Source organism: Haliaeetus leucocephalus, unplaced genomic scaffold (assembly GCF_000737465.1).
Source record: "Haliaeetus leucocephalus isolate CR32 unplaced genomic scaffold, Haliaeetus_leucocephalus-4.0 Scaffold484, whole genome shotgun sequence".
In the NCBI taxonomy this organism is placed as follows: Eukaryota; Metazoa; Chordata; class Aves; order Accipitriformes; family Accipitridae; genus Haliaeetus; species Haliaeetus leucocephalus.
This window is the reverse complement of record NW_010972920.1, coordinates 6,948,557-7,014,331: the sequence shown is the minus strand read 5'-3', so window position 1 is coordinate 7,014,331 and position 65,775 is coordinate 6,948,557. Positions and strand designations below refer to the sequence as shown.

General features: G+C 41.3%; 1 protein-coding gene across 1 annotated transcript; it reads left to right on the top strand.

Moving 5' to 3' along the window:
* The first annotated feature begins 21,170 nt into the window (after nucleotides 1–21,170).
* On the top strand, nucleotides 21,171–45,587 carry ANXA5 (annexin A5). Its single transcript, XM_010575565.1, has 13 exons — nucleotides 21,171–21,207; nucleotides 21,314–21,357; nucleotides 28,673–28,757; nucleotides 29,852–29,946; nucleotides 30,788–30,901; nucleotides 34,425–34,515; nucleotides 35,481–35,560; nucleotides 36,017–36,073; nucleotides 39,025–39,118; nucleotides 40,902–40,997; nucleotides 41,544–41,602; nucleotides 43,775–43,897; nucleotides 45,036–45,587. Exons 2-13 carry the CDS (start codon nucleotides 21,349–21,351, stop codon nucleotides 45,096–45,098), a joined length of 966 nt encoding a protein of 321 aa, XP_010573867.1. The 5' UTR covers nucleotides 21,171–21,207; nucleotides 21,314–21,348; the 3' UTR covers nucleotides 45,099–45,587.
* Nucleotides 45,588–65,775: the final 20,188 nt, after the last annotated feature.

Genomic DNA, 65,775 nt, shown 5'->3' with positions numbered 1-65,775 from the left:
GCAGGGAGGGAAGCGGAGGGGGAGAGAGGGGGGTGGCCGCCCCCGGGGGCCGACGCCGGTTGACCGCGTCCCCGGGGAAGGCACCGGGTGGGCGCTCTCCTCCGCGGCTCCTGCTCCGGCCGCTTCCCCCGCTGAAGCGCTCCCCGTCCCGACAGCCCTGTGGTGCCCCGCTCTCTCTGGAGTGGCTGCCTTTGCAACGCAAAATTCAGGGGAAATTTGAAGGTGAGCTCGCCCTGCAGCTTTTACTGTCTTACAAAGTATTATAAAACTCCCCTCGGGCCCTCTTCGCAGAAGAGATTGTGTCGGCTTTACTTTGGCATACGGAGATCTGAATTTGACCCGATTAGAGCATTTTTCAATTTAGCGTTTTCCAACGCAGAAGACGACGCTCACGCTTTTAAATGACGGGTTTTTTTAAACTTTAACCACATCTAACCCAGTTTTCCTCCTTTTATTCCACAGGAGTTATTCCCTCGTATGGCTAAAATGCTAAGTAGGCTTCACTCCCTGTAGGTGGGGACAGACCTGGCAACATCCCACAGCTGACCTCTCCCCATCCCTGATGTCCCCAGGGACCGCTTTGGCCCCAGCACAGCAGCTGCAGTTCCCCAGGCACTGCCTGGGGCTGGTGTCCACACGGTGTGGCTGGGGAGCCCTGGGGCATTGTGCACCCTCCCGCCGGCCGCCCCCACCCTGTGCTGGGGATCAGGGGGGCACGGAGGAAGCAACTCAGCCACTGGGCCTTTAGGAAACTCATTCTTGAGGCAGGCCTTTGGTTGCCCTCTCACAGCATCGGTTTTGGTAGCTCTCTTGTACCATAGTGGCTTTTGGAGGGAGAGCTCAAGCAAGTGTGAGTTCTGTGGTTGTGTATGACCTGCACCTTGACACAAGTTTTGATCCAGTCATTTATTTACAAAAGCCTCTCACCTTTCCCGTGTTTATCAGTACAAAAATCTATGAGAGGAAGATTTTTGATGGCTGAAATGGCACACGGATACCTGCTGGATCCGTGAGGCAAAGGCAAACTGCTCGGTAATGCACTACGTTAGGCTTGAGGTTACTGAGCCATCTGGGTGGCAACTGGCAGGGCAAGGAGGTAAAGCTCTCAAGTGAGTTTCTGCACCGTGGCAAAGGGTGGACACAGATTTGTCCTTACAGGAAGGACACATGGAGAAGTTAAGGATACGTGCTAACAACTGTGCAGTAAGCTTGGCTAAAGGAAAATATTTTATAAATACTATAGAGCTGGTGTTCTTATTTAAATGCGTGGGGTTTGGGGGTTCTTTTTTGGGTCACATTAGAAGGCAGCTGTTGGGGGCGGTCTGGCTGCAGAAGAGCAGGCAGCCAGGTCTTCAGCATTGCCATGGGGTGTATTTTACAGGGCAGAAGGCTGCTAATTCAAACAAGTGCCTCTCGGTCAGCCTTATTCATGCCTGCTGTGCATTTCTCTGTGGTGAGGTGGTGTGCTGCAAGGACGAGGCCGCTGTTAGAAGCCACAGCGCCCATACTATATTCTGGCTCCCCAGCCCTCGCTGGAGTGAATCTGAGCCCTCCTCTCCTTCTGCTCACTGCTGGGTAACTTGGCATGGGGGGAAGAATCTGTCGAGGGTGCAGGGGTAATGTTTAAAGCAAGTGGGAGAGGCCCTTGTCCATAGAGTGTTGGCATTGCTTTGGCTCTTCTTCCATCTGGCTGGCCCTGGCTTTTCATTGCAAGCTTTTGAAATTATTGCATACCCTGTGATTTATGTCAGTCTCTTATTTGCATTATTATAGACCCCATCATGTCGTATACAGACTGTTCCAACATGCAGTCCTGCTTGCCAGGGGCTTTGCAAGATATAGGACATTTTATTTGGGCTACTGGTATGGGAGGCTTGGAGCTGGTGCCATCCTGCCTCACATACCTCGGGCCATGAGGATTTGCTGTCTGTAGCCAGCTGGTAGGAGCTGGTGAAGTCAGGACTGTGGCTTCCACTGCCCATGGCAGCCCTTCTGTGGTTCTTGGACCCTGGGGCCATAGCTGGGCCACACAGGTAGGAATGGCAGCGCTCCCCAATGCCCTGCGTGCTCCTCCATCAGGTGGATTTCATCGCACAGGGTGACAAGGACAAATTCAGCTCGGCTGAAGGGAACTGTATCTGTCAGATTCCCACAGAGCAGGTGCACAGGCGAGGGCCAGAGCCTCAATTCTCTCTAGTCCTGCCGTGCCTCCTCCTAGCATCTGGTGCCCCAGCCGCCCTTCTGCACTCTTGGGTGGGCTTTTTCAAAAGTCATGGGAAAATGATGAGGAAACAGTACTGCGTAGGTTTTCCTGCCTGTGACCAGTCAACCTTGTATCTGTACGGTTTTCTTGTTTTTCCTCTGTGAAAACAGTGGGAATGACTTTGGCCTCCCGTCAGTGATTAGAAAGAAGAGTGGCTAATGATTTTGCTCAATTAATATAAGTAGCCAGAAAACTGTAAAGCATATTCTGTGTGAGCACAAAGAGATTACCTTTGTATCCAGCTGACTTTGCAGGTAAGTACCCCTGAAGTATTTGCAGTCAGGTGAATGGTTGGGGCACTTTTAATAACTTGATTTGCAGAAGCACTTCATACTTACTGTATTGCATGGAATAGAGATAATCTGATTTTTGTAATGACTCTTCACAAGTGTGACTGACAGGGCGCAGGCTGAGTTACCTTTAAAGTAGATGATTTTCCTCTGACATATATGCATTTTACACCAACACAGTGCAATAGAAAAGTTTGGGGGGGTTACTCAGTTAAACATTGAGAAGTCAGAGGATTATCAGCTCTTTGTTTTGTCTTGTTTTGGTACTAGTACTGTATCTCAGATGTCCTAATTTCACAAATACCTGTAGTGTAGGAATAAATACCCAAAACTTCCCATGCAAGGAAGATGAGCGCTCCTTGTAAGTAATCTTCATATTTCAGTGCTCTCGCCTGCAGCGTAATTTGGAAGGACAACCAGGGGAGTTGTTTGACACCACACACGCAAAGGGCATCGAACATCTGCACCATTCAAATTAATTTCCATTTCTTGATATGGATTTTAGGGCACAGCTCTGGAGGCATCACCTTCCCCTCTGGTATGGTCACAGGGCAGAAAGGTGAACGGAGGTCAGGCTCTTCTGTGCCGATGTTGTACCTGATTATTTTTCCAAATGAAGATTGATGCTGCTGATAGCCCTTTGTCCTTTTGCTCAGAGAGGAGGGCAGGCCACCTCTTGCACAAAGAATGCCTATCCCAAAGTCCAGAGCTCTTCTGGGAAGTTTCTAAATTCCCAGTGTCCAACTTCACAACAGAAGACGTGCGTCATTTTGTTTAATCAGTGACGAGAGTCAGAAGTAAGCTGAAGGCTCTAAAAGATTAGCCAGATGAATCGTCTTGGGAAGGCGTAAATAAATAAACAGCAGGGCAAGAGAAATACAAGACGTGATCATTAGTAGTAAATTCATCCTGAGTTTGCAAAGCAACAAAAGTGTCCTGTGTGTTGCTGAACTGCATAGGCATAGGTATCCTGTCCTAGGAGGGGGTAAGGTCTCCTTTCTTTTCAGCCTTAATGTGCTGGGCGCTGTCAGGACACCTCATTACTAAGCTGTTGTTGACAACCAGAGGAAATTCAGATAAGAGCAATGAAAAGCCTGTGGGGAATTCAGAAGGAAAGAATAAAATAGTTAAATATGTGTGCTTTTGTCAGCTGGCAGCTATAGGGGAACACGATCATATGCAAATACTTAAAAGATATAAACACTGAGGAAGAATACGATTTATTTAGCACAATCTGTAACTAGGCATAACGACACAGAGTACAGGTAGGGACTAGTAAAACTAATAGCAGGAGAAAGTACTTGACAATAAGGTGTGTGAAGTCAAGAAATAATCTCCCAAGGAAAACACACAAAGTTCAATGTCTGTATGTTGAAAACTAGACAGTGCACAAGAAGGAATAAAGATCTGCTTTTCTGAAGAGGCACTGACTATGTAATCACCTCTTTTCCCATCTCTACATTAAAAGACACAAAGGCTCAGTGGACCAAAATAATTTCTGGTGAGGCCTGAAAAATTATGCCAGAAATGTCCTACTTTGGGCATTTGCAAATACTCTAAAACAAATACAACAACCTATTTCTTTTTCTGGTAGTTAATCTAGTATGAATATTTTCACAGTAACATGTAGTGTAGCTCTACTCACAGCACAGCTGTGCAAGACCTGCTCAGTAGCTTTAATTTCTCAGCATTCCTGAGAAACTTTTTATTGTTTTGCTTCCCTTCAAATGCTGTTGCATCTCTCAAATTTTACTTTGAAAACCTACCTCTATGGAGGGCTATCAAAACTCCGACAGTCATTTAAGACCTGTTTTGAGGTGCCTTGGTGGGACTTCAGCCAAACAGGTTTTCCGTTCAGGAGTATTGGCACATCTGAGCTGAACCACCCACTCCTGCGGCTTGTGTCATGCTCAGAAGACTCAGTGCTGGTTTGAGAGTCCCAGCTCCTGGACTCGGGTGGGTGGATACAAATCTGTTTCTATTTTCAGAAAGCTCTCTAGGTCCCATGATGCAAGGAAGAAGTTTGAAAGGGAAGAAGGTCATCAACCAAGGTCTTGGGGTTGCATCTTACTCCTTGTGCAGAAAAGAACTGATCCTTTTTTCAGATAGCTGGAAAGGACTCTGAATGCACAAAGCTTTCAGTACAGAATATGATGGTCCATCTGATTTGGGCTTACAGAATAAAATTTTTTTTGTTGTTACATTGATATATTAGTTTCCCTCATGGTAATGACTGAAAGTTTTAGAAAATGGGGAATATGTTACTTGATGTAGTTACAAAAATTGAAGTATGATTCAGTTCTATGAGAGATCTAGACCATTATTGGAGGAATTGTTTAAGAAAAGCCTCACAAATCCAAACGTTACATATTTTCAGTGTGAATTTCAATGAAATTCAGCAGCATATGCTTCAGGTGACTCCTTTCTGAAAATGTATGTACTTTATTTTTTATTTCAGTTAAACTTCTTCAGAACAGAGCATGTCAATAACAATGGTCTTAAAATTATATTCCACTTTTTCTGTGTTTTTTTTTAATAATCAAGGATAGAATGTATATCCTTATTCTGCTTAGTTTATTATTTCTGTCTTTATGCATATTTTTCAGAAATTAATTTTGTACCCCTTTTCTGAACCTGTCTTGACAGAAACAGCACTCTGCAAAAAGGGTTAAAAGGCCAAGTCCCTGCATCTTCTGCTGAATGTTAAACCTTGCTTTCCTTGCTGTAAATACTGTTTTCCCTGTGCTTGTGTTTTCTAGAAGCAGTTAGTGAAATGGCTCCTAATACAACCTCTCTCTCCAGACTGCTGCAATGGGGTGATCACAAGCTTGGTGTGTTCCTGTGCCAGTGAGGGATGCTCTGTTTAACATAAATGGATGTAGAGCAAAAAGTACTCAGTTGCCTGCCTTTGATTTCATTTTCAATACCACAGCCAGGAGACAGAATATGAACTGGAAAGGTTGTTAAAAGACGAAAACAGCAAATGTGAGGACTTCTTCCATTGCCTCTCTCCCACCACCTGCTTGGTCCTTTGGACTGATCTCATCCAAGGGTCTTTCTCTCATCTTTAGCTTTTCATGACCCCAGATTGCATCTGACCTGTTCAGACTGGAGCCTTGTATATGCTGAAATGGCATGAACTGCTGAATTGGGGTGATTTGCGTGCCACGTGAGCCGTACCCGCTGTGCTGGGAGCCCACTTTCTCCTAGTACCTCGGTGGTCATGCAGAGGCTGCTTCATGATCTTCCTAGGGTGCAGGCAGTCCTACAAGGCACAGTGACTAAAAACAATGAACCTTATTTTGGTTTGTTAAACAGGAACTCTGTTAGTGTAAGGCAGTGTTAATGTAAGGCAGTGGTGGAGGCTGAATCCAAGGGAAACTTAGCACTAAGGTGTGACGTTTCTGTTACTCACACTCCTGCATAGCTATTTTTCATTTTGAAGTTAGTTTTTTGTGTGCTCTCCTTCCAAACGAAGCAAGCCTGCACATGCCGGAGTACCCTACATACAGATTAATGCTACTGTGAGCTGTTTCTTTATCAGTGGTACCAAGATATCAGAATTTAATAATTGATGTGTCTGATAATATAGTACAAGTCCTAATTTTACAGTTGGTATAGTACCAATATTTGTAGAAAATTTAAAAGCATGTCAGCTATATAAAAATTTTTGCACAGTGATCCATAACATGCAATGCAACACGATTTAAAAAAAAAAAAGGACAAATATAATGCTAAAAATTAATTCCATGACTTGGCTGCAATATCTGTGTATTGACCTAAGAAGCACAGAATGACCTAGAGTTTTTTTCCTTATCTCCTTATCCTACCAAGCACCTGTAGAAAAAAATTATCCATTGCTTCTGACCTTAATACTGTCCCCTTTTAATAATGTTTGGGGTACCCAGTTAGTGATTCAAAAAAGCAATTTGGATTGTCTAAGCGACTTTGTAGCAGCTGATGTGAGACAAGTGATTGTTAGAAAGAGCATGATGGATGTAAACTTAAAACCAGACCTTGAGCCTATAAATGCATGCTGCTGTTTCTCCCGTGCATGATTAGCGGGACAGATTTTCAACAATACCAGGACAGGAGGTGAAAAGGAGCTATAGGGAATTGTTTTCCTAAAGCTCAGCAGTCTGTGAGCTGCACTGTAGCTGGTCATTTGCGAACGCCTTATTAAAATTTATGCTGCATTAAGGAGACTGTCAAGAGGCAACTCTTTGCCTTAACAAATGGTAATGAAGTTTTCAGAGGTATCTGTTCTTTCGCAGAAGATCATTTATCTTTGGTAGAACAGGTTTTGCTGGAGCCTTGATTGATTGCTGAAGACAAGTTTAGCTATTCCGCTTGGTGAGAAAGGATCGCTGGCGTATACTTTTCCTCTTTTGTTTTCTCTTTCTTTGGGGTGATTGATGTACTCAAACCAGTCCTTTCCACATGATGTGAATGCCATGTAACATCAGACGTGTGATGAAACTCGATATTCCCATGCTGAAATTGATAAAAGCCTCCCAAAACCCCGCTCAGACTTCATATTATGACAGTGTCACCAGCTTGCTGACTCTTTGAGATAGCCCAGGGCTGCATCTGTGAGCCCTGCGGGATGCTGCTGGCCAAAGGGAGCCATGTGGGGAGCGAGGGGTGAGCAGGAGGTGGAGGGGAGCAGGACAAACTACAGGTGTTGCCTGTAGAGAGAGGAGCTGGCTTGTTTACTTGCAGGAGAGGGCAGAAACAGGGAGGTTAGGAGGAGTGGGACAAGCACCTGCGTGGGTTTCCTGGAGAGGGGTGAGGGTTGGGGAGGGGTGTCCCTTGCCTGCTGACTGGGGCAGTAGTGATGCCTTCCGGAGAGCCTTGGTGGGTGTCTGTCAAGAGAAGCAGGTAAGGATGCAGAGAGATGGAGGGGCTCAGGGCAGAGGAGATCCAGGAAAAGCAGATGGCATATATATGTATTTTGCTTTACTTGGTTTCTGATGTGTAGGAAAGAGCAGAGGCTCTGTATGGTGAGGTACCTCTCCAGAGGGAAGGGAAATGTGTTTGTGGGGCTTTTTTGTCTTCTTCAGCCAAATAATTTCCAGGAAAATAGATTTTACAAAGTATTAGATAATGAGACCTCTCATGCTTTGCCAAATCTGGGCATGAGGCAGACCCTGAGGCTGTGCAGGAGAATTGCTGCCTTCATCTTTGCCTCTGGATCCTTGAAGAGGAATCGGCCACCTTGTGCCAGGCATGGCAAGGGAGGCCCTTGACACCCCTGGATCTAGCAGGGGGACCCCAAGCCAGCACATGGGGAGCTATGGAGGGATCTGTTAACGTACTCCCCAGCACTTCTGTAGGGGTTTCAGTGTCTGCACAGAGGTTTTTCTGTCTGCAAGCCTGCCGGAGGGAGGCACATCTTGCTTTAGGGTGGGGCGCCCTCTTTTGTTTTAAAACTGGGGAAAAAAGAGAGTATATCTTTGTGGTCTTTTCATAAGCCCCTAACAAAATGATCTTGTTAAGAGTGATTTATGGTAATTTGTTGAAGTGATGTTCCATGTTAAAATGCACAGTTTGGTTAAAATAGAAGTCTTTACATTTTGTGACTCTGATCTACTGAAGTCTGCTTTAACTGACCTGTCTCTGTCTGTTGCCCTGATTGAAGTATGAAATCCCTGGAGACTCTTCAGCTGTCAAATGATTATGGATGTTTAGCAGAGGAATTAGAGGTCTGCAATACATTATTGTGCAAAGAATAAGCATGGAGGAAAAGATGATTCATGACTGCCTTACACCAGCCCTGTATTCATGTAACTCATTCAAACTCAGCTAAATTCAATCACCTTGTATGTGGGTAAAAAAGCTGGGAGGGAATTGTGCCACACCTGGTCTGTGTGTGCAGTGCTTGTTATCTCCTCACGGCTGTATTTGGCAAAACCCTGCTACCCTAATCCCTCAGATGGGGAAACTGAGGCATAAACTGGCTCTGAGCATGCAGAAAGTCAGAGTTACTGGCAGGAATACAACACAAGCTGCTGGTGGGGATCGCCAGTGGGGAGCTCGTGTGCCTCCCAAAAACTGAGCAATGGCTGAGGTGCCCACTGGCCTTGAGCCCCTTTGTGGCTGAAGCCAAAATTTTGGGTCCCCAGAGCTGAATCTGAACGGGTTCAGAGCTACGCCTGTGTGCACTGTTATCTGCCACTTAAAAGCTGGTCAGAAATCCAAAAGCCTGCCAGAAAGTGTGTTATAATGCCAGATAAACAAAGCTTCCAATTTGGCCTTCAGCTCAGGGAAAACGCAACATTTTTTCCCCTTCTCCCTTTGCTCTGTGAAAGGCTGGTGAAACCACTTGGGGGGAAATGAGAGTACTGTGATGCAGGCTTGTTTTGCCACACGGGTGGTTAGTTACTAGGAGGTGCATTGAGGAAACTTGCTTAATGAACCCACAAAACTCCCCCCCTTTGATGGCAAGTTGGTGGCTTTTACTGGTAGCACTAAGCCCCCAAACAAATTTCCTTTTCAACCCCCCGTTTCTGCCACCAGCACCATAAGTATCAGCAGGCTCCAGAGAAAACCCGAAGGTGACAACGTTTTAGAAAGTAAAAGACCTCAAGCATTGACAAATGCCTGTGACAGAGCAGAGATGTTTGATGTGAGAAGATGTGTAACAAACTAATCTGTTTGTTTGTCTCAGTCTGCAGCTATGAGAAATGAAGTATTACCTTGGAGCTTTTGTAGAAATAGTTCAACTTTTAAAGTAAATACATAATCCTGGAACTGTGCAATTGCAATGTTCATTTAAAGAGAAATTAAATTTAAAGTAGTCTTTTTTTTTTTTTTTTTAATCTGGTATCTCCAGGTTATTGAGCATAGCCAATGCATGACTGGATTTCTCATTCATCACTTGAAAGCCATTTTGCTTGACGTCTTTTAAGAATATCAAATTAAAAAAGGTTTGCTTGACTGAAATCTGACTCAACTGTACAGACAACTCACTGTTGTGAAAATTCTTCCCCCTTCAGCTTTCCTTCAAAGGAAGTTATTAAATGCTAGAAGGTACTGAAATTCTATTCAATGCTAGTACAGAGGGAGAAATTAAACACTTATGAATTGTGATGGTTTTGGTTGCAGTCTGTACTGAAGTAACCTGACTGATCTGTGGGCTTTACTGTTTTCTCCTTATTTGTTCATCACTATGGTGGGATTTGCTAGTATGCAGTTTCTCAAGCATGAAATACATTTCCTCAATGTGTAACATATAATCCAAACTTAAATGCAAAGTCTTATTAAGGACTGATGACAAAAAAAAAAGAAAACCTCAGCATCTTTTATCTTTTCTCCATTGACTCCACCACATTTGTATTGGGCCCATTTCCAGCTCAGAAATAAGCTTTCCTGTGTTAAAGACTAACGCTTAGCATGAGATTATCTATCAGTATGGAGCATTTTACTTACAGGAACCTGTTCATGGTTTCATACTGAAAAGAGCAGACCTAGCAGGGGATTTGCCCACAGCTGCTGGTAATGCTGAATAAACAAAAGTATTCTGGGATCAAATACTAGGATAGGATAGGTAGGGTATAGTGTAGATAAACAAAGCTTTTCTTTTTCCCTAACACCAGAGCTCTCTGCTTTAACTTATTACCAATAACGGTAAAACCATGGTATTTCGAAGTGGGAATCCATAATTCAGATGTAGCAGGATGGCATAATGTAAACCTTTTGACTGTTTTGGGGGGACAAAAGGGAAGCAAAGAGCAAGTGTGTGATAAAAGAAAAACCCATCAAGTAGAATACCTGCCTGATCACTTGGTGGTGGGTTTTTTTTAATTATTTAGAAAGGATAATTGTTGCATGAACTCCTGGAATAAAATTTTGCCATGTGTCAGGATTTTGGAGGACTCTTATGTGCCGTCACTGTTATTCCTATACTTTGTCACAGTCTTCATGGAAGAGGGTTTGAGGAGATATCACCTCTCCTCTGTCCTGCAATTCCCATGCAGCGCCACTAGATGTCCAGTTTTCTATAAGGTTTATGCTGCTTTCAAAATCACTGGTATTATTTTGTGTTTGAAATATGGGAAGGGATTTCAGCAAGTCAGCATTTATATTATTCATGTTTTTACTTCCCCTTTGACTAGTACTGTAGCTATTTTTGAAAATTTTGCCACTAAGAGTGGTTTAACATGGTTTAACTAAAATTCTTAGAGTGGCTGAGGCTGGGAATGTGGGTCTGACAAAATGCAGGCATCCTCTGTTGCTGTATTCAGCAGAATAACTTTTGGTAACTTGGTTTTGAATTGCTGTATAGCAGTGCTGCTATACTGGGATATACATCTTAATGAAATCCTTGTACAAAACTCAAGCCCTTGGCTCTGTAGCTGCTAACAATGGGAGATATTTGGCATAAAGTACTTTTTTTGTGGATTCCTTTTATTTAAAAATAATTTTGAGGCAAAGTTATGCATGAATTGCACTGTGTGTTGCAACTCTGTGCAGGTCTGAGCAGAGGATTTGTGCCTCTGTGCAGCAGTATATGAATTATACTGTGAAATACGACCAGTGCACATTTAGATGGTGATATTCACCACTGCCTTCATGCTGATTATATACACTAGGGCTCCAAAACTAGGCACGCACAACCAATATGTGTTTCTGGCCTCCAGATCCCAAAGGGCTATTTATTGATCCTCTTGCCATAAGCCCCTGGAAATTTGTCCCAAGACCCCTCATAGTGAGTGCTGAAGCTGTCTTTGCAGCTCTGACCTGCAGAGCCATGATATGGGGCAGGAGGGGTGTCCCTTGCCCTTAATGACTGTGCAGATGGAGGCGGTGTTGCTATGAAGTTTGTGTGTTTACTGGTTCCTTCCTGTGGTTAGAGGCACAGCGGTTGCTACCCATTTCATGGACATACGGCTGCTTGCTTTGCTTGGCTCAGCCTCGCCGTGTTGCCCCTTATCACAGCAGTTCAGCCAGGTGAACACTCACAACCAAGAAAGGGAAGTCCTAATTAGCCATAAATATTTATTTATTTTGGCTGAAGGAAAAAAGGTAATTTATGTCTCCAGCTGTCTTCAGCAAATAGTAGAACACCAGGAAGCAAATAAGTTAGGTATTAAAAGAATAAAATGCATCTGCTCATGTTTGGTAGTTTGGATGCGATGTTTAAATGTGCTGATTTGCCTAGTGCCATTGCACAGATGTGAATGCACCACCTTCTCCCACAGCTCACAGCCTGCTGCTGCGCATCCTGCCTCTCTCTGCCAGTGACACTACAAGGCCTGAGAGGTTTAAAAGAGTGTTGGAGGGATCAGGGCAGAAGTTTCTCCCCTTTTCCTTGGTCTCACACTGGGAGGTGTGCAGTTATATAGGAGCAAGATTTGCCATGTTTAGAAAAGCTGTGTGTCAAAATGTCAGTGCTCTCAAACCTCAGTTTCACTGATCAGCTGCTACAAGTGCAGACAAATATGCAAGGGGATAGTGAGGTCTGGATATTTCTCTTTTCTCATTCTGGGGAGATGATTTGGCTGCCTCAGTCATGGCATCTCATTCCTTCTTAGCTCCACGCATGTATCTGGGTGTTTGCTTTTTTGACCAATGACCTCCAGACCTGAAATGTAGTAGCAATTTTATTTGTAGGGTTTTGATTACTTGGGACATGGGCAAGCAAGCTGTGTTGCAGGCAACCTACAAGACGACATTCAAACCACTGATTGGAAATAGACTCAACAAAATGAAGAGCTCGGGACATATCAAGGAGGAGGCAGGGAATGGCACTTAACATAAGGCGGTCTGTGGTTCCCCTTGCAAATGTGCTCATCCTGTAGCATGTAAATGCAAAAAACCAATCTGGTTTTTGGTCTGGTAATGGATCAGGATACATGGCAGTAGCTACATGCACACTGCAAAAACAATGCTAATCTATAGTTTAGGATTTAGTGCTTGTTATTAGTTCTTATGTGGAGATTTTCAGCACGGTGCTTTTATGAAGAATAAATATTATTTTAACCATATCACTCCTGGAAAAAGAGACTTGGGGTTTCATAGTAGCCTAATAGTGGATCTTGAAAAGGACTTACAGCCCCTGGCTTTCAATGCATCCTTCTACTCTGGAAAAATAAGCACTACAAAAGGCTGTCAATATGATCATGAAAAACAGGTTTGCCCTTAATAGTGCTTTACCTGAATAATACCTAAATATATGTTCTTGCTGGGGTAAGGGGGAAACTCCTTTAGGTAAACAGGACTGCAGTTTGCATCAGGATGTAATTTGTTACTATGTTACTGGACCTTAACCTGTCTCTAGTTTACCTAGAGCTCTCCTGTGATTACTGCTACTGGAAGTGCTGTATTAATCATTTTATGCTTGAAAACGCAAATTAAGGTAACAAAAACTCCACCAAAAGTGGAGATGCAGAGGCACTGAGGCTTTTTAGAGGAATGTTACCATGGGCATTTCTCCCAGACTAATAGTTTATTTTCAGACAAACAGCTAGTTTGGGAAGAACAGAAATATTCTGTCATACAGCCAGATCTTAAAAACTTGATGGGGATGAGAAGTTTAAACTACTGGCAACGTTGAGTACACGTACAAATTTATCAGAAGTCCATTATATTTACTGCCTTGCTTTGTTAAATCTTGGACTCCTTAAATCATATTATTACCTGGAAATCTCACCTTTCATTAAAACAAACAAACAACACCCATCCCACCCCCCCCCAATACCCATAATTTGTTGCTGTAGGGAAAGGGATTGAAAATACGATCCGGAGAGAATTATGAAAGAAATGCGTATCACACTACTTGAAACCTAGTCCTATTTTTGAACAGTAGGGCCAGTGATCCATGGAGGGAAAAAACCCTTGTGCCTGGCAACAATCAAGGCGTGAACAGGAGAATGCTAAGAAATACTATATAAAAATGTCTTTGAATTTTTTTTCTTGAGGCGAGGCTTGGGGTTTAGACTGTGGCAGGCCCTTCAACCTTGTATGAGAGTGAGCGAGAGAAGGTTTATGAAATGTCTCGTGTTTGTGTGGCTTTCTCCATGCATAAACCTTTGAGTGACTTGCTCACCTTTTAAAGTGTCTGGGCGCAGGTTGGCAATGACTTATCAGGAGCAATTAAAACAGACCTGACTTATGTGCTGGCAGTTTAGGTAGATTTGTCCTAGTTCAGGTGTCAAAATGTATCGTAGAAACCAGGAAAGGGACTTTAGAGATCTTGAGCTAAGTGCTAAAAATGTTTCCTGTGTTTACAGGAGCACTAAACATCCAATGTCAGGGGAATATATGAAAGGTTATGGAAAGAAAGAATGGAAGTAAGTTAAGTTCCAGACAAATTATTAAAGCTCTGTAAGACACTAGTGCCTCCTGATAGAACTGTTGGATTATCTAGGTGGTGGTGTGGGCTGCATGCAGTCTGCAATCGAAGCACTCTGTTATTCAGGGTTTTGATGAATAGCAGCTTGCAGTTGAGATTAACATGTTTCGAAACTTAATGAAAGGCTGAAGAGAAAACAAGTCGGTGTAGGCTTTGTTTGGTTTTGCCTTCAGACTTATTTCCTCATAATCAAACTAAAATTTTGTGGGCCTGATTCTGCTCTTACTTATGGGAGTCAAGGCTTGTGCTGTTTCAGGAGAGAACAGCTGTGCAGAGGTGGGAGGGTGCTTCTTATCCTGATACCTTTAGAATAATTTATGGATTCTTTTCTTCTTCATCAGTGAATACGTAAACCAAGGAGGCAGTTTTCAGTGACATGGAGGCCCTTTGGCAAAGTAAAGAGAGAAAGAACAGAGCAGTGCAAAGTCGGTAGCTTGTGACTTGAAACCTGGGTTCAGTTACCAGTCATTGGCTGTGACCTTGGGGAAACAACTGAGCCTCAGCTTACCTTTATTCTCCATTTGAAAATGAAGATAATAGTGTTCCTGTATTTCAAGACTCTCATGGGGGTGCTAATGGTAGGTCCCTTGATGAGAAAGAGGTCTTGTTACAGGACCTCAGTTAGAAGTATTTGGGAATAAGAACTGCAAAGGCAAAACTTGTTTGGTGATGTTATGCCAGTTCATTTCAGCTAAATTGATTCTTATTTCTCTTCCCCCCAGAGAGGGAGACAACCACTCATGGAGGATTTTCATTTTCTTCCCTCAGATTTTTCAAATTTCCATTAAGCTAACAGAACTGAATTATTTTTGTGTCTGCTCCTCTTTCTTAAGTAGAACTAATGGCCTAACTGGTTAAGGGAAATATTTTTTCTGAACTTGCATTGGTTACTCTTGATAGTTACTTAGCGCTATCCCAAAGGTTTGTGATGGCTCTTAAATTCTTCACACAATGCTTCAACTTCCTGGATGGGGGACAAAACAAGTGTTCTGCTATTATTGATGGGCTGTCCTCTCATACAACTTCACTGTGTGGAAGTGTGTAGAGCACAAAGCCTAAGGATCTGCTCAGGATAAATTGTAGTGCAGAACAGCTGGAGATAAAGAAATGTAACCTAAGCACCTGGCTTTTCTCTCCATTTGTCCCAGAGGAGTCCATATTGCTAGTCATCAGGGATGGAAATTCTGTTCTTCAGGAAGAATTAGGCAGCGTGGAGATCAAGCCTTGCCTCAGCATGGTGCTGTAGAGCTGTCCTAGTCATCAAGCTTAGCATCCAGGGCCTGAGACAAGTACTGGAATCTGGCTCAAGTGATTTATCTTTGCTTGAATTGAGATTATTGCATTGATGGCATCCTTGTGATGTGTCTTACTCTAAAGACAATTTCACAGAAACCTGCACCTCCTCTGACTAAAAGAAAATAAAAATTTTTCCAGTAAGATGAATTCAATGCCTGATGCTGTAACTGGTATGACTGCTCTTAGCTCCTATTAAGCTTTTCACATTGTACTGGTGTCCCAAGAGAAATCAAGAATTTGACAGAGTGCTGCTCTGTAATGGGTTGTGGATTAGAAGTAATGAATCACTTGCAGGAAGTTGTTTTTGCTGGAATATGAGCCAATATTTAGTCTCCAAAACAAGTCTCAAAGTGCTTTTAAAACAAAATAATAAAAAAATCTTCTACTCTGTACTCTTAGCCTGTCCTTCAGCAGCCTCCTGATGCTGGCACATAAAGTATGGAAAGAATTTTATAAACTTTCTGTCAATATTACAATCTGAACTTTTTACCCTGCCTGTAAACCAGTATCACCTTCCCCTCTTCTCCTTTATTTTAATAGCGTTACTGCTTAGTGTTTGGCTCAATACTTTCTACCCAAGGTGCTAGAGTGTAGCACAAAGCGCTCTTCATTTGTGCTAATAGCTGAACTGTTTGCTGTCGTGTAAGAGCAGAGGGAAATGAGGCACTGAGAAATTGCCATCCACTGGCACCCAGTCTGGAACAGAAACGATTTTTTTTCTCTGTCAATATTAATCAAAGCATGAACTTGAAATTGCTCTTTTTTTTCCTCTCTCACCTTTGCTTCTCAGTTGTGGTTCATCAAGCAGTTTTGACCATTTCACTTCGAAAGGGACACTGAAATGTGGAAAAGCATTTAAGATCTTCAGTTATAATTTGATAAGGAAACTGCCTGCTCCATGAAATTTCCCAAGCCTGAAAAATCTCCCTTGGTAAGCCTATTGCACTTCAGTGCCTCTACAATAGGCTTTTAAAATATTTTGCAATGGGATTTTTTTTTTTTTTAAGAAAAAATATTTTAACTAGGACACTAACTGTCCTTGGCCTTTCTATGTCATGTGAAAAGGGCTCTAATGTGATTACTGTGCTCCAGCTCTGTTAGACAAATTGAAGGACTGTTCCCTTTTCAGCCGCCATCATATACATAGCAGAAGCAAACTTTCCTTTAATATGGGCCTTGCTCTTTCTTTCTCTTCTGTGATGCACTTAAAGGTAGCTATGTAGTGTCATATAATAGCTCAGATATATTATTGGTAGCAAAATGATGTATGATGCTTTTGGGCAGGAGATGAGGATACCCACTGGAAGGCTGTCTTGATAGAGCAAACCATCCATCCTTCTATTTATTTATTTTTAAAAAAATGGAAATTATTGATCTTTCTATGATCTAGCAGCCTGCTCTTGACAGCAACTGCAAGAAGGCATGCTTTTGAAAGGAACTGCTTTTGTGCTAACTTTTCATTCTCTAAGACTTTTACATTGTTTCAGGAAAAACATGCAGATGCATTTTAGTGCTACAGTCAGACTTCGAAAACTTTTTCCAGCCCTTATTAGAAACCCCATATCAAGTTAGTTATTTCACATATCTTGTATGATTCTTGTATGCAGTCTTTGCCTCCCTTCTGCAACTGTAATGACTCTGTTGTGTTAACTGTGGTGTGATGGCAATTTTGGACTTTATACTGTGGTCATGCTCAAGGAAAATTTGCTTGCTTATTTATTTTAATACGCCCAGACCTACTTGCATATCTGAATTTCATACAGAAGTGAGAAAGATTACCGCAATTACACTTCTTTGGGTAGTGTGTGCATACTAGTTTTGTCCTATGTAATGTGTAATCCTGCCTACAGGCTCTTGAACCTAGGCCAAGAGTGCAGGTTATACTGAAGTTTGGGATTTTTTTTTTTTAAAGGAAAACAATATATAGAGCAATAACTTTGAAGAACAAAAGGTGGCTTTTGAAGCACTTCTGTGGGAGGCAACAAAACCTGTGTTCTCCAAAAAGTAGAGAAGTATTTGACAAATGAAGAAGGGTTCCCATGATAGTCTTCCTTTCTTTTCTTCTGTCACCTCCTCTGCAGGAAGATGCTGTGAAATCCCATAAAGTAGGGTTTCAGGCTAGCCGCGTGTCTCCCAGGTCCTCACCTCGTCGGGAGGAACGGAAATGCACAGCGAGCAAGCCCTGATGCAGATTAATCATCTCATTTTTTTGTCATGATGCAGTTTTGGATTAACATGTAGCTTTTAAAAATCCCTTTTCAAGCACTTAGGTCAGGGAAGTGGTAAACTGTGACACAGCAGCACTAGCCAGTGTACCTCCAGAGCAAAAAAACCTGACCCCTGAGCTTATCCCCAAATTGGTGCAATCCCATCTTTGCCTCCTGAGGAAGTGCAAGGTTGCTAATGTAGTCTGTGCTTCTGAGGTTACTTTGGCATTCTGGCTGCTGAATACTTCCTGGTTGCTTAATTCAAGGTATGTTCAGCCTCACTGTGATATATCAGCATTTTGTTTCTCTTTGAAAGTGTGACTTTGAGACCAAGCCCAGAATTTCACTCTGTATGGACAAGACCTGTGGCTTGAAGTGGATGGGGAACTGACAGGGCCTTGCTTGTAATGTCACGATGTGTGTCAGAGCTAAATACATCATTAAGGCCCTGCCACTCTGTTTCTCATCATATTTTATTGCTTTTTATTGTTCCGGGTGTTTGCAGCTCTGTGTTAAGGAAGGATTGTAAGTGCACTGTGCCAGCAGCAGCACTGGGAAGCAGACTGTTACGTCCTGGTATGATTCTGCTAGTGTCTGAAGATGCAAAGAGCAGGGAGACGCTTGTAAGGGGGAAAGACTGCTTTCACCTAATGTGGATTTTTTCCTTGTATGAAAATCTGGCTTAAATAAAAAAAAAAAAGGAAAAAGAATTATACCAAATCTGGAAGTCTTATATGTGGCTTGTGGGTGAACACTCTTGAATACTAGAGTGCTGTCAGGTTAAATACTAGCCCATGGTGACCATGAAGGTCCTGCAACTCTCTTAACCTAACTAGAATTGTTTCCAGTGAAGGCAGTCACTGCAATATGCATTTCCCTCCAGTGATACATTCATGTGTTCAGGTTCATTCTGGATTTGCTGGTATAGCTATTTCTGCCTCTTCCCTTTGAATTCAAATCAATGCAAAGGCTAAAATTCTGTGATGATCAGGAGATTATTTTTTTTTTCCCCCCAAACATCTGCTCTTGCCAAATGGACTGGCAAATCTTTCACATGGTTTTATTCTAACATTTCCCCCCATGCCCCCAGGCCTCCTTGCTTCATGAAGTTATGCCAATATTTGCTTGCTTAAACAAATATTGATGACATTTTAGATGGACTAGAGTAGACTTCACTCCTAACTTCATCTATTGGCAAGAAGATCATTTTCCTCTCCTCTGTTTAACCTTTTTCCTACAGTTGCAGTTCATCTTGGATCATGTATTTCAGACCCCCTCCAGAGCAGGAAAATATTCCGTGTTCTCACATCCAAGATTCTTTTTGCTGTCCTTCACCAATTAGAAGTCCAGAGGTTACCTTCAATTGACTGAACATTACCTCATCTTTGGCTGAGGGTAAGACTGTGCACATAGATTAGAATAACAAGCTATTGTTATTTGTAAGCTGCTCAGAGATAGAAGAGTAGAAAACCATTTCAGATACCTTGAAATGGAAGAAGGTAGACTTCCTCCACTAGAACTGAGAAGCAAAGTGTACACAGAGACAATTACTGCAGAACAAAAGGCATGGGTTAATTTGATTCCAAATCCACAACCTCCAACACAAAGTTTAAAGGGGAAGAAAGGAATTAAAGATATGTTTGATAATTTCCTTAAATTTGAGAGTTGCTATAAATTAGTAAAGATACTAACTGAGGCATAGGAAACAAAAATCCTATAATCCAGAAAAATCCATCCTCGTAAATCAGAAGGTATGATAAGAGGTGGGGAGAAAACAAGCTTACCCCCCGCCCCCCAGCCTCTTAGTGTGCTATTATACATGTAACACACTAGCAACATTTTCATTAAGCTAGTAAAAATTGTATGTCATGTTGCCTGGTTTAAACTATACTTGGCATTATAGGAAGCCAAGAATTCAAAGCTTGTATTGCTGCACTGGGAGCCAGGAGGGGCTTGCCGCAGCAGGGGGGAGGAGAGGAAAGGGAGGACTGCTGTCTTTCTGAGGCAGTGCAGTTGCGTTCCAGGTAGTCACATGCTAACTGCAAAATAATGTGTTAGACAAATATACACCTTTTTTCAAATTACTCAAGAGTTTATTTTATTTGTGAAGTTTAATAGATACATTTGTATCAGTAATGTACCAATCTTCATGTATGCCATTTGCTACAGTAGAGAGATCCTATTAACATGTTTCAAAGTGGTGAGGACTACAGCTTCATTAATTTCTAGACACCTTATTAATTGTTCACGATACTGATAGATCCTTTTTTTAACTTTCACGTTACCCTATAACTTTTCCTTATCATACATCTGCGTCACTAACTAGGTATGAATTCCATTTGTCTGTGCTCAAACCTGTGTCGTTTGGCGCTTGGTGTGCAGTTACTGCTGTGTTTATGTGCCTCAATCTGATCGACAGAATTTTGGGGTGTGTTAAAGAGGGCAGATTTAGATCCCACTGCATTTCTTTGTGTGTGCATGTGTACACTTTCTAGATGGTAAAGCTTGAAACGTGATCGCAGCATGGCCTGTATCTGCTCTGGATATAGTGTGTAAGGAGAAAAAGACTTACTTTTGCAGAAAGAGGTGGGTGCGTGTAAGCAAGGTTGTGCTTAAACTAAAAGCAACCCATTTGAATGTCAACCGCTATTTTTTAAACCATTTCATAACCCATGTTTTCTTAAATATTGTTATTCTACATCTAATCCATATGTGCATTTCTACGGGCGTATTATGAGCAGCTCCCTATTCCCTTCTTTGAGCGTGTGTGGAATGCCACTTCAATGGATTAGATTAAAATTAGACTTTAATAAGTAAATCGGGCCATTTCAGCAAACCATTTGATCCTCGGTCCCGCAAAGGAAGCCAGCTGGGTGGATCTCATGTTTTTGCTGAACTGTATGTGCACTTTTTAGGGCAACAAGAAATGTTGGACAAAATATTTAAACTTACAGCACGATCTGCATTTCTGTCTGTTTTCTGAGGTAAACACAACTCACTTGAAGGCAGAAGTGACCGTTACATGTTAAAACGCTTACATAGTGAAATTATGTTCATGTTTTATTTTGGCAAAGACACTAAATTCCATTTGTGTTGCAGTCTCTTTTCCTTTTTCATCTGACACACAGCTGGATTGCATTTGTATGGGTGAGGGAGCAAGTCTTCAGTGTTACAGATGACAATGCTCCTTGAACAGCCATGCAGACTGCATCCTCGTTGCTCTCCCAAACTGGATAGATCTTCTTTATACCCGGGCCAGTGACATGGTCCCGCTGTAAGATGTTGAGAAGTAAAAAGTATCATCACCCAAAATGCTTGTCGTACTGATAGCCTAGAACTACAGCCCTTGCATTCTGTTCCAACACTGTGCTTATTTTGCTAACCTAGCTTAGGCCAGCTAATAAAATGCCTGCTTTAAAATTCAGTACAGCCTTGTCCTTTAGTGATGGGCTATGAGTCTCTTCAGGTTAATGGCAACTGATTTTTAATTGAGATTTCATCAGGAGGGGGCTGGAGCAGCTGTTGGAGGCTCTCTGTGTGAAGGTGCCGCTGCAGCAGCCAGCGAGGACGAGCTCGGCCCGGGTACTGCCTGGCCCGGCCGGGCCTCGAAGCCCCGGGGCCTTGCGGGATGAAACCGCCGGCGGCCCGGGGGAGGCGGCCGTGGCTCGCCGCCCGCCCGGGGTGGGGCCTGGCCCGGCCCCCGGTGAGGCAAGCAGCGGCGGGGCCCCCTCCCTCCCGCCTTAGTCAGTGCTCCCGGTAGCTCTGGGCGGCGGCGGCTCGGCGGACCGGCTTGCGGTGAGGGCGCTGCCCGGCAGCGAGGGGCGCCGGGAGGGGAGGCGAGGCGAGGCGAGGGTGCCGTGCCGGGCCGGGCGGGCACTCACTGTCGCGTCTCTCTTTGCAGACTCGGACTCAGCCCCGACTCGGCGGATCCCAGAGATGGCGAAGGTGAGGCGGCCGCCGCGAGGGGCTAACGGCCGCCGCGAGGGGCTAACGGCCGCCGCGAGGGGCTAACGGCCGCCTCGTCCCTGCCCGGCCGCCGGCGGTCCCGGGACACCCTCGTCTTGTCCGTCTCCTTACTCTTACTCCTCAGTGATTTATTTTTCGGTCTGCCTTAAATCAACCCATCCCCAAGCCTGGGGAGACGCGGAGGGGAGGGAGACGGGGAAAGCAGCTCATCATGTGAGACGCGCGTCAGGGACAACTTTTTTTTTTTTTTCTGCCAGTTTCCACTAATTTGGCCAAGTTTCCGGTACGGTGTGTTTATATAGTGCTTGGGTGGAGGTTCCTTCCACTGGAGGAGGAAGGAGAAAAATAATACTGCCGTGGCTGTGTCCCGTGGAGGCTCGGGGCGCGGTAGTCCCATCTCCAGCTTTCTCATTTCTGACTTGAATTTTTCTGGAAGCCTTGTAGCTATGGTGTAGTACTTCATCTGGTACTTCTATTTTTTCCTTTGCAGCCCTTGGGTCGCTGTGGTTTGAGCCTGAACGAAGGCTTGGAAAACGGAGCTGACTCCAGCATTTGTTTCTATAGTTGCATCAAATGCATATGCTCTGGAAAGTAAAATAAGAATTTAATGGCTTATTTATGGGCTTTGTACTGCTGTAGGAAGTGAAAGCCATCAAGTGGTATGAGTGCCTTCACAAAGGTCAGGGTAATTGCACACTAATGCTGTAGTAGTTTCATTATTTTAACAATGAGTGGAATGATCAGTGGTGTTTTAACACTCCTGTGAATACTTATTCATATTCTGTCTGGATTGAGCTTTAAAAGAAAGAAAGGGTACTTCATTTTAAAAAGTTTTTATTTTTAATAGTATTCCACTAAATCCTTAAAGTTTGGGTTGGGTTTTTTCTTGAGGTATGAAGAATGGATTTTTCTTTCTTTAAACATCAGGCCTGGTTTGTAGGATGCATCTTAGGAGAGACCCCTACCCATGCCAGTGCAGGGCATCTGACCAGACAGATCTACTTGGACAGCCTTTTATTATGGTATATGTAGCATTGCTTATAGGCTTAGGGCAAATTCCATTTAGTGAAAGCATGGAAATTTGCAATTCTCTTGTCTGTTCCACAGAGACACAAACTTTAATTCTTGATCTTTGTAGAAGGAGTATTTCATTCTTCACTAGTGCAAACCAGTTACTCCTGTCTTCACATAGTAGAATTTTCTACTGCCTGAGGTAACACTTGGGGTTGGGTTACTAACTGTGGTGGATGGTGGTAGGTTGAAGTCATTGGAGTGATGAGGTCTTGTACTAGGTAGGCCTTGTCCTCCCATTTCCATGTTCAGAGGGCTGTTTTCCGCTCCAGTAGTATTCTTTGCCTGGGCGATAATGCAGCCACGGAAGACTGGGAGTGTTAAAGCTTTGTAGCCTGTAAAGCATTTTATAAAAATAAAAAAAAAAAGTTGAAGAGTAGGCTCTGCTGCTCATGGCAGGTGTCTGTTCTAAATTTTGTTGCACCGTGAAGTAATGCTAAAAAATGAAAATGCCTATCAATCATGAAATGTTGAGTGTCAGTTGACAGCAGTTATTTATATGTACATCCAAAGGTTCAGAGTTCACAAAGGCTGCACAGCACAGTGTACTGAAGTCCAATTTAGTCTAGATACATCACTGAAGAGTAAAACCTTTGAAGAAGGTAAGTTATCTTTGGAGTCTTGGTTACTGAAGTATTTGTTCTTGCTCAGTTATGGGAAGATCCCCCCCCCCCCAAAGACCTGGGGCATTTTGTGTGATCCATGTCCAGGATAAAAAGGTTCATTCATTCATTTTGTAGGAAAACTACAGCATGCCATATCTGCTGTGCAGCCTGGTCTCTCCATGCCTGTGTTTATCTGCTTTCTTTGGAGGAACACTGCTGTCCTAACAAGCTGCCTTTTTTCACACATCCGTATGTGTAGTGGTCTTTGTTAATGCATAGATGCACATGGTAGAATCTGTTCCTCCTCGATGAACAAGCTGCCTTGGAAATGCTACCCTGTGTTTGCTGATTTGGAAATTGGGAAAGAAAGGAACAAGACTATTTTCTGCTTGCGTGCTGTGGACTGATGTGTTTCGGTTTGCTACTCCCAAATTTTTCCCTGAATGTGAAGTTGGGAGTGTTTTCTGTATCCATTTGTAAAATGCCAGGAAGGGATTGCTTGTGCTGGTGAAGGTGTGGCTGCTGTGTGCTATATCTGGAGTTCCTGTTCTGCCAATGTGCATGTGTGACTTGGAGCACAGGAGTAGTACTGCCAACTCCAGTAGTGCTTCAGAGGATTATGTCTCACATTCCAAAGTATAAATGCTTTTTCAGAATTGGGTCCTAAGCAGCTCTTTGGCTTCGCTGAGGTTACTTGCAAGGAGAGGTTCTTTGTGTGTTTTTGCAGATGTTCCTGCATTGGTTCCTACATTGCTGTTGTTTGCTTTTCTCTTCTCCTCTCTCACCCACTCTCTTTATCTTTTTTTTTCTGTTTTTTTCTTTCTCTCCTCCCTATCTTTGGTATCTCCATGATGTACTGACTCAGAGTTCAGCACAGATGTTGTGTAATTCCATTTTTTGTCAAGAGTTTAAATTTAGTGGGGCAGATGTGAATATAGTCTGCTGACCAGAGCTGACTCTTCTATTTAAGTGAGCAACCTGAAGTGATACTAAACTTAGAGAGGTGTTTTGTAGAGACGTCTTTATGGTTGTGCATTTGCATCAGCTCTGCACCTATATTCATCCGCTCACAATGTAAATTGCATCCTACTGCCCTTGAAATTTCAGTAAGGATGTCATGAAACAATTATATATTTCTTACATGATGTTAGCTTTAAAGCACAGTTTGAACTGGGATCTCTATGTGGTCTTCAATGGCCACAAAGGTTTTCAGTTTACTAGTGAACACTGTGTTCTGCTTTATCTGCAAGATGGCTATTCTTGTGTAAGAAGTCTTAAGGCAGTCTTTCATTTATTCTAGCACGTGACCTTCTGGGCTCTCACCTTCTCTGTTTGTCAACCTGTGTGCTGGAAAATTTTTCCATTTCCATTCTTTCCACTCCACTGTTTTCCTGTGCCATCTTGTAAACAGGTGGCTGCTTAAAAAAAAAAAAAAGAAAGAAAAAAAAGCCACATACCACCACCTCTGTGCCAGACACTGGGCTTTCCAGTGGCAAATTGATGAGGTGCTACTTTTGTTGCTGCAGAGCAGCGTTGTGAAAGGGGGTAGCTCTTCATCTATGGGAAATCTGAGCGGTAGGAACTTGGCTGTGAGTGGGTATAGGGCAAGGGTAGCTGGGAAGAAGTCTGAATCAGTTCAAATGTGGTCTTTTGTTTGCTGATAATGAATGCTTTGTTTTTAACAGTGGCTAAACATGGGATCTTGTGGGTGGGAGATTTTTTTGTGTGCCGGGTGGGAAAAATTAAAAGGAACCTCGCTAAGTGGCTATTGTTGATCTTACAGATAATGCTGTTGCCAGGATATGTGGCCACGTGGCATCAAATTGTGAAGTGAAGTTATCTCTTGGGAGAAGTTAATGTAGCTCTGAGGTGCTGGTTAGAAACATCTTGCCTGATGAGATTGTATCTTCTCCTTCTGCAAACTTTTGCTAGAGCAGAATAAACAAAAAAAACAGAGAATGTGAATCTCCTCATTTGGAGGGGCATAAATTCTAAAGCAAGATCATCTCTTGTTTTGAAGTTGTGTTTGGTTTTTGTTTTGTTTGTTCCCCCCCCACACCTTTCCTCTTCATACTAATTTTGTGTATGTGTGGGTTTTGTTGGTCTCATTGGTAGGAGTCTGGAGAAAATGGAAGCTGCTGTTTTATTTCTAGTCTATAATCACAAACTGTGCTTGCACTACACCTGATTGCTTAACAATAGTCAGTGTATTGGGGAATGTAGAAAGCAGAGAATGTGTGTAGGTTTTGGGTGTTAGGATCTTGTGATCCTCTTTCTATTGAGGTCTTGCGTGTTGTGCTTCTCTTTTATATTTTACTGCTAAGTGTAGGGTGTTGCTATTTAGTAAGGGAATCACTCCAGATTACAAAAGGATTTAATATCAAGGACTATTTGTGTTCTTCTTTCCATTGATGTGCTTTGGGTTCTACTGAGTGGGAAACTTAACAACCAAAATAAAAATGACCTATGAGCCTGCAGTGTTATTGAGTATCTGTCTGCATAAATGACAGAGAACATTCTTAGAGATACTAAAAATAAGATAATTTGTTTACCTCTAAAAAAGTTATTAAGTTTGTAAATAAATAGTTGTCTTTCAGTTTACTGTTTTCATACTAGGTCAGGATGGTGTAGCAGTTGTGATGCTGTGATCCACCTGCAAGAACCAGTTTGTTTAAACTCTACTTAATGTTGAAACTAGCTGAGTTGTCTGATAAATGAGTGTGTGGCTTTTGTCAGAAACTCTTTTGTATGGATCTATTATTTTGGTAGAAATGTCTGGTTCATAGCTTCTATTTCAGATTCTGCGTGACTGGAAGTTGACTTCAGTGGTTCAGGCTGTGATGGTGGTTTAGGACAGGTGTTTGCCTTCTTTTTCTCTGGCCAAAAGGTGCCATGTTTGGAAAGGAGGAGAGTGCTCTTCCCTCCATGGACTGGGTTTGTTATCACTGCAGAGCGTTCTGCCGTTGTCCATTGATTTTGCAAATGAGAAATTGGGACTGGAGTAACTAATCAGGGTGCTTCTGGGCAGTGGGGTGTTTTACACAGATTTGTGGTTGTTAAGATGGTATGCCTGAGTATTTCCTGCTATACCCCGATTGCCAGGCCACGCTGCAGTGCTCTGAAGAGCTAGGCAAGTAGGTTTCTGACGTGAAAGTTAAGGATGGCTCAACGCTTTCTCAGTGATGGGCCAGCTGTTGTCTGTGTCGCATCTGCCCACATGTGGCTTCTGAAGGCAGTTAGACTGTAGGTTGGACTCGGGTCTGCAAAGCCATATCCAAGCCTGTCTTATACTAACAGCCTCTGCTGTGGTTGTGCTCTATTTGCACCAGCATATAGTATCAAGGGGAGCAGATGTAACTGGAGATTCTGCTGTTATAGCTGCTGTCTTTGTGGTACCCAGGTGACATGGATTTTTATTATGCTAGATGGCAGAGCTGCAGCAATATTTCTGGTTTGCAAGCTAGGTGCAGCTCAAGTACTGACTGAGGGTGATTGTGGCAGGTAGGTAGCCAAAATCCAGTACACAGTGTGCGTCAGAAGGGAATGCCTGGAATGCAAATGGTGAGAAGACATCAAGAAAACTCTTTCAGACTACAGGTGCACCAGAAGAATTTCAGGAACTGTTCATCAAGCTTAGACTATGTTGAGGCTTTTCACACTGTGCTTTGGAAGAGAGTTATGGAAGGATTCTTCTTAGTTGACAAAAATGAGAAGGATGATGCAGAGATAGATTTAATCTAGCTTTTAGTGTTCCCACATATGTTGTCTAAAATAGCCACAGAGGAATGCTGGGCTGTTGTCATAAGACTTAGGAATTGTGAAGGGGAATTCCACTTGCTTATAACAAGATAAGCAAATGAAAACTTTAACTCAAAGATCAATAACTCTTTCCTCCGAGACCTGCTTACCTTTAGTCATTTCCAGAGGAGAATTGTGGTAGTTTTATAATATTAGTTATGTTAAGATGATATGAAACAAAATAGCAGGAAATACACTTTTAAATAACCCCATGCTGCCTGGTGTGGTAATAAGGGAGGAGGAGGAATACAGAGGCTTTTCAGTCTTTATCTGTTTTACCAAATTATAAAATTGAGTCCTAAATCTTTGAGAGTTTTTCATGATAGCCTTTGGAATTAGCTAGGAGAATGACAATAAGTACACATTGCTGTGCCTAAATTTGAAGTAGTGCCTAAAAATTTGCTCATAATGGGAAAAAGCAGAATGCTTCAGGGGAATTGCCATGGCTCTGAAGTATGCTGGATATTGGAAAGCATCAGTGAGAAAGAAGTTTGTTGTTGTTGTTATTAAGCACCATGATACTTTGTGTTCTGATTTGCTGAAATACGGTGGAGGTAAACATAACTCATTATTGCTTCTGCAGTGGGAGGGGTAGGGAGTCTCTGATGGCAATAACACACAACTGGCCTGAGAGGCAGCAGTGCTTCAGGGCAGTTTCTGGTTAGTGCTTGGCTACTCTTTTCTGTCTGTGCTTTTTTGGCTGACCTGTCTTGGATGAGTCCATTGACTTGAAACCAAAGCACTGTGTGGCTGAAATTGCTAACTTGAGGGAAAGGCTGTATCGCAGAGGCCAGATGGCTGTGCTGTCTGTGTAATAATCTGGTGCCAGTCTCAGTAGGTGTCTTGGCACTTTCTTTCATGCTTTTTCTTGCGAGTGGACAAATGCCCTGCTTGTACTGATTGGTACTTTTGTACAGCAATGCTTACAAGAATTTCCCTTCTTCAGCTGTTAGAAAAACCTCCCTATTCCCAAACCCCAGCTCTTTCCCCTTTTGGCCATTGCTTGACTTTTATAGTTTATAAATTAACTACTGTGCTATACACATATAGGTTCTTGAACTGTCATGTTTAAATATAGGCAAGACTGTTCCATAAGGGTGATGAATATCCTTTTGTGTTTGACCTGAAGAGAAAGTCCCTGAAGAGCCATGTTCCATGGAAACCTAGTGGAATTACTTTTGTGTTTTGGACAGGCTGATCTTTTATCCTTATGTTTGAGCTGTTATTTCTTTTTAGCTGTAAACAACTATGAGAAATGTAGCTGAGTCACTTGAGAAAAAAGTTGCTTATGTCAAAAGGAACATGATGAAAAATTGAAAGCCATTGCAAAGTTCAGTAGGTCTCATTTGCAATGTGATGGGAAAAAAAAAACAGTGTGATACTGGTTGAGAGCTCCAGCAGGTTTTTCTTCAGGAGAGGAAGGTCTTATTTCCAAACGTGTCTTGGATCTTTGTGCAGCTTTTCTAGCATATGTGATTTGTGCAATTAATTTCCCAAATTACTTAAATGATAATTTCTTAGTAATTTTCCTGTATTCAGGCTCCAGTGTTGTAAATATCAATCCTGCAAACTACCATTATGTAAATATACCTGACCTTAGCTGGGGTACTGCTGAGTAAAACCATAGTAGTACCTTTTGAGTGAGCTGTGTTTAAAATACGAACGGATTGCTGTTTAGTCGGACAATTGCAAGAAAAATGCTATCATCTTTTGGATTGCGGATTCAAATTTAGTCAAGCTCGTGTATGGGGAACTGAAAGATGCTATCATCTATTTCATGCCCTTTTCCCTTTCCCCCTACCTCTTTTTTCCCGCTGTAGTACACAAGAGGCACCGTGGCAGCCTTCTCTCCTTTTGATGCCAGAGCTGATGCAGAAGCCCTTCGTAAGGCCATGAAGGGAATAGGTAAGAATAATTTATTTTATGAAAAGGAAAGGGCTCTCAGTCCTTTGAAAATATCCTTTCTGAACTCCTTTTTTTTTATATTAGCAGGTTTGGGTAGGGCGTGCGTCTACATGCCATGGAATGACAACTGCAGGACTGCATGAGTCTGGGCGTGTCCTAGTTTTGACTGTACTGCTCTCGAGGATGTTTATTTTTAGGTTAGCATAAGGGGAAAAAAAGGTGGTGTGCACATTCTCCATTAAAAATTGGTACTCCACAGGCTTTTCTGCACACAGAGTTTTGCTGCACAGTAAGCTAGACTGTGGATTTACAGGTGACAACTGTGGAGAGTTATGACAGTATAGCAGAAGCTCTGTGCTTGGAAAATATGGGACAGCCCCCTCGGTCTGGAAGTGCATAAGCACATTACAGTTACTGTGAGCAAAGAATACAAGCACACAGCATGAATGTAGACTAACAAGTGGTCTGTAAACTCACACTGTAGCTTTCTGCCCCAAAACTTCTGTGTGAGAGCAAATCCTAATTTGCTACTTTCTTTGAAGCTGCCTGCCAGAGGAAGCAGAAGGAAGGGAAGAAGGGAAATGTGATACACCTCAACCTATTGGCAAATTCAGTAGGGCTAGTAAGGTGCTGTGCTGTGAGGGCTACCTTGCAAACTGTCATATATAAAATGGATAATAGCTCCACACTTCTGTACTCTGGGGTGTTCGGGGTTACTGGACTGAGTTTTGCTGGGAGTCAGCAGATTGTTTATTCTAAAGCAGATCCCTTGGTGAGCTCAAAGGCAAGGCTCCTGTGTAGAATACAGACTGTGACTAAATGTTATAGCTGATGCCTGGGATGCTAGGAGCAGCGTCTGGAACAGAGCACTAATGGAGAACAAACAACACATAGGTCCTCCAGTCATATTTTTGCAACAGCAGAACACCAAACCTGGTGGCTCAGCTTTGGGGTATGGTGACATTTGTTATTTAAATGCTTCTGCTGTTTGTCAGTAGACTTATTTTCGAAACATCTTTCATTGCCTTTTGAGTTTGTGCCACTGGTGTTTGTTTTTTAGAGTGTTTGTAACTCTTTGTTCTTTCTAACTTCAGGGACTGATGAAGAAACTGTTCTGAAGATCCTTACCAGCAGAAACAATGCTCAGCGTCAAGAAATTGCATCTGCCTTTAAAACGTTATTTGGCAGGGTGAGAAGAAGAAAAATACCTCTAGAAATGAGCTGAATGTGGCCTGTGATGATGACTTAAAACTGTGAGGCACATTCATCACACTCCCTGTAAAATGTTCCTTCGAAGAAAATCTAGTTTTGCTTCTGTCTCCCCCTCTCCCCATGCTGTGATGTTCTTAATTGCTGGCTAGGTTAGAATATTCCTTTTAGGTTAGCACAAGGAAGTTACTTCCTTTTTCTGTATTTTGGTCCAATATGTTGTAGATGGGTTTTTGCGCAAAAGCTCCTATAGTTTCCTGTTAGCGTGCTTTTAGTATTGATCTTATTCTTGCTATGGAAGGAGTTATCAAATATTTTGATGCAAGGTCTGCAGTGTAAGGTGATAGCAGGAAAAGAATTTTCTAGAGCTAGAAAATGTGGAAGAAATATACCGGCCTAACAGCATAGGAGCGAGCAAAACCAAATATATTGGTAGATAAAGCCATAAGTGAGTTCAAAGCAAAGATGGCTTTTTTCTTTCTTCCAGCATTGTTGGATCCTTTAATATTCTGGCTGGGTACCCTTTGTTTCAAATAGCAAGTGCAGTGAACACCTAGGTTTTAGAGAATTTCTGTCTTGGAGTGGGGGCGGGGGCAGAGAAATAATTGCAATATGCTTCAGGTTTTCCAAATGCCCATATATCCTTTTCTTCTGCCTTATTTGGCTACACTTGTTTCAGTTCAGGTGCCATTTAAAACAAACAGAGCCCTGTCCCTTGTGCTTTTTGTTGTATGGCCAGAGTCTTCTAGCTTGCAGACACACATGCATCCATTTTGAATGGTTAGTCCTTGTTCATTACAGCACTGTTTGTTCTGCATTAGGATCTTGTAGATGACCTGAAATCGGAACTTACCGGCAAATTTGAAACATTGATGGTATCTTTGATGAGACCAACATATATTTTTGATGCTCATGCACTGAAGCATGCTATCAAGGTAAGAGGAGTGAGGGAAGGTAATTAATACATTGTATGAAATGTTTGTTGCTCTTTTGTTGTTTTTTAGGAATGAACTTTTGGTTGGTAAAGGGAATGCTAATAGAAGTAGCCTTTTTTTCTTTTTCCCTTTTTTTTTTTTTTTAAATTATGAATGTTATGCTAACACCTGCCGTTATTGCTAATGCCATGGTTTTGCCTGATTTCTTATTCATCCTAATAATGCATTAGAGGTAGTTCAGAAATCTACTCAGTGTATGCTTTATGTGAAATTATTTTCATGAGAAACTATGTAATCTTAAGAGAACAGTTTTGCTGTAGATGCAGACTAAAATCTTCATAGCATAAGACTTGTTCTTTCTGACTTAAATACAATTAATAGATGTGCATGTTGCTTTTAAATTCTTTTTGCTGCTAAAGTGCAGTGGTGAAGTCCAGTGGACACTAGATTTTTCTGCTGTGAGCAGCCTAGGTTTTATAGCTATGCAGCTGTATGCATGGGCTGCAAAGTAGTTCAAGGTATTTCATGAAAGTGTGGTGTTATCTGTATGTCTGTCTTTGACTATTATTTAAGCTAGAGAGTGTTTTGCCCCTGATGGATTACAATGCAACTCCAAAATTGATGGGCTAGCGTACTTGTGTAAACTGGTGTCCACCAAAATTATGAGTGGGTATTATCTGTATTATTGAATGTGTTCTAAAAGTTGCCTGCAGTAATACAGAGGCAAGAGTTGATAGCCCTGTCGGTGTTACCTTTCTAACATTTGTCTTTAGCTCAATGCATTTAGTGCCTCTCTGAGAAGGCCAGGTAGACAAACAATTTACAATCTGTATGCGTAGATATTTTAGTGTGTTTTCTTCCATGTGGTCCTATCCGCCCCCCCCTCCCCCCCCGCCACACCTGTCTGATACCATCTCAGGAATTGGATGGCCTTGGATTATTCACAGAACCTGTTGATTAAAGTAGAGGACATTGAACTTGACTAGTGTCAGGCAGTGCTTGGTTGGGTGACGCTCACATGTAAACTCCCAAGAGCCTTGATGACCAACTGGTTAATATGTAGGCTTTAGTAACTGTGCAAGCTAGTGCTCATGAACCCATGACCCAGCAAATAGTATCTCAGATAACAGAAACTTTAATCCTGGAAATTTTCTGTAATGTCTTTATATGCAGTGGGGGAAGGGAAGATGGCACCTGATAAAAGAAGCTGATAAAGGCCTTGCTGACTAAAAGGAAAAAATGTATTCCCAAGCTCCTCTTGTTGACTTAGGAGTCAAAGACTGACAGGGAAATGATGGAACAGATGAGTGTAGGAGGGAAAATAAGAGATAGTGAAACAGGAGTGGTTTTGTTCTTGTCACAAAAAATTATATTAAACACAAGATCATGGGATTTCAGAGAACGTGTCTGCACAGGAAAAGATGTTGATACTAGCTGCAATTCAGCTAAGGTGGGTAACAACAGTAAAGAAGGTGTGATAGCATAGACTTCAGTGCAAGATAACTCAGCTAAGAGCATGAAGTCTGTGCTGAAGGTTGTACTATCGGTTCATAGAATCATTTAGGTTGGAAAAGACCTTTAAGATCATTGAGTCCAACTGTCAACCATGCCCACTAAACCATGTCCTGAAGTGCCTTGTTTACGTGCTTTTCGAATATCTCCAGGGATGGTGACTCCACCACTTCCCTGGGAAGCCTGTTCCAATGCCTGGCAACCCCTTCAGTAAAGAAATTTTTCCTACTATCCAATCTAAACCTCCCCTGGCACAACTTGAGGCCATTTCCTCTCATCCTATCTCTAGTTACTTGATAGAAGAGACCAGTACCCACCTCACTACAACCTCCTTTCAGGTAGTTGTAGAGAGCGATAAGGTCTCCCCTCAGCCTCCTCTTCTCCAGACTAAACAACCCCAGTTCCCTCAGCCACTCCTCATAAGACTTGTGCTCCAGGCCCCTCACCAGCTTCGTTGCCCTTCTCTGGACATGCTCCAGCACCTCAATGTCTTTCCTGTAGTGAGGGTCCCAAAACTGAACACAGTACTCAAGGTGCAGCCTCACTCGGTCCAGTGCTGAGTACAGGGGGACAATCCCCTCCCTGCTCCTGCTGGCCACACTATTTCTGATACAGGCCAGGATGCCGTTGGCCGCCTTGGCCACCTGGGCACACTGCTGGCTCATATTCAGTTGGCTGTCGACCAGCACCCCCAGGTCTTTTTCTGCTGGGCAGCTTCCCAGCCACTCTTCCCCAAGCCTGTAGTATTGCATGGGGTTGTTGTGACCAAAGTACAGGACCCGGCACTTGGCCTTGTTGAACCTCGTACGATTGGCCTTGGCCCATCGATCCAGCCTGTCCAGATCCCTCTGTAGAGCCTTCTTACCCTCGAGCAGATCAACCCTCCCTCCCAGCTTGGTGTCATCTGCAGACTTACTGAGGGTGCACTCAATCCCTTCATCCAGATTATTAATAAAGATATTAAACAGAACTGGCCCCAATACTGAGCCGTAGGGAACACCGCTTGTGACCCACTGCCAACTGGATTTAACTCCATTCACCACAACCCTCTGGGCTCGTCCATCCAGCCAGTTTTTTACCCAGCTAAGAGTACACTTGTCTAAGCTGTTGTCTAAGCAGTTGTCACTGCTGCTACTTAGATTAGAACTAATATAACTGTGCCTGTCTCACTTGCTGAGCAGGCATGTTCTCAAAACAGTCTGTATTTTGAAAATGATTACATGCAGCCTGGCAGATTTGTGTTTTGGATATCTTTGTATGCAGTTAGTATTTGGATTTTCCTTACAGGAAAGGTTGTAAATAACACACTGATGCAAAAAATACACAGTATTGTATTTCAGTGTTGCTTTTGTGAAATGACTTCTTTGGAAGCATAAAGAGCAATGGCTTATTCTTACAGACAAAGTAGACTCAGACTTGTGGAAACAAGATACTGGCTTGACTTTTGTAAATTTTGTCCTTGTAAAAGTGAAGAGTGCCTGTTGTGCCTACTGTAATTAGAGTGCAGCGCCTTTAGCTGTCTGGGTTAGCAATTCTATTGTAAAATGTGTGTGTTTGCAGTGGAAGAGAGGGTGCATTTAACATGGTACAGTTCATAGAAGGGTAAAGATCATTGCTGGGTGGCTCTATGTTTATCTGTGTACTGGTTGATGAAGGCAGTATATAAACTAGAGCTAAGATGGAACCTGTTACTCTATTCATTCACTTACCTTGATGTCATTGACTGTAATAGTGAAGAACTGAGGCATATTTGGGTGTGCTTGAACATGGAAGGGCTTATCTGAGTTCTGCAACAGTGAGCCTTTATTAAGTGTTGGGTTGGTTTTGAAAACAGTCAAGCTGGAATTGGAAGAAATTCTTTCTAAAACCCCTACAATATACCAGAAAGAAGAAAATAATTTTTCTTTATTTGGTCCAAGTGTATAAGTTGATGCTTGCTTTTGATTGTCAAAGGGAATTCTTGTTTTCCTTTTGTTATTCCATCAGCTGATTTATACTTGCACCCCTGCAGGGAGCAGGAACCAATGAGAAAGTGTTGACTGAAATTCTTGCCTCCAGAACACCTGCGGAAGTGCGGAATATTAAACAGGTTTATCTGCAAGGTAAAGTTCTGCATGAAATAAAGTTCTTGGGTCTCCAATCAGTTCTCCTAATATGATTGTAGCTCATCTTTCAAATAAGGTCTATCTGTGATCTTATGGGTGTGTCCAATAAGTGGGATTTCATTCTGTTGTGTTGCAAAACTTTATATAGAGAGAAACTAGAGTTTGGATTGTAAACTAAAATAGTTTTTATTTCAGGGCTGTGACTGCAGGTTATGGTGATTTGTACTTTATGGTTAGAATTAATTCAAATGCATTTCTTTCACCTGTTATTTTCATCCCTTTGAAAGGGGATTTTTAGTAATTGGAAACTAGAAAACTGGTATCACATAAAAAAACAGAAGTGATTTTTTTTGCTTTCTGCTCAGTGTTCTGTTCAAATGCATTTGTGCTAAAGCAGGTGCAGCTTTTTGGTTGTCCACAGGAGTATATGCTTTTACCCTGTGATTGTGGGGTTGGTTTTTTTTAAGGCAGTGTTTGAATTAAAACATATTTCTTTTACCTCTATGCAGATTCCTGCCACACAAGAAATTCTCATGTCTCAATAAAGTTTGAGGCAAAACTTAGAGTCTCCAAGGGCAAAATTTATTAGTACTAGACTTTTCTGGGCTTACAGTTGTTGTACAGTTGTGAGACTGTACAGTTGTGAGACTGCCATATTTTAGCATAACTCCAGATCTGCATGCTCTTTAGTTCCTTAAAGAGCTGAATCTATGCATGTCACCCTGTATTTCAAAATATTTTGAGGAACCTGCTCCTGATACTAGATGTGAGGTGCTATCTTTTCACCTCTTTTACGATAATGTTAGGTTGTAAGTGAAAGCAGAATATGTCCGAGTTGGTAAAGCTGTTTCTGATAAATGATTCTACAAGCTGAGTCAAATTAACTTTTTGATTTTCCTTGCTTTCTCCTCAAAATAGTGAGGAAGTCTGTAAGGTGGTGAATGGGTATTGCTCTTTTGCAGAGTATGAGGCCAACTTGGAGGATAAGATCACAGGAGAAACATCAGGCTATTTTCAGAGACTGCTGGTGGTCCTGCTGCAGGTCAGCATCTCTTTGTGTTCAGACATATGTGTATGATTTTCACTTTCGTTTTCCTGTCTGATGTACGCTTGTTGCTTTCTGCTGACTAAGCTGGGATTCTGAAAAGACCTGGTAATAGGCAGGATTGCTTCTGAAACTGAGCCACTTCCCCTGATTTCCGGGGTCAGTCTTGAGCTCTGTTATGGGTCATTTCCACATCACTGAATTGACAAGCTTCTGTGATGCTTATGGGTATAGCAGAATGCCTGCTACGTGGGGTTTTGAAGGCAATAGAAGAAGAGAACATTTATTTCAAGAAGACTCACTCGAGCAGAAGGGGAAAAATAAGGTGATTTTGGAGAAGGTGCATTAGGGGTTGACTTCTCGCAGTAACTCTTTCAGGCTCAATATAACAGATAAGTTTTTTGATTCAGCTTTTTATTCTTCAGTTTAACAACTTTTAAAAATTCTTTTCAGGCAAATAGAGATCCTGACGGCAGAGTTGATGAGGGTCTTGTTGAGCAGGATGCCCAGGTGGGTGAATGACTTGGTTTTTGGGGCATTTCTACAAGTTGTCTTGTAAAGAGACAATGCAGCTAGAATTCAAATGTGAGAGAGAAATTGTTAAAGTTCTCTGTGTGTGTTTCTTAATACATTTTCCTGTGCTTTTATACATTCTGGACAAAAGTGTCAAAACCTGAAACATTGGGATCAAGATTTTTGGCACTTTCACATTTGAAAAGCATGTCTTGTATTGCTTTCTACTTAATGAGGTGCATGAATGGAACAGTAATTGGATCATTGGAAGAGAGAGTTATGATTACTGAGGCTTTGTGATGCTGAGAGACCCGCTGCTGGAAAACTCAGAGATGTTAACAGTTCATTCCTTAATATCTGACTTGAACTTCTCTCTGAATTCAATCCTTCCATATCATGTGTCATGTGTGTCATAGTGAAATGTTAATGCTATTCAGTGAGGCATGCCTCCACAGAGGGTGAAATACTAAAAAGAGAAAATATATCAAATACTCTGCTTTACTGTAACCAGATGACAGTCTAAGAATTGTCTTTAAAGAGTTTCTAGGGACTTGCATATTGCTCTTTGCAAGTATTGTCCATAATGTTGTCACTGATCACTAAGCCTGTGCTCTAGACAGCAGAAGGAAACCCACCAGTTAATTGGTATCCTTGATGCAGTCTCTTGCTGGATGCTACTGGATTTGTTGTTAGTTGTAGCGATGGTCAATATTTCAGTGATTTGGTTACAGAACACATTTAATGCATGTTTCTTGGTTATTTCAGATAACTCTGGGCTAGACATTTTCCTCTCATAAATTGTCAGTTGAGATGAAAGAAAATATATGAATTGTTCAAGGTGGCAAGGAGGAAAAGTAGAATACCAAATCAATAAAACATTCTCCTGGTAGCGGGCCAAGATGGAGAGACAGACTGACAAAATGTGTTTTACTGGCATAGGCCTATCCTTTGCTATGTAAATTCAGAAAGCATTGTTCTCCTGATATTAAAATTAATCCTGTGGAAATTGGAGCTTGAAAATTAGAGGCAAATGTTTGAATCATGAACTAGACTGCTTCATGAAATTATGTCAGTCTTGCCTTTAGCTAGGCTTACATAATTGAGGAAACCCATGAACCACAGGCCTTGGTAGATAGATAGATTCCTTTTGGCCTCTTTAATTGAGTTTAAATGAGCATCTGAATTTAGGAGGCACCATATCTAAATGTTGAAAAAGTCCTGTTTTCCTAAATGGTTGCTGTGGTTTGTTATGTACATTTGGCTTGAGCTGGGACCTAAACAGAGAAGTGTTCTGTCACATTTCTCTGTATTGATACCTTTACATTCAACATGTAACATAGCTGGAACAGATTCAGAGAATTTTCTAACTATTGTTGTCAGGTACAGATGGTCACAATTTAGATATGTGACTGTGCAAGTGTAAGACTATTTTTGGCTCCCCAGTGTTTCTCTTGATTAATATGATATTCTGGGAAGGATTTGATGTATTAGAGGGCAACCTTTTTGCTCAGTGGTGATTTTTGATTTTTTGGGGTCTATCATTACTAAACATTAATTCTAAGAGATAGTATGAATATGCAGGGAAGTTGCAAGGCTTTTCTGAGAGTGCCTGAAGGAGAAAGTTTAACTTTTTGGATGAGATTTTGTGAATATCACTTTTTCAAGTTATGCAATTGATGTACATTTTGGGTATTGCACAGTGGCAAGGCAGGTAGACACTTAGAGCTCACATAAAATGCCATTTACAACTTTTAGTATTCCTAAAGAAATACATTCCTAGTGTTTCTAAATGCTCTGCTGGGACTTCACATTTGCTACTGGATGAAGAGTACTGGTATTAATTTGAAGAGCTCAGCGTATATTATATGAACTAAATATCCTTGCAATGCCTTCATAGCTTTTTTTTTTACCCCACTCTTTTGTACTCTGTACTTTTTAATCTTAAAAGAGCATGCAGCATTCACAAATGTGTTTTGAATAGGATTGTAGGAGAAGCAGGAAATTCATAACATCCCATTCAGGTTTTACAGTATGGGCAGATGGCCAACAGCATTGCTATGCAGCAGATTTGTTTGTGGGGATTTTTCTAAGACGTATTTGATTGCCTGAATATAGGTGGTAACCTGTTTGCCTGTCCTCTGCACACTGAGGAGGGAGAAAAAATACTATATACTACAATATGTACAAACCTTTCTCCTTGCATGGTGTTTAGCACACTATTTGGAAAAAAGCTTCTGAGTGTCAGTAAAAAGAACTAATTTAATTTTCTGAATTTTTCTTTCTCATTTTCTCCCTCCTGTTGCTTATTCCAACTTTTAGAAGTGCTTTACTTTCCTAAATGCTGCTAATGGCCTGTCATTGTCTGCATTGAAGAAAGACTTGCCTGAAGAACCATGAATGTGCTAAAACAATTAAATGATTAAAATCTTGTTTCATATGACTAAGAATTTAGCAGCCTGCAAATCCTGTTTCTGAGAGTTTCTAAATCGATCTTCCCCTCATTTTTGGAAAACTTCCTCTTGGGCCAAGTTAGCATGGTTCTGCCATTGATATGAGTCATCATTTAGTAAAGTTTTGCTAATCTGATTTGAAAAAGAGTAAGGAAAAAAAAAAAGCAGAAAAAACAGTATTGGGAATGGATTTTATCTCCTGTGTTATCAGAGTTTCAGAAAACTTCAGGCTTATGAAAGGGACTATGCGCACAGTCAATTTTAGAGCCTTAAGCAGTATTGCTCATGTAAATGCTTTCACAGTCAATTTCAGAATTTATCATTTATTTTTTTCTAAAGTCAGTTCAGTACTTGGCAATTTTATTTCATTTTCTTTGCCTCCAGCTATAGCTTGTTAGTAAGTTTAATGCTTCTCAGAGTGAGACAAACAGCGCTTTTCAACAGGCTATGTGGACACATAACAAATGCTGCTGTTTTGATCTCTTGAATTTACAACAGGTTTTGTTTAGAGCTGGGGAGCTGAAATGGGGAACAGATGAAGAAAAGTTCATCACCATCTTGGGAACCCGAAGTGTTTCCCATTTAAGGAGGGGTAGGTAGTATGGTTGTTCTGTGCTTGAAAACTTCTGCCTGAAGTCTCAGTATTACCCACCTGGTGGTAAAAATGGTAGAAAAGTTGTTTCTGGTACTGTATTTGTCTTTAATCACCTCTTCCCTCTACTTAATACGTTTAATTTTGTTTCCTGTAATTCAGTTCCCCCCTAGCAGTGGTGATCTCCTGCTTGAAGGAGTGGTGCAGTAGATCCAAGGGACAGCTGGGGTGTTTCTTTCTAGATGCTTATTTACTATTTTTATTTTTCCCTTTTGAAAGAGGTCCTGACAATAGAAGTGATGCTGAGAGTCTGTTATGAGTCATCATAATCTGATGGAGATCTAGCCCTGAAAAGATCAACCCTTTTATAGGTGCATACTTTATTAGATGTTAATAGAGACAATAATTTTTTTCCCTGCTCCTTACCCATTCATAAGTCTGTTTTACCAAACTGTTTAGGCCATTCAAAATAATGACCAGAAAGTTTTTTTTGGTTCTCCAATCTTTTTGTTTTCCTTTTTGAATCTTTGGATTCATTTGGATTTTCAATGGTAATTTGATTTGTGGTTTTACTGTTTAGTTTTTTTACCATCATTTGCGTTAAAGTAATCCTAAAGTTTTTTTGGTGCATGCAACACTTACTTAGTGTGATAGAAATGTAAGATTTCATAGAACACTCAGGTCTTATGGATATTAATGAACACAGACTTCAATAGACTGCCAATAGACCAGTTTGTGTGAAGTTAATTTGATCTAGTAGCCCAGTGTAGACAAGATCTTAGGTTCAGGCTAAATGATAGCTGCACCCTGGGGAAAATGCTGATAATTTCCTAAAACTTCCCTTCTTTCCCTTTCCCTCTTCTCCTTGCACCCTTTCACTGAATGTGTGCACAGAATCACAGAACGGCTGAGGTTGGAAGGGACCTCTGGAGGTCATCTTGTCCAACCCTGCTTGAGCAGGGCTACCCTAGAGCAGGCTGCCCAGGACCATGTCCAGGTGGCTTTTGCGCATCTCGAGGGATTCTACAACCTCCCTGGGCAACCTGTGCCAGTACCCACACAGAAAATAAGTGTTTCCTGATGTTCAGACAGAACCTCCTGTGCCCTTTGCCTCTTGTCCTGGCACTGGGCACCACTGAGAAGAGCCTGGGTCCATCTTCTTTATACCTTCCCTTTACATATTTGTACACACTGATGAGATTCCCCCTTGAGCCTTCTCTAGGCTGAACAGTCCTGGCTCTCTCAGCCTTTCCTCATGGGAGAGATGCTCCAGTCCCTTAATCATCTTAAAGGCCCTTCACTGCACTCGCTTCAGTTACATATCTCTTTTGTACTGGGGAGCCCAGAACTGGACCCTGCACTCCAGGCATGGCCTCACCAGTGCTGAGTAGATGGGAAAGGATCACCTCCCTCGACCTGCTGGCAACATTTCTCCTAGGATACCATTTGTCTGCTTTACTACAAAGGCACATGGCTGCCTCATGTTCAATCTGGTGCCCACCAGGACCCCCAGCTCCTTTTCTGCAAAGCTGCTTTCCAGCTGGTTGACCCCCAACACGTACTGGTGCATGGATGGGCTTGTTCCTCCTCAGGTACAGGTATGCGTTGTATAGTAGCAATCTGGTAGGAAATAGGTATTTAAAATAAGACACAGGGAAGAATGAGCGGACAATAGCATTTGACCTGTGGATAATGAGATACAGGTGGCATTAACCTGTACTGAGGAAGATACTGGGAGAAATGCTGGCTATACATGTGACTAAGCACACTTTCTGTTTTGCAGTGTTTGACAAATACATGACTATTTCCGGCTTTCAGATTGAAGAGACCATTGACCGTGAAACCTCTGGTGATCTGGAGAAGCTGCTTTTGGCAGTTGGTAATTAAGTCTTAACAGGTCTAGAACTGGCTGCCTTCATTTACTCCCAGGCCTCCTTAAATTGCAGTTGTTATAGGAAGTGGCATGAAAACATGGTACCTTTTTAAAGTTAATCACCTGGGATCTGTTTTTGTATTTAGAGAATAAGCCTTTATTCTTCCTTTAATAGATGGGGCGAATGGGGGGGAAGTGGGATGGAGGGTGGTGGTGAACTGCATTCTGTTCAGTCACGTGCACCTCTGTGAGAAAGTGAGACAAAACTCTGCTTTTGTTTATATTCCTGGCATATCATTTAGCACAACGTCATAGTAGATTTGTAACTGGGAGTAGAATTTGACTAGCAAAGTCTCTTCTCTATTAGAAGTATACGGTGCGTTCTAACTCCTAGAACCCAAAGAGTTGTAGCAGAGGAACAGACTAGCTGACAGCTGTATACTTAATTGTCCACACAGGAGAGAGTGATCCAGTAACACACACCTTGTCTTGACAGTGACAGTGTCCCGTATTGAATAACAATCAGAAATTCAATCCTTTGCCTTTTTTCAGTGAAATGCATCCGAAGCGTGCCTGCCTATTTTGCTGAGACTCTCTATTATTCCATGAAGGTATGTACATGTTTTCCACACCTCACTTTCCATCTTCCTCTGCTACAATTCCTCTCCCTTTCGCTTGTTCTTCATTTTTTCTTTCACTGCAAATGCCAACAGCATACTGTGTCGCTAAGCATCTTCAAAAGGTTTGGGGAATGCAGATCTGGTAGAGGATCTAAACAATTTATAAGCTTTACTTCATGTTCATCGTAAGTTTGTCAGACCATAAATCTTTTACAGGAAACATCAGTCTCATCACCTGTTTTTGGACTTGGGTCTTGTTATATTGGAAAACATCAGGCTAGATCCACTGGGCACCTTCAGCTAAATAAAGGCTACAGTGTCTTTAGGTGGTGGATATATTGAGGAAGTAAAGATGACCAAAAACTAAATTGTAGATTGTGCAAATTTAGTGCTTTTTGTTTTGGAGACGAGTATTTACAGACTGAAGGTGTAGTTAGCTTTGAAACAGGTTTGGATGACTATCCATCCCATTTTGAGAAGGAAAAGAAACTCATCAGAGAAAAAGGAAAGAGGCTTAAACAGCTACAAAAGGTTCTGCAGGGGAATCCCAACAGCGACACAGCTGCGTTTCTGTTGGCTTCGCCTTCTCTTGGATAGGAAGAGATAAGCAGGGAAAACTGTGTTTTTAACTCACAGTTGCTAATATTAATTAAAACCGAGGTAGGTAGTCTATTGTTTTCAGGCAAGTTATCAGCTTCCCTGAAGAATTCCTCCCTTCCCCTTGCTGAAAAGCACTGAAGTATGTTTGTCACCAGATGGTTGTATTGATGAGGTGTCAGCATGAGAATTAGTGAAAAGAGATGAAATGATAGCTTAATTTTTAAAAGCTGCTTTACTGCTTTTATAGATACCAATGTAAAATAAGGTTCAGGTGGAAAATACAGCTCAGCATACTGGCATAATATTTTTTATGAGGAGGATTACTTTTTTTGTATTTATCTATTTATTACTTTTTATTTAAAGAATGCAATAGAAAATCTTTTCCTGTATGTTTTAGAATCTTGTACATTTCTATTATGAGGGGCCTGATTAATGTCTGCTGGTGAGATCCCCAACTGTTATTTTTTTAATATAAATAAAAATCATTAAGTACTTCAGATAAGAAAGATCTTCATCAAATATTACTTTGACAGAAGAGTTTGTACTTCTAATTTATCAATTTGGCACGACAAAGTTCTACAATGAGTAGAATTTACTTTCATGATTAGGTGGGGCAGAGCTTGGATTTTACTGGATTCTAATGTCAAATCCTACTCAGAAACCACTGGACTCATGGCATAACTTCTGAGCAGCTTTAGAGCATTTTTAGATGTAATCCAAGAATATTACACCCAGTCAAAGGAATGAGTGACCCTGGACATTAGGCTAAAGATGATTGTGGGGGCTCTGCCAAGTCCTTCCTTGAGGTGCATTAGCAGGTCAGCATGTGAAAATTTGTATTGCTTCAGCTTGGGTGGAGTCTGACTTGTCTGAGCGGGAGAGGTCAGGATGTTAGTCTGGCACAGCCTGCCAGCACAGGAACTTAATATGGTTAAAGTAATAAGGATGAATAAGAGAGTGGAGGATTGTGTGGTTGGAAAAGGTTCGTGAAGTTTGCTTTGATAATAAGCAGCTGGATAATTTGTGGAATGAGTTGCTCTGCTATGTCTTGCTATACGATGTTACATGCTTTGTATTAGTCATTGTTAGGATTTATGTACCCAGTTCCAGAACTGACTGCAATTCCAGAGTCTCAGACTACATTGAAAGGGTGATTTGCATGCGATGAAAGGGTGATTCTGATTGTGGTGGTCAGCTATACTACTGTGTAATCTTGGAACTGGATTATTTTAAATTTATATGGTCATTCACGGTTGAGGCCTGTGAGATAGATGAAACATGACATAAGAGGTCTGACAATATGGCACTTCATAGAAGTCCAGGGATTAGAGCACCTTGCATGGTCAGTCCTCTGTTCTGCACATTGCAGTGTGAATGTCTTGTGATACTGTCTCAAATATTCTCTGTTTTGGAATAGAAATGTAATGCAGGAGTGTTTTGAGACACCACTTGTTGCACTTGGTGCTTTCATGTTGCACTGTGGTGGTTTGTATTTGTTGTTTTGTTACAGCCTCTGTCCAGGACAAACTCATATTTTAATATTATTTAAACTTTTCTTCATAGGGGGCTGGCACTGATGATGATACCCTGATCAGAGTCATGGTTTCAAGAAGTGAAATTGATCTGTTGGATATTAGAAAAGAATTCAGAAAGAATTTTGCAAAATCACTGCATCATGTGATTCAGGTAAAATTACTGTTCTGTTGTCAGGGAAAACAGGGGTGATTGAGATGTCATTGTTTCCACTGTTTACTTTTAGGGGAGGGGGTGGATGTGAGTAGAGCTGCACAACACAGGGCACTCTGAGAGCAGTGGTAGTTGGTCTGCAGTTTTGTGAAGTACCACATAGAGTCATTTAAGTGGGGGACGCTTCTTAGGAAAAGCTAAAGGCTTCTTTCCAGTGTTCACTAGGAGAACAGATGTGGTTTTCTGAAATTACAATTACTCATACACCATTTTTAGCTACTGCTTCATTTCCTTTTTCTTGTCTGGGTTCCTTCTGATTTTCAGTGCTTCAGAGAGGGTGCTGGCTCCAGAGAAATTATATTGGGGTTGGGAGTCTGAATTATCACAAGGTTGAAGTTTAAATCTTGGATTGTGGTGTGGAACCTTTTGCACCATTTCAAAGTGGAAAGCATTTCACTGTAGAATCAGTCTGAATCATAATCTCCTTTGAGTGGATGGGAAGGAGCAGGAAGGGAAAGAGCCAGCAAGAAATGCAGGGCCAGCTGTTGCTGCAAAGTTGAAGCCAAAATGCTTTTTTTCCTAGGAGTTTTTGGGGGTATTCTGTTTTATTTTTAAATGCTGCTTTTTATGATTTTTCTGTTATCATTCCTCGCATTATGCTCCCTTACTTAGGCTGGGTGGAGTTGCTTTTGACACTGTCAGTTGGGCCCATACAGCTGTCCTGCGGAGCTAGTAGCAGAGCTTGCCATGAATTAGAGGGAGCAGGGCTGGGGCCTTTCTAAGTGATGGCAGGTGCACTTTGCACATTTAAAGGTTGTTGCTTTTGGTGCTGTTTTGGGCTTCTCCTTTGCCTGGATTTTCGTACTTGCAGATGAATGCATTCTAGCAGGCAATGGGTAGCTCAGTTCTAGTAAAGCTTTCAGAGGTTTTTTGTTTTTCTGAAAGTCTTGTCTGTATAAATACAGCTCTAACATAAGAGACAGAGAATTTCCTTGCGTCATTCCTGAGTGAAGAGTCATCCAAGTGGATTTCCTGTGGGTGGGACAAATGTATAATCTGTTGGAGTCCTCTTTGGCTGCTGCTTTTCTTCACATTTCTGTGGTTGTGACTCATGCTGACTGGTCTGTTATATTAACAGAAAGATACATCTGGGGACTACAGGAAAGCACTCCTGCTCCTCTGTGGTGGAGATGATGAGTAATGGTGACAGTGACAAGAAGGATTTGTTGTACTCCAGCTTTGCAGCCCTTTAGTTAGCATGTCTAGCTGAGTTTTTGTATCTTAATGCTTTGTGGCTGTTTGAATTTATACTAGTGTTGCACTTACTAAAAATGAACATATTGTTATCCAAGTGATAGCTGATCCTTCCTCTTCCTGACATCCCAACTTCCAGGAATTTCAAGTGCCTTCTCTGAGTATGCGAGAGTCATCTTCATGGAAGATGGGTACTGAGCACAGAACCCAGTTCTTTGCAAGTGTTTTGCTGAAATAGGAAAAAAATAATCATGTATTTCACTAATAATTTGAAGATCTTTTTTTGCTTTTATTCCTTACATTTCCACTGAATGTTAAGCTAGCTCTAACATTGCAAATGAAGAAAAGATATCCTTCGTATGTAATATTTGAATGAATTTGCTGAACAGAATACAAACAATCATTGGAAATCTAAAGGACCAATAAATTTTTTCCCTCTCAGCACAGTTGTATGTGGTTTTTAATGGGCAAAGATCAATTTTACCTTTCATATGATTCCACTGCTTCAAACTGTTGGTGTAATAGTCCTACTCTTATGCAGGCTTCTAAGTATATATGATGTTTTGCAGCTGTATGTCTTGATGTCTAGTCTAGTATATGGGTGCTGTGGTGATGCTGCTGTTCAATATAGCTGGAATACCAAATTATTGGTACTTTCTGGGCATTGCATTCTCATTTTGTGCTGCTTTGTCTTTTTCTTCGCCTCCAAAGCTGGGGGAAGGAAGGAGAGCTGTTTGCACAGTGCCAAAGTAGAGCAGATATGCTGCACTTGTAGGACCAATTGAAGATTTCTGGGATGGAAGCAGGTGAAGAAGAGATGGGAAGACAGTGATCCGTACTTCAGGGATCTTGGGTGAAAAGAGGATGGTTGCAGCACCACTGTTCATCAGGTTAGCAGGGAGCAAAGCACAGTACAAGAAAAGCACCAGTCTGTTATATAGGCTGGCTTAAATTCACTGCTTTAGTTCATAATTTATGACTGGCTCTGAAAATCAAATTGACACGTGTGAAGGAGAATCAAGAGACTTCAGTTTCATGCATTATAGGGTCTAAACACCATGGTTCTAAACTTAGCTTATCGGTTAGTCACATACATCAGCTGTAGAAACTGTGCCTTTTAATAGTCCTGTTGAAATTGATTCTTCACAGATGAAGACCTTTAAAACTTTCATATTTAATAAATGTAAAGTTTTAATTTTTTAATATTGTATTTCTGAATTATTACTGTCAAATCTCTTGCTAATAAGTACTTGATTTCCAATGTAAAATATGAAAGCTCTTTAAATAAGTAAATATGTTCACTAAAGCCTAATCCACTCTAAAACCTTCTTTGTTTGCCATTCTCTCACACACATGCATTCACTCTTTCCTGCTCATATGCTCTCACTCTCTCTTCCCTGCTTCTTTTTCTCCAAATTTAAGACTTAAAGACTTAAAAAAAACACGACTTTTTTTTTTTTTTTTTTTTTTTTTTTAATGAGACAGTTAAATGCTTTCCTCTGTTCTTCCTGGACAGTTTACTAAATTCTCTGTCATTGCTGTATGTGGGGATGGCTGTGGGTGTGGTTTGCTTCTCCACTGTAGTCTAAACGGATCTAAATGATGCTGCTGTAATCCTACCCTGCTGTCGTCTTCAGGCTACATGTTCCCACATGCTGGCACTGAAGCTCTTCTGACCCTTTGGGTGACCTGATGCAGGGCCCTGGGTTCGCAGAATCCAGCCACGCAGCTACAGCCTGATGCCCTCAATAACTCATTGGGGCAACTGGTGAGGGCCGCTGCGGGTGGAGGGAAGGGCTAGGAACATCTGCAGGGTGAGCAGAAATTTTGTGGAAAGGGAGATGGGACTCAAGCTTTGGGTTGTTGTCTGCTGTCACAAACTGTACCTTGGATTACAAGAGCCTCACAATATTAGCGAAGGGATTCTTCAGATTGCTTTTTGCAGGTACAGACCCAAATTAAGAAATTTTAGGCTGAATGTCAAGTCAAAGGTGGTGCTTGAAATTGGATTGCATGAATCTCATGACTGTGCCTCAATCATAACATTTCCTCTGCCATTTTTGTTTGTCTATGAGGAAGACTGGGGCAGGATGCAGATGTAGAGAAACTACTTAAACCAAATGTGCTTAAAATATATTTAAGACTTCATGCATAAAGACTGAAATACAGTCAGTCTAGATATATCTAAGCTGTTTGTATGGTTTGCTGCTGTACCAGTTACAAAACTTGTTTGTCTATATTGTGTTTACCAGCTTGTCAGGGTGGTATAGTATAGTGTTTTGGAATATGATGAAATGTTTTCCAAATAACATGATATACAGTAACTTTTTTATTTAGATCTTTAGGCGTTTGGCAGAAGAAAAAACTGTATTATGTGCTCTGATTTTTTTTTTTTTTCCTTCTCCTCTTTCCTGGGATTAATTCTCAGCGTGTCAGTTTTGCTTTTTGTCAAGTCTTTACAAAATGTGTTAGCAAGGAGCATTAATTTGCATTTAGTCATCCTTGAGTAACATGGCCAGCAGCACACACTACAAGCTTAGCATGACCACTGCCTAGAAATAACTTGTGACGACAGAAAGTTTTTTGGTGTTGTGGTGGTTTGGTTTTTTGGGGTTGGGTGTTCTTTTTTGTTGTTGGTTTTTTTTGTTTTTTTTTGTTTTGAATTGAGTTAGTATTTGCTGAGGTAAAATCATGTACAAAATAATTGCTGGTGAGCAGCTATGAAAATGGCTGCGAAAATGGCTGCGTGGGATCAGATCTACCTAGAGATAGTTGTCTTCCTTGTTTGTATGCTTATTTGCTTCTCAAAAAATTTGAATGGATGTAGTGGGCAAGACTTTCTTCCCCCAAAAGCTGTGCTGGCTCTGCAATGTATCACATTTATTGTCCTCCTGGTATTCATTATTATGTTTTTTTTATCCCTTCGTTCAGAGTGGGTGTCGGAACTACTGCTCTGTAGCTTCGGCCCAGTAGATCTCTCTACAATCTTTGCTAAGGTGCCACATTTACTGCTTTCTACTGCTCTAGAGATTAGACGCTGTATTTAATTTTTCAGCTTCTTTCAGTTTCTTTAGAATTCTTAGGAAAACAGCATCTGATCTTCATGATTTTTTTACTGGTCCTTTTGTAGATTTTGTTGCGTATTTTCTTTTGGTGCTTGAAATGCATCCTTCAGCATGTGCTGTGTAAAGAAGGCTCCTGCTGTGTTTCCTTCATCAAAGGCAGAAGAATCTGTGATGATTGGTTTGCGTGTGAAGCTATTCCAGCAAAAGTTGACCACTGTCACAAACCTGATGCTTATGGCTTGAACTGAATAAATTACCACCAAAATGTATAGGTAGTAACTCTGAACAGGAGTTGTGTTAGGGGTCAGTATAATATCAGTCATCTACAGAAAGTTTTAAGGTGCAGAACTGTTTGAAATTCCTTTTGAAGTAATTAAACAGAGAAAACAAAATCTGACAACCTATGCTTTCTCTAAGAAGTCTAATGGAAAGAAGTTTTTCTAGAAGAATATTTCTAGTATTTGGTGTGTGACTTCCCTTTAGGAATACAAAATATGGAATCTCCAGTATGGTGCAATCCTAAGATAACTTTAAACTACAGCTGCCTATGAATTAATTACTTCCTTTGGGGCAATAGTTAATCATTGGTGTGTTTGTTTTTTTCTGTCCACCTTCTGATTTTGATTCGTGAAAATGTGCGTTCAGTTCATTTCTGGCACAATTCTGAAGTGTTGAGAAGTCCTACCAACCTCTTTGCTTAGTCACGAGCAAATTGTAACATAAGCACTAAAATCAACCCTCTTAACTATGAAAAATCTATTTTAAAGCAAACTTCAAGAAATCAAATATTGTTGGTTTTGCCTGAAGAGCCTACTCTCCCTCCTTCTTTGTCTCTGTTCCCTCCCCACAGACAAGTGTTTTAGGAGATACTATTTTATGACTAGAAATATGATACTCTTTATCTATGTGTTTTCATCACAAAGTGTTTGTCTTAGCACTGTTACATAGAGTGTATTGGACAAAAAAAGGTGGAATTTACTAGCTTGCTTACTTGATTTTTTTTTTCCTCAATTTTTTGTTGATGCATATAAAAATATAATTTTGTTTTGTTTGGATTCATGATAAATGCTCGTTAAACTAAATTGAGCTGCTTATTTCCTTGTTAGATAATCCAGCCACTTAAAGAAAATGTTCTGGTTGAGGCCTTTAAATCTAAAACTAAAATAGAAGAAAAGACTTGTGCTGAAGCATAGAGTTAATTTTAAGAATTAAACAGGATTTTGTGGACGTGTATCACTGGATCACCTGATGTGGTGCTCTTCATATTGTTTCTTCATCCCATTTCAACTCTATGACAGCTGGAATTGCTGTGGGCATTTATTTATTAAATTCTGTCTTGAAGGCAGTAATTTATGAATAAGGCAATACTATGTGTGAAAAGCCTAAGCAATAATAACTTTTCTCCATTTTGATTGTGTACAATACATATAAAAGTCATAGATCAGCAAGGTATGCTCAGTGTATTGGTCAGTGACTCGTTACATTGAAGAGTGTGGATGATAGCTTTTGGTTCTGTATAGGTATTTTGGGGATCCTTTAGAAATGCAACTAGCTAGCATTCAAAGCTGATGTTTCCTTCCTCTGACCCTCCAAAGAGGAATGGGCTGGGGAGAGGTGGGGCTGCTGGACCAGTGACAGGGTACAAACTTTTTACTGCATCTTCATTTCAAGCTTGTTGGAGAGTAACTGAATATGAAGAAATTAGATTAGAGCAGTCCTTAACTAATTCAGATGCTGGTTTCTCTGCTGAAGCTGTTAATAGAGATGCTGACTTTGAGGGTGATTTTTGTCTTGTCAGAAGTATAACAAAGTGCCTCAGAAATGGGACCTTTTCAGAGTTTAGTTTCTTTTCTTCTATTTCATCACTGTGACCATAGCTATACATTTGCCTGCTCTTTAAAGAAATTAGTTACTCCCCATGTAAAATCCCCACTCCAATGCCTAGGACAGGCTGAACAGGCAGGCTCTTAACCTTCCTCCATTTGGCATTCAAGGAGAGGTGAGGTGGCTGGTGCAGAACATGCAGCTGCCCTGGGTTGCTTTCGTCAGAAATAGTAACTTTCTCCTCTAAAATGAATCCTTTCTGTGTCTTGCAAGTTTTATATGAAAAAAAACACCAAACCAACCATCTTCAAAGAGACTATGTTAAAAATGATGTTGTTGAAAATAATCCAGAGCCTGGAATTGGTATGTGGTATGTGACTAAAAAACACTTTGTAGATAACTTAACCTATCAAGTATCTATACTTCATTACTACTGACATTGTGTTTCTGACTTGTAAATGAAAGGCTTCATCTCTTTGACTCAGTAAAGCTTTTAATCATATGATTACTTTTGTCCCTGTTCAACAAAGCATCTACAGAAATGTTGAAACCTCACGGAGGGGTCTCTGGGCTAGTCATCTCATCGTTTAGGGGTGCTGTGAGCCTTCCAGTCACAAGCCTGTGAATAGTAAGTAATCTGTGGCCCACATCTGTGTGAGCAATGCCTTGGAAGATGGTGAGGACTGAGCTGGTGCCTGCTGGAGTGGCTGCATATGCTTCCTGCGTTCAGGGACGTGTCTGGTGGTACTGCATGAAGGCTCCCGTGCAAACAGGCTTCTCTCTGCATGGCTTTCAATTTACTAATTAATTTTCAAAAATGCAACCACTGGAATATGCTGTGAGGCCCAAGTTGAATCCCAGGCATTAATGGTTGTGATGTTTGTGTCTGGCTGGGTGCAGCACTGAGGGGTCTACCCCTCTCAGCTGTACCTGGCACTTGAGGGAGGGCACCTGTAGTGTCCTCCGTGTCTAACCAGCAAGAATTCCCTCTGCCTGGCAGTGCACTGACCTTCAAAAAGCAAATAAACCACAAAAGGTTTTTCTAGTTGTGACTTCAAGAAATATTTCCTGCTATAATCGGCAAAAAGAGCTAATTGGAAAGGTTGTTTCTAGTCTTCTAGTGTCTGTAGTTAAAGCGCAGGTTCCTCTGTGTGTCTATGAAGTGAGTTCAATTCCCATTTCCCCAATGGGACCGGAGTGTCGTTTTTTCCAGGTGGTGCTTGTTGGCATTCGCCATGTGGGCAGTGGATGGTGCTGTTGTTCCAAGTAATCTCATGCAGACGATGGTGGTGCTCAAGATTTTCTCACTCTCAAATCGCTTGCTTAATGTTTTTTTGGTACTCTTTTCAGATTGCGTTCTCTGGTTTCCTCAACTAAAGCATGGGTCAGACAATTAAATTTTTTGTTGTTATATTTTCAGAATCCTTTAATACAATCTTGTTTTCAGTATAAAATCAGAGAGTACTGGTGTATGGGGAGTAATGAACAGTGTTAGAAACAGGAGTTGGGTTTATGCACACGACATCTTTCTTCATGTTGAACATTCACCTTTTGCAATCTGAACATACACAACATCCACTATTCCTCCCCAGCTACAGTTATGAGAAGTTAGAAAATAATTTTTTTGTTAAACTCATGCATTTACAGCTTGTGAGTTCAGTGGAACAGGTTTTGCTGTGCAGTATTATTTTATATACAGAGATTTCTAACTTCCAGTACCTGAATTACTTACCATGTCTTAGTAAGCTTGTGGCATTCTTTCATATCTTTCAAGCAGCAGTGTAATTGCCCTGCACTGTCTAGAGAAACTGTAAAGCTGTGGAGGATCTGATATTTTAGAAAGTAATTGTGTAATTAGCAGGAAAAACTCATTACTCTCAGGGAGCAGAAATGAGTGGAAAGATGAGTTTTTGAATTTTTTTTAAATTTCAACCAGTTGTGGTAACAGAGATGGCAATTGTACGATGTGATGACAAACTCCCAGAGCAGGAAATAGGAAGGATGCCATAAAACACGGACTAATCTAGTCTGCTACTGTGAGAAAGATTTGGTCTTTTTTTCTTATGGGCTTCTGTTGTCTGAGGAATTGTATGCCTGATTTTTTTTCTAATCAGCTAGATCAGAGCTGCTGATCCATGTCCCAGCATAACTTCTGGAGAGTTTTTGATGCACAGAGGAAAAGCATCTGTCTCTTACCAGAAGGAATAATAAAATAAATATCCTCAGGTTTTTCTTCAATTTCTTAGTGGATATTCTAGGTTCAAGGGGTTAAATGCTGTGTTATTCTGGGTATGCACAAGTTTCAGCCCAGGTCCATGACAAATGGTATTTAGCATTTATCTTCCATTGATATCTATGGGAAGTGGGCTCCTAAATCCTCCTGGATCTAGAGCACATGCTAATAGAATTTAATGCATGGAATAGTCTAATAGTTTTAACTTTTTGGCTACTTCTAGTCTTAATTTCAATAGGTAGCAGTATTGTAGAACAAGGGGGCCCAGCCTTGGTCATTCTTTTACACACATCTATGAAGAGTGTCGTGACAGTGAGGTAACCTGGAGGAAGAAAAATAAAAAGCCAACCTGTGTAGGTGGTTATTTCTGTGCATCTTGCAGTAAATGTACTTTCCTCTTACCCTTCCTGTTCTCAAAGCCTTCTTCAGTAATAACAGGCTACAGGCTGCATATAATGAGGCCTACAAGGCACAATAGTATCTCTGAAATCTAGTGGAAATGTCATTAGAAGTCCTGCTCTATATTAGTTGCCAAGTATTCATCCCATCATATATTGTTTCACACTGACTGCTTTGTCTTTGTATGTAGAAATATTAAAACAGTGAATTTACTCTGTGGATGCCTCTAAAGCTTCATTAACTATGTTTCACCTTTTTATCTGGCATTTGATATTTACTTTCAAAAAACGGTTCTCTGATAAGGATGGATGGAGGAAATTAAGAGTTTATAGAACCTAGCTGTGCTGGCACCACAAAGTGAATATGAATACTAAAAAAAAAAGGGGGGGGGGGCATTAATTTTTAGTGTGTTTCAGCAATGGTAGCTTAGAAGTAGAACTGACTACAGTGTTGCCATCCACTGCTGCTAACAAATAAACTCCGTAAGCCAGTGTTTAATCGCAGCTTACGCTTTTATTGTATTCACCATCTCAATAGCACTGCTTGCATTATATGCAGACCCATATGCAGACTTCATTTGAAACAGTCTCTCTTGGGTTGTTTCTTGCTAGACAGCCAAAATTTTCCATAACAGTGATACGGACATAGTTGACATGACTTGTGGAGAGAAGAATGAAGCTGGTTTGGTTTGGTGGGGGTTTTTTTTGTTGGTTTTTTTTTTTTTTTTCCTAATCCCCCTCCTCCCCTCCCTTTTTCTTCCTGCTTTATGTTAAAATTTCCAAACCTTTTATTGATCCTATTATCTTCAGGTAATCTAACTTGCTGCTTCATGAAGAGCGTATGCAGTGATTCTCCCATACAGCTGGCTATAAAACATCTGTTAACCATAAGGATATAATATAACAGCCACCTTGTAATGCTATTTACAGTGAGAAAAATATACTGACATCCATCAAAGGCATCCTCTGGCTAGAGGAAACAGAAAACAGTCAAAATGATTGCTTAATTATTTAACCTGTTTACATAATGTTTTGTCTTGGCTCAGAACCCACTGTGTCACCTTCACTTAAGGCTGGTGTATCTTAATCTTTATTTATTTGAAGTGTCTTTCTCTCTCTCTCTCTGATTTATACTAGGCTCTTCTGTTACAGAGAAGGATCCAAGCAGCCCTCCCAGCATGCATTGTTCAAGATAACACTGCATTTAAACAAAAGATAACTTGTCACGGTTTGCTTCACTCCATGTGCAGGTAGAGCCTTGGTGATGTTGTGGCCTGTAAGGTATATATGCTGCTTCAAGACCAAAAGGATGTAGGGACTGCCGCTGAGAAGAAAAATGACTGGTGGGGAAGAGGGATGAGAGAAGACTATGAACTGATAAATGACCAGGAGAAGAGGAGGAGTCATTATTTACTGTTCTCGTACTAGGAGAGCCAGGGGCCCCCAGCAACATTGCCGGTAGTAAGTTTAGAAACAAAATGGAAGGAAAAAAATTTCACATGACATGATTAAACTACGGAACTTGCTGTTACATGGTACTATGGAGACCATGACTATAAATGACATTTAAAACATAAACAGACAAGTTAATGCAGATAAGTCCATTGGTATGTTTTAAACCAGATACAGTGTCTAGCTCACACTGTTCCCAGCTGCTTTTTCTGGGAGCTAGCAGAGAGCCCTGTACTTGTTCTGTTTCTGATGCTCTTTCATGACCATCGCTGGTAACCTGTTACTGGATTAAATGGCCCATCCTTTGACCTAGGTGGCAGGTTTTATTTTTTTCCCCCTTAACTCCTTGGCTAGCAGTTAGTTTGTCTCCCCCATGGCTGCCTGCTAAGTCACATGTTAAAAAAAGCAAAATATTCCCATAATACTTTCTCCACAGAAGAAAGTGCTGCATTTGTCAGGAGGTTGTTAATTAATGACCTCTTGGGAGTGACCTTGATGGATGCCTAGATGAGCTGAAGTGATTTAGTGGAGACAGCTGTCTGTCAAGTGTGTTGTAGATGGGCTGGCCCTGCTTTGGGGAGGGGAGAAAACAAGGCAATGTTTCTCAACCTATTTTAATTGAAGACTCACCTAGGCCTATTGCGGGGGGTGGAAAATCATTCAAAATGAAGGAAAGCTTTGAACATGCAACTGTTTCTCCCCCTGACCCCCTCCCATTTTATTCATTTGCATGGGGTATATATGTGTGTATAGATGAATGAGACCTTTCTAAGAAGTGTTTGCAGGGGTTCGTCAGGCTGTATTCTGTAATTCTGTGAAATAATACTGACTGCTCAAGGGGCCTACCTCTTCTGTAGTGTGAAGGGGGACAATAAAAATCCAGTGGCCCATCTTTTGCAGTGCAAAGGTGGTGGTGGCAGGTACACGCATGTGTCAGTCTCACATGAGCACCTACAGTGTTTGGACACTGGCTTTTAACCCTTCAGTCCGTCTTTCCCTAAGCTCACTTGCAGGAGTGAATGCAGCGTTGTAGTTTTCTTGCTGTTCACAAAATCCACTAGCTGTAGTCTCACTACTAGTTTTTTCAAAACTATACTGAATGGAAAGAGGTAAGTAATGTGACTGCCTTCTCTGTTATTTCCTTTCTGGCTACAGCAGGAAACACCTCAGTTCTGAAGGAGTTTTGTTTTAAGCAGACTTCTGCCAGTTGTTAGTCTCAGAAACAACAGATGAGGAGAGGTATCTGACCCCACTGCGGTCTCATCCAGGGCTTGCGCTGGTCTGGAGGAATGCCAAATACTGATGGACAAGTAAAGATTTGACATCAACAGAAGCAGGTCTGTCTCTTTCTTGTTTACACATTTCAGAATGCCCACAGCTCTCAGTGCAGGATACTGCACTTGCCCAGCATCTAATGGGCTGGCCTATAACAACCACACTAGGGTATAAATGAACAGACTAAATTCTACTTACAACTGCCAATGGGAACAGCCACATTTATTTTTGACCACGTGCACACTGAAAGCTGTAACTGTTCTTTTCCAGCTGCATTCCCTTCTTTCCTCACAGGCTGCTTCCTCAAGGATGTATCTACTTTTGAAGGCCTGACAGTTGAACAGTTTGGTTTTTGAACTCCCTTCTTTGGGTCTGTCAACTTGCCTCCCCCAGTAGCAGCAAGGGAAAGGTCAAATGGTCAGCAACATATTGCTTTCAAAGCCTCCTGAGGCAAGGGACTTGTTATTTTTAAAATGAGATCGTTAAACTGATAGATGTGAGACTAGTGTAAGAGGAGTAATATTCGTGTAGACAGAAGTGTGTGCTTTCAGCATTGGTTTGGCTTTAGGGTATTTGCCATAGTCAGTACTGATAACACCTAAAGTTATCATTGCAGCAGATTGGTTTAATACAGTCAAGTTCATACATGACAATATCAAAGTGTGCTCTTTTTTTGTTCACATTATAACCACTGTTTTGAACATACAGTCTACATTTTCAATCTGAAATAGTAAGTGCTTAGAAAGGACTGAGACATTAATTGTGTTGTAGAGCCCAGTCTTTCTCTGCTGGACTAATACGAGCTCCTGACAGTGATTGTTCTCCAGTTGCAGTGCCCTGCTCCCTAAAATTTTGTTTTTGCTGTACAACACCTGTGCCCTGGAGCAATGGGTTTTGCTGTATGACATGATCAAGCTCAACAGATGTCTATTTCCCCAACAAGGTTCTGCAGACCGGGACTCCCCTAGTATCTCTTGGTAGATGTTCTGAATGTCATTTCTGTTCCCAGTGGATTGGGAAACCAGCCTTTTCAAAGGGCAGGATCTACTCCAGTTCCCCACAGACTCGTGGCCAATAGCTGCCTGGCAACACCATGGCCCTGGCAAGGAAGAGGCAGGAAGGGACTGCCTGCCTGAGTCTGTTGGGCCAGTGGCTACTGGCACTGCCTCACACAGGAGGGCAGTGCACAGGCTTGTATCTGTTACCTTAAATTTCTGAGAATCTTGTGTATGTTGATTGCAACACTTCACAAGCTTTCACAAAACCTGTATTTACACTATCTGGCTTGTAGTCCTTGTGGATTCAAGCACACAAGAAGAACATTGGAAGACTTGGGATGTGGTTTAGACTTTAAGACACCTTGTTACAGAGTCCCATATTGGAAAGAGTAGTTAGGCTGCGACATGCATTAAAGGTACAGGATTAAAAACTTGAACTTTGGTCAGAGCCCTCTGGTACAGAGGCTCTGGGCATTCCATGGTTCAGTGCAACTGTAAGTGACTGACAAACTCTACACAGGGAGACTGGAGCCTGGGCTGCAAATTGTTACATTTATTCAGTTTGAAAAGGTCTGGATGTTCTTTTCCATGGGATCTGTAATCTCTGCATTCCCTGAGTGCAAGTGTAGCTGGCTTTCACAGTAATGGTGGAAAAGACAAGCTTGAAAATAGGTGGCTTGCTTGCTAATTTGCTGTTTGGAAGTTCTTTTGTTCTTTACTCCTCTGATAATAGCAAAGTCTAAGCAGACCTTGTCTGAAGATTCAAAATTACCCTTTGTTCATAAAAGGATCTTTGAGCATGCTTAATTGCATACCTCTTTCACCTAAAATTTCCTGGAAGGTTGTGAGGTTTTTTATATAAAAAGAATGTCAGTTGCAATACTGTTGGTGTTTGGGCCACTATTAGTGGGAAGTTGAATGACCAGAGCAATATATAGCAAAGGGTTATCCCTCTCTAAATTCTGGAGGTATGATTTGACTTTGGCCTTAGGTGAGAGCAATTTAGGGTATTCAGGGTATTATGCTACCCTGAAGTTATCCTGGGAAACACTGACTTGGTGACATTTCATTCCTTCCCTGATGTCTCTTTGCTCCAAGGAGGGATGTGATCATTTGTTGCTGGCTTGCACAGGGAACTGGGATGGATGAGGAGAGGTGGTTTTGATTCCATAAACATGCTGTCAGTCCTGGAGAAAGCAGTGTGGCAAAGTGGTTACAGGGAGAGAGCCATCATTAGGGTTAAATTGTGTCAAGCCACAACCACTAAAAGCTGTAATATGGGCAAGTTTCTTGAGAACAGGGTGATGGGAACAATGAAGACTTTATGGCACTTTTTGATTGCCTTTCATTCTCGTTTGATCCTCAGATAATGAAAACCTTGCAGAACACCATGGCTGGCCTGAAAAAACTTTTGGTATCAGACTGAGTGAGCTTATTTTTTTTACTGATCTTTTTCTAGTAAGAGTTACACTAACACAGTGTATGTTGTTGAAACTAATGGAAGGGAACAGGGAGAAATAACATCCATTCTGAATTATCAATCATTCAGAAAAGTACTAGTTTATTGTTGTGGTTTAGTACTTATAGAGCAGAACCTAATGTAGCCTTTTGCAATAAGAACCTGTAGGTAGCCTAAGCAGCATAGATGCGATTCATTATTTTTTGTTGCTCTGGCCAGGGTTCTGTGGCTGTCCTGTGACCTTGCCGCTTCAGAAACCAAAATGATTGGATAGGGAGATTGGTGCTAAAAGTCTGGGAGATGTTTGTGTGAAAATTGTGACTTTCAGTGCAAGCAGAAAAATAGTTGATGTAAATGAGACATGATCATATCTAAACCTCAGGCTGACTTTGGATTTCTAAATCTAAGTAGGTAACGATTTTAAGAATTAGTGAAATAAAGGAGTGACTGGGATCCTGGTAGGTTTGAAAGAGTAGTAACTGCACGTTTGAATTGCAGCCTGATCCTGTGCTGATTCAGTCCTGTGTTTATTGGTGGAAAATCCACCAGTAATCCTGGCCATTATCCTGCAGCAAACTGATGTAAATGTAAGAGTCTTCTTTAACCTTCTGTATTTCCTTCTGAAGAAGTGGCTATCTGCATCTTGATTCTTTCCTCCAAAGTTATGCTTTCTCTTTTGCTAGTTGGGGTTTGGCATTGATTGTGTTTCCTAAGAAGAAACACACAATTGTTTGAACAGGTACAGTTTAAAGAAGTGAAGACAAAGAACGTTTTATTGGTAACATAGTGTATAATTAACAGAACAGTTAATTGAATAGCTCTAGCCATAATTGCTTTAGAGAGGTACTGCCTTTAGAACCTTTAGAACATGATGTCACAGAAGAGAATATTTTGAGTTACAGTTAGTCAAGTTCAGCAAATGTTAGTCATTCTTAGGCAGATGCAGAAAAAAGTAAATACTGAAAATCTACAATGAAGCTGCTTAAATGCTTAATATTTGGTTTTGGGCATGCCCAGAAGTGCACCACTCCTGCCATAGCTCAGTCAGCTCTCCCAAATGGAATTTGCAACAAAGATGTTTAGATGTTTCTTTATCCATCTGCATAACGTATTAGACAGCCTTTCACAAATGAAAATTGAATTTTGTCATTTTTGTGGTTGCGATAATGGAAGCAAAAGCCTAAGTATCTTGTCCAAGTTCAACACAGCAAGTCAGTGATAGTTTCTCCCTTTCTGGCATCGTGGTTATTAAACCAACAAAATGCTCAGAATGCTACAGAAATGTTAATTGATGACTCATGGGATGGCAATATTGTGTGTGAATTGCTAATGGTCATGTGTCATGTGGGAACTCTGATTGGAAGTATGGAAGATGTAAACTTTTGTCATCTTATCCATCATTTTAATGGCAATACTGTTATGCATAGATGAGAAAAAACTACTGAGCTGGAAAATACACTGAACTGATACTTTTTCTGCATGAAGTCTTATTCAGCTGTTGACTTGCTTTTGGTATCAGTTCATCTGGCTTTATTGTGATATGTAATTTAGTTCCTTCTGTGTAATATACTTAATAGAACTTGATAAAGCTAAATGGATATTCTACTTTATGGATCTCTGCTGTGTACAACTGGAGAGAGAACTTAGTTAAGTGTTGAATGAACTCATAAATGCCCCAACAGCAAATTCTGTAAATGCTTATCTTTTGTCATGTTTTTCCCAGCAGAGCGGGGGGGGTGTGTGTGTGTGTGTGTCTTGAAAGTAGGGCACTAACATAAAGACAGTTTCCTTAGAAAATTGCTGATTGGTGGAAGTCACTCTGTGCTAAATGTGGAAAAACAGCACAAAGGCAGAGAAGAGCTTGCTTTATCTATCTCTGACAGAGATCTGCACCATTGGAGTCAGTACCACTGCCCGCACAGAGGATAAAAGTTCTCCTTGGTTTTGATATTGATGGTGAGCTCTGAAGCTGTGAAGACAGATAGATGGAGGTGCTCCAACAAGAAATCATGTACCTTAAGTTATTCCGGCTTCAGAACTTGCCAGAATATCTTTCAGGAGCTTTCAATAGCACATTGATAGCTAGAAATCAGACCTTAACATGTTCTGCCTCATGTAGTTATTGGCATCAGAGCACTGAACAGCCAGACAAAATGTTCTCAAATACGATGATGACTTTTAAAATCTGTGAGAATCTGTGCCTATCTACAACAGCAACTTCCTCACAGTAATTGAGACCAGAAATTTAGCCTGCAGCAACTGCAGTTCCTCATGACTTCACTGTGATTAGGGTCCCTCAGGCTAATTCACATTTAAATAATCACATGAAATACAAAGGTGGCTTTTCTTGAAAAGACAAATGCAGATAATCAACAGGCCATTCCTGGCTGAAGGTTGAATTAAATTTCTTTTCTATGACTTCTAATATGCAGTCACAATTTATATTTTAAAGAGATTTTAGGATGTAATGCAGCGTTCTTTTTCAAATATATGACTATTTCCAGGACTTGCAGAGAAGAGAGAGGGAAGGAAATGAGAGAAGAGATGGGAAGTCATGAAAACAGTGAAAGAGGAGACCTGGAACATGTTAACTTTTGTATTGGGCTGGCAGTCATGTATCAAGGAGTATCAGGCACATCTGTTATCGGGGGGAGTGTGACCACTCTGTCACCAGGTACTTCCAGGTTAATCAGCCTGACCACCATATCCTGAAGCCAGAAAAATGAGGTACCAGCACAGAATACACTGTAGCATGCCCCAGAACGGCTGTAAGGAGAAGAGTAGGCAGCATCAGGACCTGGTGCTGGTAAATATGACCCATGTGAGAAGGGCACATGCAGCAATCTCTCACTTGGTTTATGTAGCAGAGGGAACTAAGCAAGAAAGGTGGCACCCTTGGCAGGCTATTGAGTAGCCAGGAGGAGGGAAGCGTCAAGGAAGAGCTCTGCCTTCCAAAAGCAGAGCTGAGAGAGCAAGCCAGGAAGGAAAGGGACTCACTGTTACAATGCCATATTACTTTATGGCAGTCTCATGCTCACAATGTATTTCCAATGTCAGCACTGAAAAAGACAGCTGCTTTATTTTGAGAGGAATGGAGAAAAGTTTTCTGGGCAGAGGAGAGAAAAAAATTAATGCATGCATTTACATAATGGTCTGAAAAAATGTGGTTGAATAACGAATCAAAATTGTCTTTTTTGTTTTGATGATTGTAATGTGTTTTCCACCCCAGTAATCTCTGTGGGTTACAGTGAAATACATGAAGCTGTATGGTGGTACCACAAAAGACTTATATTCTTTAGTTTACAGCCATCTGGAACTTTGAAAAAGAAATAATTTAAGGGGTCACAGATATTTAGCCTGCTCTGTGAAAGTCGGCTCAATAAATAAGTACGCGGAAAAATGTGAGGGAGACTTCAGTGGAGATTAAGAAAAAGCGATATTGTTTTGAATGAAGAATGTTAGAAAAATGTTAGTGTTAGAAAATGTTTTTTCTAGATTGTTATATAAAAACACTCAGAAAATGAAACGCTAACATGCTGGTACAATGCATAATAAGCAAGATTAAATTAGATTTTATGATTAAATTTACATGAATTAATACAGTGTATATTAAGAAAGTCCTTGGAGAAATCAAAGACTGAAGTTTTCCTTCATAATGTTAAAAAAAAAAAAAAAGACAGAACATGGTACCCTTGGGCTATTTAATTTCCTCTGTATACCAAGGTTTGGGAAAAGGCCTTTTTTTCTTGCAATTTTTTAGTCTGTCTTAATTTATATTCCTTCAAAAAATTTTTTTGGGGGGGGCACTGTGTGTTTTTTTCATTCCAGAATTTGAGGCGAATGGAAGTCTCATGGGAATAAAAACAAAAGGCTGAAGAAATATTTGTTGCTGGCTCCAATTAGTCTGAACTGGAATTTAACTGGTAAATTAGTCACTCAGTAGACAAGAGCAAATTAGTTTGTTAGTTTGGATATATCTGAACAGATGATTCTTAGATTTCTTGGCCTGATTTTACGGTAAGCTTAGCAGAGTTAATTAATTGTTATCATTTATTGAGGAGTGAGCTCACGATCTCTGTAAGAGAAGGCTTGAAGCAATTATTTTGCACAGTAAAAACTTGCTTGCAGTAATGGCATAAATGTAAAATGACTTTATGATCTTTAGCAGAGTTATTGAATGCCAGCTGATTCACAAGACTACAATTTAACAATCCAAAAGGCTGAAAATGGAATAATTAAACAGAAAAGCTATGAGAAAATGCATGTACAATTGCTTGAGTCATGTCTTATCACTGAAGGTAAGCTGATTTGAATCTTGGAGCTAATTGGCACTCAATTGCTCTGCGCCCTGCAGGGTACCTCAATGACGTTATGCTGTGTCAGTAGTCACTGTAACAATGGATCAATGGGTAAATCTGAAGTCTTATTTGACAGAGAGGTCTGCGGCGTGCCTTTGCTACGTAGGAAGGATGAGTTCCTATATTAAACAGTGAAATCTATTGATTCACTTAATGGATCTGATGAGTTTGAGCTAAGTTCACAAAGAAACCCAAGTGATGAGGATCGTATTCAAATCTGCAAGGCTCCTATGCATCTACATGTGGGGAAGGTCAGTATGCGATCCATACCTGACAGCATGCTGAACAGGAGCTGGCTAACTGGTGGTGTAGGGAATACTGAAGAGAGGGGGTGTATCTGAAATCTTGCAGTGTTAGGAGTCTTTGGCCCCTGAATTTGGACTGGAGCCTGATCGTTTTTGAGAAAAGATTGAAATGCATTACTTGGAACCCTCTCTTCCAAGTGGGGACTCAAGTCACTGTTTTGTTGAAAACCAGACAAATCCCTGTTTTAAAGAAGATTTCACATTTATATGACCTTGAAGTAGTTAAAATTTTGTGCAGCAGAGGGAAAACCTTTACTCAGTTTCTTCGTTGTGCAGATGTATTTGTGTTTGTAAAGTCTTGAACCCAAAAGCATCTCTCTTCTCAACAGCAGTGAAGTGGATCTCACTCTTTGATTCATATGAGACTTTCTTGTTTACTGTGGAAAGCTGTATGTAGAAGCAGAAAATGGCCTCCTGCAGGTAAACTGGAGCTAATAGCTTTCTAGACCTATTGCATTTTGCCATTGTATCCTGTAAAATACTGTTGTCTGGACACAACATCAGAAGCACTTTAGATTTCTGGAGCTTTAAAAGGAAAGGCACAGTAAATGCCTCTTGCCTGGGTTCCTTGCTTCTCTAATACAATCTGCTTTTCAGTTACTTTTTCAGCGATTTGAATTGTGGACCCCTGTTCAATGACTTAGTTTCTCATGGAGGAGCAGGAACCTTGAAGATTCTGTTAGGTGTCTTGTTTAAAATACCATTCCTGTGTGCAGTACGGACCACAGAAAAAAATCAGCAAAAGCTGCATACTAGCCTAGCATACAGTTTGTGCTGATTTAACCCTCCTGATAATAACAAGGGACCTGTCCTGCTGAAAGATTGTATGTGTATTGCAGTGCTATTGGTTTTTCTTATTCTACTGAGCAAGATTTTTTCTGAAGTGTTTTTTTTTCCTGTTTTATAAAATATTAGGCATTTACCAAGACATAGGAAGACATAAAGGAAGTTGACATGTGAGGAGACAAAGCAGCAGATACGCGTGGACTAAATCCATGTTCTCCTGCCCAATTTTTTTTCTTGGACTTCTTTGATACCTCTCAGGTACACCTCTCAGGTATACTCTTTACCCTCTTTGTCTTACATCTTACCTCAGTGTTGCAGCCAACCTGGTCTGCCAATCCTTTTATGCCTGTTTTTCATTCAGGATGAAGCCCTTAGGCAGGGAGACAGGAATGTTGTAAAATGTTTAACGGCAGAGCCCCAGCTATACTGCCCCACATACACCATGCATGGCATTTCAGGGCACAGCAAGGTTTGGCATGCAGTCAGCTGCCCTTGGCGTTTGTGGTGGCTGCAGCTGCCATCTGCACAGTGGAGAGAAGATGGCATATTACCTTCCCATTTCAAACAGAATCTCTTGCTTTGCCCGTTTACTCACTGCTGTAAGTCTTCATGCAGCAGTTGTGGATTCATTGCTTTTTTTAAAATTTGCTCTCTTCAGCTAGATATTAACAAAACTCTCTGGAGTTTCCAGTCTTCCTCTTTGGTGTCCATCCTATCTGTAGGTACATGGCTTTAATTCTTAAAGATCTAATATACTCTTCCTTTCTCACATGCCCAGTTCACCCTGTGGGAAGAATGGCTTAGGCACCATGGGCCATGTGCTGATCAGCTGAATTTCAATGTCTCCTGTATGGAGGGAAGGTTAATTTTCATTCCTCAATCGCAGGCTTCTTGCACTGTCCTCTGAATCACCTGCTACTCATTTGGTAAGACAAAATAGACACAAATAACAAGGTATTCCATAAACAGTAGACTGAAATCAAGTTTCCTGTGAACTTGTACTGTTGTCCCTAGAACAAACCCTAGCTCTTTGTATTCCTGATGGCTGCACCACTATCTCCACGATATCTTATGTTCTCCTTCGTACTCTTATGGTACCTCTGCTGTCTTCCATCTACTAGCTGTGCAAGGGGCATCATGTGCTCTGGTTCATTCCAGCTGTGTGACCACTTAGTGTGTATGAATGTTTGTATATATTTTGAAACATTTAGAAATATGTAGAGGCTTTGAGACCTCTGTGTATCAAATCTATCTGATGTTGACTCGGTTGTTTCAAAAGTTATTGCAGGTTCGGGAGAAGGTGGCAAGGAACAAATGATGTTGCATTGCATGGTTTATCACTAAATATTTTTTTTGTTCTTATGGCTAGTCAGAATTTTCTTTGCTGCAGCTTGTGCCCATTTGTATTAATCTCTGCTTTTAAATCTCTTTTACTCCAAAATCAATGATTACATCTGTCTTCTGTTAAACAGCGTGCAAAAATCTTCCCTGTTATGGGTTTAGGCATGTCCACAACGCACAGGCTCAGTGGAAACCCTAGGACATGACATCTTCACATGAGTCTTGCAGTTTTCTTTGATGGTTTCTGTAGCCTTTGCCCTGCTCTTCTGCCTTGCTTGTGTCGAGCCCATCACGTATTGCACCCATACCTAAAGTCATATGGCGTAAGGCAGAAGACAGTGGTTTGGGGCTATTTTCCTCTCCCATTGCTGCCCCTTAAGCCAGCCAGGCTGTGATGGTAGCTAGCAGCACCCCTGTGCAAGCTGGCCACCCACGCTCTGCTCACGCCTTTACCTGCACAGAGGTGGAAGAGGGTTGACACTCTGAAGGCTTTTTTTGCATATCAGTTCTTATTATATTATTCACGAGGCTATTCTGTATTAATTAGATAATTTTGACTATTAGGCTGTTAAAACAGTATTTGGACTATCAACACATTCCTAGCTTCATGTATGTTCCCTTTGGCTTTTAACAATATTTTGGGCACCCTGATCTTGTGCTCTTGGAGGGTGCCAAGAGCCTATGTCCCAGGAGCCCAGCAGCACTGCCCTTAGCAGCAAGTGTCGGAGCAGTCAGGCAGTTCCCAGCAGGACCAGCCTCACTGATGGTGGGCACAGGATAGAGTGTAAAGGCATGATGCATGTCTGATTGCAGTGCTCCTCTGGTATCTAACCAACCAAAGGTAAGCAGAAGTTTAAGGTATCTTGTGTTCTTGAACATTTTATTATTTACATGGATAAAGTAAAACTTAGAGAAGCATCTGGTGGATTTTCTATCAAAGCTGATCTGATCTAAACAGCTGGAGACTGAGTAGACTGACCAGTCAGTGCCCGTGGCGGACTGTCTTACAGTCCTGCCATTCAGATTAAAGAAGTGATTATATCTATTTCTTCACCTCTCTTCCTAGATCTCTTTCCTAGGAAGCCAATGCAGAGGAACAGGCTTTTGCCTTGATGTAATGTGAGACTAGG

Excerpts from the sequence above, each read along its gene's own strand:
- ANXA5 (XM_010575565.1), top strand. Across the intron at positions 36,074-39,024 it reads TTGTTGAGCAGGATGCCCAG|GTTTTGTTTAGAGCTGGGGA; the intron begins GTGGGTGAATGA and ends AATTTACAACAG. Across the intron at positions 40,998-41,543 it reads GAAGCTGCTTTTGGCAGTTG|TGAAATGCATCCGAAGCGTG; the intron begins GTAATTAAGTCT and ends GCCTTTTTTCAG.